The sequence below is a fragment of the Rutidosis leptorrhynchoides genome, chromosome 1, assembly GCF_046630445.1.
Source record: "Rutidosis leptorrhynchoides isolate AG116_Rl617_1_P2 chromosome 1, CSIRO_AGI_Rlap_v1, whole genome shotgun sequence".
In the NCBI taxonomy this organism is placed as follows: Eukaryota; Viridiplantae; Streptophyta; class Magnoliopsida; order Asterales; family Asteraceae; genus Rutidosis; species Rutidosis leptorrhynchoides.
This window is the reverse complement of record NC_092333.1, coordinates 633437538-633509626: the sequence shown is the minus strand read 5'-3', so window position 1 is coordinate 633509626 and position 72089 is coordinate 633437538. Positions and strand designations below refer to the sequence as shown.

General features: G+C 31.6%; 4 protein-coding genes across 4 annotated transcripts; 2 read left to right on the top strand and 2 right to left on the bottom strand.

Annotated features, from left to right (window-relative positions):
• The first annotated feature begins 5809 nt into the window (after positions 1 to 5809).
• Positions 5810 to 11562, top strand: LOC139885655 (aminopeptidase P2). The gene is made up of 13 exons (XM_071869402.1): positions 5810 to 6186; positions 6560 to 6685; positions 7190 to 7309; positions 8039 to 8314; positions 8430 to 8602; positions 9024 to 9254; positions 9418 to 9569; positions 9773 to 9963; positions 10110 to 10218; positions 10312 to 10466; positions 10569 to 10661; positions 10822 to 10902; positions 11194 to 11562. The coding sequence occupies exons 1-13, from the start codon at positions 5863 to 5865 to the stop codon at positions 11263 to 11265; spliced, it is 2103 nt and encodes a 700-aa protein (XP_071725503.1). The 5' UTR covers positions 5810 to 5862; the 3' UTR covers positions 11266 to 11562.
• Positions 11563 to 12500: 938 nt separating this feature from the next.
• Positions 12501 to 26935, top strand: LOC139849021 (mannosylglycoprotein endo-beta-mannosidase-like). The gene is made up of 13 exons (XM_071838698.1): positions 12501 to 12604; positions 14411 to 14557; positions 21651 to 21789; positions 21905 to 22132; positions 22377 to 22435; positions 23125 to 23173; positions 23300 to 23530; positions 23614 to 23783; positions 24230 to 24434; positions 24507 to 25175; positions 25258 to 25485; positions 26055 to 26410; positions 26477 to 26935. Exons 1-13 carry the CDS (start codon positions 12501 to 12503, stop codon positions 26835 to 26837), a joined length of 2946 nt encoding a protein of 981 aa, XP_071694799.1. The 3' UTR covers positions 26838 to 26935.
• A 119-nt stretch (positions 26936 to 27054) lies between these two features.
• Positions 27055 to 30322, bottom strand: LOC139885653 (uncharacterized). The gene is made up of 9 exons (XM_071869401.1): positions 29995 to 30322; positions 28561 to 28648; positions 28317 to 28430; positions 28150 to 28232; positions 27929 to 28043; positions 27756 to 27847; positions 27612 to 27677; positions 27432 to 27525; positions 27055 to 27308 (listed from the first exon to the last, which is right to left on the bottom strand). Exons 1-9 carry the CDS (start codon positions 30285 to 30287, stop codon positions 27198 to 27200), a joined length of 1056 nt encoding a protein of 351 aa, XP_071725502.1. The 5' UTR covers positions 30288 to 30322; the 3' UTR covers positions 27055 to 27197.
• Positions 30323 to 36244: 5922 nt separating this feature from the next.
• LOC139885652 (kinesin-like protein KIN-14S) lies at positions 36245 to 40328 on the bottom strand. Its single transcript, XM_071869400.1, has 12 exons — positions 40275 to 40328; positions 40097 to 40192; positions 39908 to 40008; positions 39717 to 39816; positions 39297 to 39623; positions 38916 to 39195; positions 38587 to 38748; positions 38279 to 38494; positions 37912 to 37949; positions 37660 to 37823; positions 37463 to 37576; positions 36245 to 37132 (listed from the first exon to the last, which is right to left on the bottom strand). Exons 1-12 carry the CDS (start codon positions 40279 to 40281, stop codon positions 36332 to 36334), a joined length of 2406 nt encoding a protein of 801 aa, XP_071725501.1. The 5' UTR covers positions 40282 to 40328; the 3' UTR covers positions 36245 to 36331.
• Positions 40329 to 72089: the final 31761 nt, after the last annotated feature.

The window sequence follows — 72089 nt, the reverse complement described above, 5'->3', positions numbered from 1 at the left end:
AAGCTATGTGCATGGAGTCTTACATGGCATATTTATCAAAGAAACGTTGCATTCACCAAATCATCACCATGTATCTTATTTTGACTGCATTGTCAACGGAATTACTATTGTAAACTATTATTTACGGTGATTGTCTATATATAGAAATCATCAGATGTCGAAAACCTTTGATTTAAATATTCATTTTTGGTGTGCCTTTTCAAAAGAATGCAATGTTTACAAAACGTATCATATAGAGGTCAAATACCTCGCAATGAAATCGATGAATGACGTGTTCGTCCATATGGATTTGGAGCGATCGTCACATAATGCTTTTAAAACCTTTATTTATAAAATAAAGGTTATGGTTGTTTTAAAAATGAATGCAGTCTTTGAAAAATGTCTCATATAGAGGTCAAAACCTCGTAACGAAATCAATTAATATGGAACGTTTATAATCAATATGAACGGGACATTTCACATTGCCTTAACAGTTGCTTGTTCAACGCTTTCCTTTACAACCGGACGGTAGTTTACCGAAAGGTAATATATGGAGCAAGTATACTGGACGTGTTGCTTTCCAATACAAGGTTAGCAAGTGGGTGACACAAAACCATAAATTTTGAGCTAAAATTTTCAAATCTAAAACCCACAAAATCCACAAAAATAATTTGCAAACACCGGTGAAGGGTCAAATCAGAAAACTTATCTAGGGTAAAAGCTAGAATGAATTTTCAAAAGATCAAATGTTTTCATAAAGATCCAATTTTCTTAAAGGATCTAAATTTTCATAGTCATGTGGGACTGTAAACCACATCATTACTATCATTGTTTATACCGCCATATCAAAATCACTGATGTATAAAGTGTGAGAATAAAAAAAGTGATTCGAGTGAAGTGTGATTTAATTTCAAGTTCTGTATTGCTTGAGGACAAGCAACGTTCAAGTGTGTGGATATTTGATAGTGCTCCAAATGAACATATATTTAGTAGCAATATCCTTCCAATATGTAAAGCTTTTAGTTGCAATTGTTCTATTTTTATGTAATATTCGTTTAAATAAATAATGCGAAGACAAAAGGCGAAAACGAAGATTTGAAGATGCAAACGTCCAAAAAGCTCAAATGTACAAGATACAATTCAAGTGGTTCAAATTATTGATGAGAAACGTCTAAAAATTACAAGAGTACAAGCCGCGAAACGCAAAGTACAAGATATCTACGCGTACGAAAGGACGTTCGAAAATCCGGAACCGGGTCATAAACCGGGCGTAAATGCGCGACGCAACGGACCTAAAATTACAAGTCAACTATGCACAAGAATAAAATATAAAATATAAATAATTATATAAATTATTTATATATTATATATATATAATAAATATGTCGACAAAGCTAGGATCCAAAATTTGGTGAGCTGGAATCTGAAGCTCCGCACTCGCGGAGTTGTAAAGGGTAAAAACTCCACACTCGCGGAGCACACAATTTCAAAATCTGCCTATAAAAGGCCACGAAGTCTGCCGAGTTTTAGACCACCATATATCAATATCTCTCTGTATCTTTATATATATATATATATATATATATATATATATATATATATATATATATATATATAATATATATTAGTTTAGTTTTATATTAGTTAGTTTGGGTAATGTAAAGGTAATTTTACGGGTTTTGAAGTCGAAGTTCTGTCCGTGTAACACTACGCGATAAATAATCAATGTAAGCTATGTTCTCCTTTTTAAATTAATGTCTCGTACTTAAGTTATTATTATGCTTATTTGATCCGAAGTAATCATGATGTTGGGCTAAATATTAAGACGGGGTTATTGGGCTTTGGACCATAATTGGGGTTTGGACAAAAGAACGACACTTGTGGAAATGAGACTATGGGTTATTAATAGACTTTATATTTGATTAATATAGAGATTTACAATTTGACGTAGTTATATATAACCACATACGCTTGATCGGGTACGGTAGGCGGGATATTTATAAATACTAATAATTGTTCATTTGACCGGACACGGGGAATGGATTAATAATCAATGGACTCATTAAAACAGGGGTGGATTACATACAAGGGTAATTGGTGTAATTGTTAATAAAGTATTAAAACCTTGGATTACACGTAGTCGATAACCTGGTGTAATCATTAAACAAAGTATTAAGACCTTATTACGGTTTAAATCCCCAATTAGTTGGAATATTTGACTTCGGGTATAAGGTTAATTTGGCGAAGACCCTCGCACTTTATAATTATGACCGATGGACTATTATGGACAAAACCAGATGGACTTATCGAATAATTCAGGACAAAGGACAATTAACCCAGGGTAATAAATTAAAACGTCAAATATCATGATTACGGAAGTTTAATTAAGCATAATTCCTTTATTTTATTTCTTATCGCATTTTAATTTTCGCTACTTTAATTATCGTCATTTATATTTTGCATTAGGTTTTAATTGTGACTTAAAATATAAAATTGACAAACCGGTCATTAAACGGTAAACCCCCTTTTATATATTATTACTATATATAATATATTTTGTACAAATATAATTGTTTAAAAATATAGTGTAAAATAAGTCGTCTCCCTGTGGAACGAACCGGACTTACTAAAAACTATACTACTCTACGATTAGGTACACTGCCTATAGTGTTGTAGCAAGGTTTAGGTATATCCCATCTGTAAATAAATAATTAAAACTTGTGTAATTTGTAACGTATTTCGTATTAAAAATATATAGTATTTCGTACCCCACCTCACACACATCAGATGGCTTGAAAGTTCTTGAAGCAGAATCATGACACGAAAACAAGTTCAAGTAAGATTTTCACTCGAAATAAGATTGTTATAGTTATAGAAATTGAATCAAAGTTTGAATATGAGTATTACCTTGTATTAAAAAGATATCTTACTGCAAATAAGAAAGATTTCTTGAGGTTGGATGATCACTTAAAGTGGATTCGCAAGATTGGAAATAAACTAGCAAACTTGAAAGTGTTGTTGGTGTGTTCTTGAGTAGTTGTTTTGTAAGTCGATCTAGGTTAGCTAGATTGAGTTATATTGAGCTAGATTTTGTTAAAGATGATGAAGAACACTTAGAACAAAGGAAGAACACTTGAGAGAGATGAGTTTGATGCATGAAAATTGAAAATGAAAGTGTGTTTTTGGTTCCTCTTTCACGTGAATGTAATGAGTCAATATAAGCTCCATTAGTTTGTTGTTTTGTTAGATATTTCATACTAGTTGCCAAATGATGGTTCCCACATGTATTAGATGACTCACATGGGCTGCTAAGAGCTGATAATTGGAGTGTATATACCAATAGTAAATATATTTAGAAGCTATGTATTGTACGAGTACAAATACGAGTGCATACGAGTAGAATTGTTAATGAAAATGAATGAGGATGTAATTGTAAGCATTTTTGTTAAGTAGAAGTACTTTGATAAGTGTCTTGAAGTCTTTCAAAAGTGTATGAATACATATTAAAACACTATATGTATATACATTTTAACTGAGTCGTTAAGTCATCGTTAGTCGTTACATGTAAGTGTTGTTTTGAAACCTTCAAGTTAACGATCTTGTTAAATGTTGTTAACCCATTGTTTATTATATCTAATGAGATGTTAAATTATTACATTATCATGATATTATGATGTATTAATATATCTTAATATGATATATATACATTTAAATGTCGTTACAACGATAATCGTTACATATATGTCTCGTTTCGAAATCCTTAAGTTAGTAGTCTTGTTTTTACATATGTAGTTCATTGTTAATACACTTAATGATATGTTTACTTATCATTTATCATGTTTAAACATAGTGTATCAATATCTTAATATAATTCATATGTATTTAGTAAGACGTTATTATAACGATAATCGTTATATATATATATATATATATATATATATATATATATATATATATATATATATATATATATATATATATATATATATATATATATATCGTTTCGAGTTTCTTAATTCAATAAACTCATTTTTATGTATATCACTCATTGTTAATATACTTAGTGAGATACTTACTTATCATAATCTCATGTTAACCATATATATGTCTATATATATAACATCATGTAGTTTTTACGAATTTGTAACGTTCATGAATCGCCGGTCAGTTTGGGTGGTCAAATGTCTATATGAAACCTATTTTCAATTAATCAAGTCTTAACAAGTTTGATTGCTTAACATGTTGGAAACACTTAATCATGTAAATATCAATTTCATTTAATATATATAAACATGGAAAAGTTCGGGTCACTACAATTGCCAAGTCATTGTAAAATACCAATACTCGTAATCTCCTTGCGGACAACATTTCATAATGTGAAGCTTGTATTGAAGTTACCGTTTCCTTATTCAGGGTATGGAGCCACGTCAGTCGATTGACAGAGGGCCTTGGATCACTACCAGAGGGGAGTTGATAAATCCAAACTTGATTTTGATGAATCCACAATATTTTTTCATCATTTCTTATTATACCCTCATATATGCAATACAACTTAATGGATGTGAGAGAAAATATTAGGGGCATTTTGAGAAATTATGGAAAAAATTTGTGAAACTATCAAATTTAGATTTGGAAATATCATTACCCCTACCAGAGGCGAAACTGTGTAGGGGCAGGGGGCGGCCGCCCCCAGTGAATTTTTTTTTTCAGTGTAAAATTTTTGAGTTTTTCGACTTTGCCCCCGGTGAATTTTTTTTGCCTCAAAATCTACATATTTTGCCCCCAAAACCTTCAAATTTTGCCCCAAATTCTTCAACTTTTGCCCCCAAAATCTTCAAATTTTGCCCCAAAATCTCCAACTTTTGCCCCAAAATCTTCAAAGTTTGTTCAAAAAAATTGCTATGGTTTAATTTTTTTTTTTTTACCCCCGGTGAAAAAAATCCTAGTTTCGGCACTAATTACTACTCGTAACATGTTATATCATCACCCATCTACTATTCTTTTTTCTATCTTTTATTTTCATTGAAGTTTAATATAGTTTTCTACGTGATAACATTTTCACTAACTGTTTTCAGCAAGTCCTTAATTAAAAAATTGATAGTACTATAATAAATTTCTTAATTTGTAATAGGGATTGTAAAATGACCCGTATTCGATGGGAAACCCGTTATAATTGAGCCGGGTCTGACCCGAGTCCGTCGGGTCATGGGCCGGGTATGAGGATGGTTATAAAAAAATTTCGGGGTTTGGGTTCGGGTATGATTTTATATACAAACTTATTTACCCGACCCGTATACCCGACCCGAGGAATTTTAATAATAATTTTAATGTAAAATTTTATTATTAGTATTATTATATTGTTAATGTATGAAAGATTTCTCTTATTTGTTTTGAAAACGAGTATAATTTTATTCAATATAATCATATACAACAAGTTTTCGAAATGTGATATTTTATATACTTTGTGTATTTAAGTATTTTAGAAACTTGACAATCAACTTTTTGTATGTGACATTTTATAATACTTTAAATATGAAGTAGTTAAGTTATTTTTTGATATTTTAATTTGGTAACTTATTGAAAAATAGATACAGAATGACTAATCGGGTGTACCCGTTTACCAGTGAAGATACCCGAAACTCAATAATATGTAAGTAAATGAGAACCCGACGGGTTTCGGGTATGGTTTCTTAATCGAGTTCGGGTCCGGAATTACCTAAACCCGACCCGATTACATCATGCAAAATGGTAAGTGAGGGGTCAAATTTGTAATTATACCAAAGTTGCAATCAATTTGTTGCTTGTAAACTTGCCATCCCCAATTCCCAGCAACACAAGGTTACATTCCAACTCCTTAATCCTTATCTTCCAAATCTTCAAAATATGAAGTCAGCAGCGGTAACGATGATGTCAGGTCTCTCTCTATCTACAACGCCGCCGCGTTCCGCCGCCCTTTCATCCTGTTTCTTCTCATTTTCACTTCCAATATACAGCTACTCTTCAATCAAAATTAAAAAACCCCTAATTCATGTGAATTCGATCCGTAATTCATCTTCGATTACTGCGAAACCATCTTCTGAGATGCGTAAGAATAATAATAATAATGGATCGGAGCAAGATCAGAGACTCACTGCTCTCCGTGAGCTTTTTGGGAAGCCAGGTGTTAATATTGATGCGTATATAATTCCTTCTCAGGATGCTCATCAGGTTCGAATCTATTGCTGTACATAATGCTCATCACCCCCTCCACAACGCCCCGTAACAGGTGCTGTGGGCGTTGTGGAGGGCCACTTCAGACACCTAATGCCCTTTTTTACAGTGTAATGAATGGTCTAAGAATACGGTCATACTTTGTGAGTTGCAATATTGTTCAATTAAGTGTGCCTTTTAACATGATGCTGCACTGACTATTATTTATTAATTTTTTTGTTTGTCTAAATCAGGTTAAGTAAGTTCAGTTGCTAAAGTACGTTTGAATTATAACGGAAGTTGTAGCCTAGGAAGCGTGTGTGGTTAACTAGCACGATAAACTTAGATTTGATTACTAACATAATGTGATTATTGGTTGTTATGGATGCAGAGTGAGTTTATTGCTGAATGTTATATGAGGAGGGCGTATATATCAGGTTTTACTGGCAGTGCTGGCACTGCGGTTGTTACAAGACATAAGGCAGCTCTTTGGACTGACGGCCGATACTTTCTCCAGGTTTAGTTAATACTTTCACCACAAAATCGGCTCTAGTTATTGAGTCGACAGCAAGCGTCGATTTATTGGCGACTTGACCGACTCTTAGAGCCTAAATTAAATTTCAAGCAGGATTTAAAACCATTTGAAATTTGATGTTACCATTTTCATGGCGCCTCAATTTTATTTTTAATTTTATCTTATTTTTAAAAAATATTTTTTCCTACTTATTGGTCGGAGGTCCACTCGGAAGCAATCTCTCTATCCGTCGAATATAGAGAGGGATGTCTTTCTCTACTTTTGAGAGTGTTTTTCACTCTAGGTATAGAAATGACTTGTCTTTATTCTCGGATTAGGGGAAGGATTGTCTACATCTCACCTCCCCATGCACCACTTATGTGGTATTGGGTTTTGTTGTTGTTGTTGTTGTTTCACCACAAAAGATGATATTTTTTTTAGTGTTTTTTTTATGTTTAAATTTGATTTTTTTTTTTTTTTTTTTTTTTGTTTTTGTTTTTTTATCAGGCTGAGAAGCAGTTGAGCTCGAGCTGGATCCTTATGCGTGCTGGTAACTGGGGTGTCCCTAATACTACTGAGTGGCTTACGGATGTTTTAGCTCCTGGTGGCAGAATTGGCATTGATCCTGTGAGTAGTATTTGAATTCTTGTTATGTGTTGGTGCTAACATATAATATCATACTCATGTTACATTTTTCGAAAAGGTATCTAATTCAGTCTTCACACATTTTTTGGGAATGTATATTGAATCCATTAAGTGATGGAAACTGTTACTAGTTAGTTGAAAGATGAAAGTAGGGACTACTGAAGGACGATATTGGTAAATTTGTATGTTCAAAGTGTTTGCTTGATCCCTACTTTGGTCTTTCTTAGAATATACTGATGTTTTTCGTTCCTTGTATATCTTTATTAGTTTACAAACTTTACATAGATGCAAATCATGCATACAAACAAGGGGAGCCATTTATAATTATGATTATATTAGTGATCTTTCGTCTTCATACCTTGAATTGTATATACTTGACGCATAATATCTTGATTCTAATCTCATTGAATCATATGTCTTGTTATTCCTCTAGGATTCTTTATCATTACCTCACCATAATATATGCAACCATTTTTTTTTATGTAGTTTTATTGTTTTTGATCCATAAACAAGATAAGCAGTATATGCATGCAATTAAAATTTGAATGAATCTAATACTCCAAAACTCTTGCTAAAAATTAATGTGTAATATATGACAGTGATGGTATAGTGTTTGTGTTGTTCTCTTTATCGTATTTTTCATACTAAATCCTTTAATTATAATATGCTTGTATCTGATGCCACCTTCTCTTGTTTTTGTGAAGGGAGCAGTTTCTTTTTTCTTCTGATGCTGTAAATGAATTGAAGGAAGCCGTTTCCAAAAGCAATCATGAACTGGTGTACTTATACGACGTTAATCTCGTCGATGAAGTATGGAAAGACGCAAGACCAACGCCTCCAAACAAACCGATCCGAATTCATGACCTGAAATACGCTGGCGTTGATGTGTCAACTAAACTATCTAACCTGCGGTCCGAACTCACTGACTCTGGTTCATCTGCAATTGTTATCTCTATGCTTGATGAAGTTGCATGGCTACTGAATCTGGTAATGCATTAACTTTTGTGGATTTGTACGGGGTCTGGGTTTTTTTATGTATCATAAGATCTGTGTTCTTGATTTTAATTTTTGCTTTTGTACTAATTTAAAAACATGTATTCAGAGAGGAAATGATGTTCCGCATTCTCCTGTTATGTATGCGTACTTGATAGTGGAGATTAATGCAGCGAAGCTATTTGTTGATAACTCTAAAGTAACTCCTGAAGTGATGGACTACTTGAAAAAAGCTGGCATTGAATTAAGACCGTACGATTCAATCCTTACAGAAATTGAAAGGTTAGTTTGGACCATGAACTGCACGTTGATTCTCAGAGGTGGCAATTTGGCCTCATTCACTTATGATGTGTCGATTTGGGTTCCCTTATATCCCTAACGGGTCAAACACAGAAAATAAAAAAGATAAGCTTAAACATAAACGTGTCAAGCAGTACGTTAAACGGGTTGAAAGTTACCCAACGTATATATTCTATTCGTAAAACCTTCTACATCATGTTTTGTGAGGATTAATTATTTTGGGCAAAGGAGGATTTCAGGTCAATCCGACCTGACCGGTACAAATTACCCGTTTGACATGTTAACCAACCCTTTTGACTTAACCATTATTTTACCTTTATTAATTCTGTTTGATCTTCTGGATTATTGCATTTAAAGCTTTGTAATATGATGCTATTTCTACATGACCATATATCTCCTCCAGTTTAGCTGCTCGAGGGGCCCACCTTTGGTTGGACACCGCATCAGTTAACGCCGCTATTGCAAGCACTTATGCTTCTGCATGTGATAAGTATTTACAAAGTGTTGGTAGTAAAAGCAAAGGGAAGAACATATCTGGTGCTCCAGGTGCATTATGTAAGAGCTCTCCCATATCACTAGCTAAAGCAGTGAAAAATCATGCGGAGTTGGAAGGAATGCGCGATTCTCATCTTAGGTAGATCTGAACTTTTCATTATTAAATTGTAACTGTATGGCTCTTGTTTATCTTCATAATGCACGAAATTTGAAATAGTAAAAAATCGATTTCACTGTTTCATAAAACACTACGGAAATGGATTTCGATCTAGCGGATAAATAAATCAATAATTTGGTGTCAGGGATGCTGCTGCTCTTGCTGAGTTTTGGTCATGGCTTGAGGAGGAAATGAACAAAAATGTGGTACTCACAGAGGTACAAGTTGCAGATAAACTTCTTGAATTTCGTGCAATGCAAGCTGGTTTTGTTGATACTAGTTTCGATACTATAAGTGGTATGCTTCATATTTCATATTTCATATTTCATATTTCATCTCACATATCTCATATTTCATATTTCATACTTAACACTTTAAGTCTGCTTGGTTTATTTTTGAGTTTGCTTTTATATGTATTACTGTAATTACTGTATGAATTATGCAGTTTCATAGTATATCTGAAATTTCATAAATAAAGGATTGCTGTTTTGAACTCGCAGGTTCTGGTGCAAACGGTGCTATTATACATTATAGAGCAGAACCTGAAAGCTGTAGTGTTGTGGATACACAAAAACTTTTCCTACTAGACAGTGGGGCCCAGTACCTTGACGGGACAACTGATATAACTCGAACTGTACATTTTGGTCAACCTTCTGAACGACAAAAAGAATGCTTTACTCGAGTTCTTCAGGTGCTGATTTCTTATACCTTCCCTTTAAACCTTTCCAAATATCTATTCTAGATGTCAAAATACTATTGAGCGTAACATTCACGTATAAAATTTAAGGTTTAAATTGATCTATTCTATTAACTAATAATGTACCTGAATATTTTCAGGGTCATATAGCTCTTGATCAAGCAGTATTTCCAGAAAATACCCCAGGTTTTGTACTGGATGCATTTGCACGTTCCTCCCTTTGGAAAGTTGGACTAGATTACCGGCATGGTAATTTCTTCTGCAGTTCTTAAATTTGTTTCCACATGTTGTGATCAGATGCAAGTAATTTTTATTAACTTATTTTTGTATTTAATGTGTCAGGAACTGGTCATGGGGTCGGAGCTGCATTAAATGTTCATGAAGGACCACAAAGTATTAGCTTCCGATTCGGCAATATGACTCCCATGCTTAAAGGCATGATTGTCAGCAATGAACCAGGCTATTATGAAGATCATGCCTTTGGTATTCGAATCGAGGTACTTGCACCGTTTTACAGTTGTAATAATGTTGTAAGATTTATATTTATATAATCATGCAACTTAAACAGACAATATTAATGTTGATGATACGTTATGCAGAATCTTTTGTTTGTGAAAGAAATTGACACTCCTAATCGGTTTGGAGGAATTACATATATTGGATTTGAGAAGCTTACTTTTGTTCCTATACAGGTTTGTTAACTTTTATTTCGCAGTGTGTTTAAATCTTGCAATCCCCATACAAAATTTATATTTAATCTTACTTTACTGTATTTATATAAAATAAAACCCGTACAGTTTTATACGCATTAATTCAATGCGTATGTGCACTAATGCGAATTTTGTTTTGTAGACTAAATTGGTTGACTTAAATTTGCTCTCTGCTGCTGAGACTGATTGGCTCAATGACTACCATTTACAAGTTTGGGAGAAGGTATAAATTTCAATTATGATTCAATGGCAATATATTATTAGTCTTTTAGAAAGTTAGAAAAGTATGGCCGAAAAGTATGGCCTTTATGTTTTTATATCTCAAAGCATAAAAAAACAAAGTATTGCACATGGTAATTTAAATGCATATCTGGTTATCTGTGTTAAGAAAAAATTGCAAGTATGAAGTATCGAGTATGCCAAAAAGATTCTGCTGATGGTGCTTACCATTGTTTCATTCTACTTTCTGCAATCTTTATCAAGATATTTAGTTATGTACTTTGACGTTTTACAGGTTTCACCGCTGGTGGGTGGGTCCGCACGTGAGTGGCTTTGGAATAATACACGTCCAGTTGCAAAACCATGAGTCTTCTTATGGCTACCTTTTTACGTATGTATACAATAATTGCGTTATGTGTCTTATTATGTACATAAAACATGAAGCCTGGTGCTGGGTAGTAAACTCATTGAATTACATTTGTAACTTGGCTGCAAACACGCAACATTCATTCTACAAACACATGTTAGGAGGATAATCAAAATGTATTGATGAAATCTGTGTTTACTTGTAACTGGGCCGTTAGTTTATGATTGGTTTTGGTCGCGGTTTTGACCGCTCTCATCTCATATGAATGGTAATCGTGTGTCCTAACCATTTTGTACAGTTGCTTCTTAAGGGTATGCTAAAAGTGTAGTCTTTGTGGCCATGTTTATCTTTTATTTTAGAGATTCGAAGCCTATCGCACGATAAAGATAATTGGTAAAATTTCCTGTATGATGCTAACGATGTCGTGGCTTCTGAAAGGAATGGTCCCTTCCATTCCATCCGTGGTTCTTGCCTTGAAGTTCATTTGTTCTTATACAATTGCACGAACCTTGCAATATATTTGTTTGTTACATAAAATGTTACAGTATTAGATAGTTACATATAATTTTCTAGGGATTTTGACAGAATTGATAAATTCAAATATAGTCCAACAATATATAAGTCCAAGAGTCCATTCTTTTCTAAAACCAATTGGTGATAGAGGGATTTACCCTTTGACTTATATGCATACATTTGTTTTTGTCCATGACCGATGTGGGATAACTTCCCAACACGCCCCCTCATATCGAGGCGTGGAACGGTTGTAGAGATGGCGGCAAGAAGAAGGCCTGACTCAATCTCTTTGTAGCGACGGCGGCACACTCATGGGGGCCTGACTCGGACTCGCTGTAGAACAAACCGTCCACCTAAGCTCTGATACCATGACAGAATTGATAAATCATATAGTCCAACAAGTACAACATATAAGTCCAAGAGTCCATCCTTTTCTAAAACCAATTGGTGATAGAGGGACTTCCCCTTTGACTTATATGCATACATTTGTTTTTGTCCATGACCGATGTGGGATAACTTCCCAACAGATTTAATTAAATTTAAGGATTTAATATGAAAATTGTCACGTGTGAAATATAATATTAAATACTAAAATTAAATAATGATAATAATAATAATAATGAGTAATAAACTAATTTAATAATAATAATAATAATACAAAATAATCATTTATATTGTATGTGTGTGTATGTGTATGAAAAAAGTTCAGTACGAGAGCAGCGATGTCCACACCGTTTTTCGTCGTCGGTTCAAATGGACACCGAAATCGACCGTCGATTGACACTGGGTCGGCTGCGGTATCGGCGTCGGTTGATTTAGGGTCGAGGTACCAATGGTGAAAAGTAGCCGTTATTTTTTTGAATTTTTGAAAACTAGCCATCTCGAGCATATAATAACTAAAATGGACACCGAAATGGACATTATGGACACCTCCACCAATGTCACTGAAAGTCAATTTCGGCTTCCATTTTGGACATTAAAATGGACACTGAAAATTAGACATGGACACCTTGTGCTCTAACTCCTTGTCGATGAAGAATGTTTCGCAAACATTTTAATTGCAATTTTGTTTTACATGAGTAAAGTAAATATATTAAAAAAATTTAACTCATTATTTTTATTTTTATTTTATAAATATAAACAATTAAGTTTAGACAATACTTAAAAGAAAAGTTTACAATTAAATTGAGCCATGAATATTTACATTCGTTTTTATAATAAATTCACTCATTATGTATGACTATTTATTATGCCCATATTACAATTAGTTTTTGCACGATATGAACTATCCTATTAAAATAAAGAGTTGAAATATGTGATATGAAGATTACAATGTGATATTATTATGTAGTAATGTAATAACAAGTTTTAGGGTCAGCCTCGCGCTGCGAAGGCGGACCCTTTTTTTTTATATATATAAGTCATTTTTTCGTTGTATACAACTTATCTTTTAAATTACATACTTATACGTTAATAACTCTAAGAAAATTAAAATAGAAAATATGTTTCAAATCAATAGTTAAAATCAATATTAAGTGTGGGAGTAGGAAAAAAATTGTAAAGAAAAAGGGAGAAAAATAGAAGTAAAATAGAAGATTTTAAATAAAAAATATATATAAAAAATGATCAAGAAAAAGAAAAGTCATATAAATATGTGATATGAAGATTACAATGTGATATTATTATGTTGTAATGTAATAACAACAAGTTTTAGGGTCAGCCTCGCGCTGCGAAGGCGGACCCCTTATTTTTTTATATAAGTCATTTTTTCGTTGTATACAACTTATCTTTTAAATTAAATAATTATGCGTTAATAACTCTAAGAAAACTAAAATAGAAAATATGTTTCAAATCAATAGTTAAAATCAATATTAAGTGTGGGAGTAGGAAAAAAAATTGTAAAGAAAAAGGGAGAAAAAAAGAAGTAAAATAGAAGATTTTAATTAAAAAATATATATATAAAATGATCAAGAAAAAGAAAAGTCATATAAATAGTAAGAAAGGCTAGACTTAAAAAAGAATCTAAAAATAAAAGAATGGAAGTAAAAAAAGTGAATTAAAAATAAAAAAAAATATTAAAGGATGTATTATGAAAAATTAAGCAAAAAGTGGGAGATTAAAAGGGCGGGGGAGGGGGAGGAATTATCGAGGACTCGAACCCCAAACTCCTAAAATCACTATACATGCATTTAACCACTCCACTATTGCTGTTACGCTCCTTTAACATTTACAAAATTTGGTATTTAAATCTTTTAGAAAGTCGGTTTTCAGATTGAATTGCAATTGAATTGCACTGTTTATTGAATTTCTAAATGAATATATATAGAATAGAATTGAAGTTTACTGTTTATTAAATTTCTAAATGAATATATATAGAATAGAATAGAATATTATCTCATCATTTATTATTATTTTATTTTAATAAATAATAACTATCAACCTTAAATGGTCCGTCCCCTCCCCACTCCACAACAGCCAACCGACATCTCAAATCCCTTACGTAATACAATCAGTTACTGCAAATGAGTTTACATTTACTAAATTTAGTGTTTTTTTTTTTTTTTTTTGTAAATAAATATAAATATAATATAAAATGCACCAATAATAACCTCAAACATTTGGTGTAATTGATATATTCAAAAATGGTGAAAAAGGTTTTAGATGAAGGATGGTTAGCTGCTCGATCCACCGACATCAAAGTCACCGGAATCAAACTCACCACCACTAATCCACCGTCTCCAGATGATTCTCATTGGATGCCGGCGGCCATTCCTGGAACGTACGGAACTAACTCAATCACTCTCTCTATTTACTAAGTACAGTATATTTTTATCTATAACTGTATTAATTAACCGTTCCTTTTCTTTCATAGCAAAATCTGAAAAGGTTAATGTATTTTGGCTGATAATATCGAGCCGTGAACATCTGAGTTTTTAAAAAAATTTGTTTATTTTGATGTCAGGGGCACTTTAGATATTTTATCAGGGTAAATTGCTGACATTGATGTATACTATTATTTAATTTATTTCATGGGTGTGTTAAACAATGTGTTTGCTAGATCGTTGCAAACAATAAAAATAAATAGCAAGTACAAAAAGTAGAATAATAATATTAGTGGTGTTATAATTCAGTAGGCTTATAACTACCTTTAGTGGTTTGATTCTTGATGTTATAATTCAGTAGGCTTATAACTACCTTTAGTGATTTGATTCTTGATTCAGAATACTAATAATGAAGTGTAAGAACAAAGATGCTAATGGAGAAAGAAAGAAACACTTTGTAAGTGTGTGAAATGGTGCAAGTTTAATGCTTGCATTCATGAGTATTTATAGCCTAAAATCTCAATATAAAAATACATACTTTGTGTACCAAAATTGACTATATGTATACACCAAAATTGACTATCCATATCTATATTATTATTATTATTATAACACTCCCCCTTGGATAGCAATTTTATTTTGTTGAAGATCAACTATAAATTACTGCCTCGTTAAAAACCTTGCTAAAGAAAACCCAGTGGGAAAAAACTTTAGCTAAGGGAAAAAGAGTGCAGCATGGAGTTGACTCCCCCTCAAGTAGACATCGCTTCAGCTGTTACATCTTTTGAACATGTCTCATGCCAATGTTATGAACGTGTGTTCTGAAAATAGCAGTTGGAAGTGCTTTCGTGAAAAGATCAGCAGAGTTTTTGCTAGATTGCACATATCTCATTTCAATCTGGTTGTCCTTAATGAGATTTTGAGTGTATGAGAAGAATCTAGGTGGTATGTGTTTTGTTCGGTCACTTTTGATATACCCTTCTTTCATCTGTGCTATGCAAGCTGTATTATCTTCATAGATAGTTGTTGGACTTTTATCGCGTTCTAGTCCACAAGAATCAGTAATGAGTTGTGTCATTGATCTCAACCAAAAACATTCTCGAGTAGCTTCATGTAATGCAATCACTTCGGCATGATTTGACGATGTAGCAACAAGTGTTTGTTTTTGAGAACACCATGATATTGCAGTACCTCCATTTAGGAATACATATCCAGTTTGAGATTTAGCTTTATGTGGATCAGATAAATAACCTGCATCTGCATAACCAACCAAATCTTGTTTTGATTCGTTAGAATAAAATAATCCTAAATCAGTAGTTCCTCGAAGGTATCGAAATATGTGTTTGATCCCATTCCAGTGTCTTTTGGTAGGAGCAGAGCTGAACCTTGCCAACAAATTAACTGCAAAAGAAATGTCAGGTCTTGTACAATTTGTAAGATACATAAGAGCTCCAATTGCACTAAGATATGGTACTTCTGGTCCAAGAATGTCTTCTTGATCTTCACATGGACGAAATGGATCAGCTTCAACATTGAGTGATCTAACAACCATAGGAGTACTTAATGGTTTTGCCTTGTCCATATTGAAACGTTTCAAAATCTTTTCAGTATATGTTGTTTGATGTACAAGTAAACCATTAGGCATATGCTCAATTTGTAAACCAAGGCAATACTTGGTTTTTCCGAGATCTTTCATTTCAAATTCTTTCTTTAGAAGTTGAATGGCTTCATGGATCTCTTTATTTGTACCTATGATGTTAAGATCATCAACATAAACAGCTATGATCACATATCCGGATGTTGTTTTCTTAATGAAAACACAAGGGCAAGTAAGATTATTTGTATACCCTTTGCTTATCAAGTAATCACTTAATCGGTTATACCACATACGTCCCGATTGTTTTAACCCATATAAAGATCTTTGTAATTTAATCGAATACATTTCTTTGGGTTTTGCATTTGATGCTTCTGGTACCTTAAATCCTTCAGGTATCTTCATATATATATCACTATCAAGTGATCCATATAGATAAGCAGTCACAACATCCATGAGATGCATTTCTAAATTTTTAGAAACTGCCAGACTGATTAAGTACCTAAAAGTAATTGCATCCATAACAGGAGAATAAGTTTCTTCATAATCAATTCCCGGTCTTTGAGAAAAACCTTGAGCTACAAGTCTAGCTTTATACCTTGTAACTTCATTTTTCTCATTTCTTTTTCGGACAAAAATCCATCTGTATCCTACAGGTTTCACATCTTTAGGAGTGAGAATGATGGATCCGAAAACTTTTCTTTTATTGAGTGATTCTAATTCAGCTAGTATTGCTTCTTTCCATTGAGCCCAATCATGTCTATTTTGACATTCAACCATAGATGTTGGTTCTGGATCATCATCATTATTCATGATGTCATATGCAACATTAAATGAAAATTTCTCATCAAGATTTTTCATTTCATTTCGGTTCCATAATATTTTTGAATATGCATAATTGATTGCAATTTCTGTATTGACATCATCAATCTCCTCTGCAGTAGGAGTACTGATTTGTGGTTCTTCTTGAACACTTTCTTTTACTTCATTATCAGCTGATTTTCTTTTTCGAGGATTTTTATCCTTTGAACCGATTGGTCTTCCACGTTTCTGACGTGGCAAAGATTCATGAGTGACGTTATTGCCAGCTTTTGGAATTTCAATTCGAGCTGGAGTATTTACTGCTGGTATATATGATTTTGTCACCGTTTTTGTATCTGTAAATGCATCAGGCAATTGATTTGCAAGTTCTTGTATATGCATTATCTTTTGAACTTCTGTCTCGCATTCTTTTGTGCGAGGATCAAGATACTTTAATTGAGGTTCACACCATGAAACATCATTTTCTTTATTTTTCATTTCTCCCCCTAATCTAGGGAACAATGTTTCATTAAAATGACAATCAGCAAAACGTGCTGTAAAAACGTCACCTGTCATAGGTTCAATATACCTTAATATTGAAGATGTTTCATATCCAACATATATTCCCAACCTCCTTTGAGGACCCATTTTTGTACGTTGTGGTGTCGCAATTGGAACATACACTGCACAACCAAATGTTCTAAGATGGGAAATATTTGGCTCTTGACCAAAAGCAAGTTGTAGGGGGGAATATTTATGACTTGCACTTGGTCTGATGCGAATCAATGCAGCAGCATGTAAAATTGCATGACCCCATATTGATACAGGGAGTTTTGTTCTCATTATCAATGGTCTAGCGATTAACTGTAAACGTTTAATCAATGACTCGGCTAAACCATTTTGTGTATGCACATGAGCAACAGAATGTTCAACAACAATTCCTATAGACATGCAATAGTCATTAAATGCTTGAGATGTAAATTCACCAGCATTATCAAGTCTCACCCTTTTAATGGTGTAATCAGGAAAATGAGCTCTCAATTTAATAATTTGGGCAAGAAATTTTGCAAATGCCACATTACGGCTTGATAACAGACAAACATGAGACCATCTGCTAGATGCGTCTATTAGAACCATGAAATATCTAAATGGTCCACATGGTGGATGAATTGGTCCACATATATCACCTTGAATTCTTTCAAGAAACATTGGTGATTCTTTCTCAACCTTAAGTGGTGAGGGTCTAGTTATCAATTTTCCAAGAGAGCAAGATGTACATGGAACCATTGTATCATGATGGATTTTTCTATCCTTTAGTGGATGTCCATGAGTACATTCAATAATCCTTTTCATCATTGTTGATCCTGGATGGCCTAATCTGTTATGCCATAAACTGAATACACCAGGATCAATATATTTTTCGTTAACTACCATATGTATTTCTGGTACATTTATATGTGTATAATGTAATCCAGAACTAAGTTTTGGCAGTTTTTCAACCACATGACTCTTGTCAGTGATACTTAAATATTTCTCATTTTCTGTTGTCACTGACTGATAATCATACCCGTTAAGGTATATGTCGGAGAAACTCAATAAATTTCTGCTTGACTTGGGAGAAAATAAGGCATCATTTATTAAAAATTTTGTACCATTTGGTAGTATGAAATTTGCCTTTCCTATCCCTTTTATCAAGTTAGCAGGTCCTGATATTGTATGTATAGTTCCTTCCGTTGGTTTTAGATCAATAAAATATTTCTCGGATTTAAGTATAGTGTGTGTAGTTCCACTGTCTGCTATACAGAGATCTCCACCACTTGATTGATGTTGTATTCCAGCAAAATTCATATTGAACTTCATATATAAGAAATAAATAGTGAGTACATTAATATTACACAATATTTTAAACGCAAATAGATAGTACTGAAACATTTAGCAAACATAATGACAAAGACAGACGATATTAAATCGTTTATTTTTCAAAAGACACACAACTTAAACATTCAAGAAATCTTCATATAAATCAGATGGTTTCTCGGTGACTGTTGGATCAATATTATCCACAAAATTTACTTCCTTTTCTTTACCTTTCAGCGAATCCTGATACATCTTAACAAGATGTTTAGATGTTCGGCAAGTATTAGCCCAGTGGCCCATTCTACCACATCTGTAGCAAGATTCTTCAGAATTTTTAGAAGAATTTTCTTCAACATCTTGTTTAATGGGCTTGTTTTGTGGTTGATATTTATATTTTCGTGGATTACTATTTCTTTGACCACCACGGCCACGACCACGACCACGTCCACGCCCATTACCATTACCATAAGGATGGTTTCTACCATAGTTATGGCTTTTGGCATGATGATGGTGATGGTTATTATAACCACGACCTTGCCCGCGTCCTTGTCCCTGTTTATAATTATTTGCAGTATTTGCTTCAGGGATTGCAAGTGTACCAGTAGGACGGGATTGCTGATTTTTCATTAATAGCTCATCATTTTGCTCTGCAACTAAGAGATATGAATTAAGTTCAGGATATGTTTTGAACTTTAGCATTCTCAAATTTCTTTGCACTGTGATGTTTGCAGCATTCATTGTGGAGAAAGTTTTCTCCATCATGTCTGCATCACTAATTTCATGTCCACAGAATTTAAGTTGTGAACATGTATTATACAGAGCTGAGCTGTATTCATTTACTTTCTTAAAGTCTTGGAACCTTAATGTTCTCCATTGTTCCATTGCAGCTGGAAGTAAAATTTCTCTTTGATTATTGAATCTGCTTTTGAGACCTTCCCATAAAACATGGGGATCTTCTACAGTCACATAATTATTTTGTAAGCATTCATCAATATGTTGATGAATAAAGCAACATGCCGTAGCTTGTTCTTTTTCAGAACAAGTGTTGTTTTCATTTATGGTTTCAAGAATGCCCATTGATTTAAGATGCATTTTTACTTTTATAACCCATGGCATGTAGTTGTTTCCAGTTGATTCTAAAGGAGTAAATTTAAGCTTTTCCAGATTCGACATTTTCTATTATCAAAAATTAAAACAAACATCATGATAAATTAGAGTCAATTTATATTCATAAGTATATAAACATTAAACATAAATTTAATATAACATAAATGATAAGTAGGTGACAGTGTCGACCATGTGTAAGCAATCATAAATAAATGTTATATAACAAAAATATAAATATTAGTAAACATAAATGAAAATTTGGCGACAGTGTCGACCTTATATTTTTTCAGGTGGTATAACCGACCTATATCATTCTGGTGGTATAACTGACCATATATCATTTTGGTGGTATAACCGACCATATATCATTTTGGTGGTATAACCGACCATATATCATTTTGGTGGCAGAGCCAACCATATTTAGTATTAAGATTATCGTGCTGATAACGTGTTATAATTCAGTAGGCTTATAACTACCTTTAGTGGTTTGATTCTTGATGTTATAATTCAGTAGGCTTATAACTACCTTTAGTGATTTGATTCTTGATTCAGAATACTAATAATGAAGTGTAAGAACAAAGATGCTAATGGAGAAAGAAAGAAACACTTTGTAAGTGTGTGAAATGGTGCAAGTTTAATGCTTGCATTCATGAGTATTTATAGCCTAAAATCTCAATATAAAAATACATACTTTGTGTACCAAAATTGACTATATGTATACACCAAAATTGACTATCCATATCTATATTATTATTATTATTATAACAAGTGGTATGTTGAAATTACATATGGAAAAAATACAATTTATATTAGGAATTTGCTAACGACATGCAGGGTTGTTTTCTTAAGATGCATAAATAAATTGTACGTTTGACTTTAATGTGTTGGTTTTTGAATTGTACAAGTTTTTTATGCACCTTAACGATAACCTTTAGGACCGTCGTCGTTAGCATTTTTCTTTATATTATTATTATTACCATTTTATATTTATTACGGAGTATATTATTATCATTATAATTATAATTATAATTATAATTATTATTATTATATTACGGAGTATATTTTTTACTTCATTTTTGCATCTGTTGATTATTTTCAAAGGTGTCAAAATGGTTGGGTTGAAACTGTTAATCATCAGTTAGTGTGTCAAATGATTATGACTATGTTGTTTAAAGTCTTAGCTTTACACTTTCTAAACTGATTTTCTATCTAGACCTGTATCTTATTGGCCCGTTAAAGATAAAACATAACTAATGCATGTATAAGTAAATGGGTTCAAATTGCTACCTCTACGCCTCTGCTGTTAGTTCATGAATAAATGATTGGTACTTATTCTGTGATTTGATTTAAACTCTAATAAGAAGACTACCAGCAATTCATTTCTGCTCAGGGGCGTCTCAGAGGGTGTGCGAGTGGAGCAATCGCACAGGGCCCAAAATTTTTAAAAACGGCCGTTTCATAAAACGGGATAAAAAAATGGGATGTGTGATCACTGATTTATATTAAACGAACATGAAAACTCGGGCATTTGATAAAACGTGACGATGAGGATGTTGAAAAATTTAATTTTTATGAGGGCCCATTTTATAACTCGCACAGGGCCTTCCTGAGACGGCCCTGCCAAGTATTAACACCTGCATTTTTTTCATTTGTTCTATTGCATGCAATTCATGACTTTTTTCTGTTGGCAGAGTTTTGGCAACCCTGTTAAAGAACAACCGTATTCCAGATCCTTTCTACGGGTTGAAGAATAAAGCAATTATGGACATTGGTGATTCAGGAAGAAAATACTACACATTCTGGTTTTTCACAACATTTGAGTGTAAACCGGTACGACACTCGTTCTTTTAAAAGTATTATATAATTATCAAATGAAGCAATTTTGAACATTAATAAGCGAAAACACTACATTTGACCACTATCACAATGATTGAATGTTTTCCAGTCAAGTGATGAGCATGTTGAGCTGAATTTTCGAGCCATTAATTATTCAGCTGAAGTATACTTGAATGGACATCAAACTATGCTGCCAAAGGGGATGTTCCGCAGACATTCGATTAACGTTACGGATTATATCAATTCCAACGGCCAAAATATGCTTGCGGTTCTTGTTCATCCACCTGATCATCCCGGTACCATTCCTCCTCAGGGCGGCCAAGGTGGTGATCATGAGGTATCCGCTTAACTCCCGTTTATTTGTTATCACATGAATATCTGCTCAATGCAAACTTATAAAACACACACATAAAGACTCGGGTTCGTAGATTTGATTGTTCAATCTTTGAATATTCTCTTGAATTATCCCAAGACGAATTTCATGAATCATACACCCTGTTCATATTTTACAACATCATCATCCTAGGTTTGTAACTAGTTTTAAGTTCATACTAATTACCAAGTTTGTCCTTAATTACCAGATTGGAAAAGATGTTGCCGCGCAATATGTTCAAGGGTGGGATTGGATGGCACCCATCAGGTAATAACATACACTCTTTTCTAAATTGATATTTATGTATAATTTTTTATTTATTTCTTTGGCGAAAAAAACGAAAACTTTATAACTAGGCCCTTTCATCAGAAAATGAAAGAACCAAAACATACAAATAATTTCATCAGAAAACGAAAACTTTATTCTTATCGCTGATATATATGTATTAGCGAAGTTAATTAGCGTATTATTCATTCCATATCCGTACTAAAATAATATAAATAAATTTACACACTCAAATATAGTTACTTTCAACCACCGAGGCATTGCCTAAGTGGTAATCGGGGGATCGGCCTGTTTGTCCTCTTCGTGTAGGCGCAGGTTCGAATCCTAGGGCAGGGAACTAATTGATATCGCCTAACAATTAACTTTCGGGGATTTTCCCAACCTTCAACCGTACTGCCAGGGTTGTTGCGATTTGGGTTCCTCCTAACGTGTGTGTTGGGTGGCATATGATCGTGAAGGTGGTTAAATCCCCTCTGGGTGATGCCGATGGGTGATGCCGATACTGCCGTTCAAAAAAAAAAAAAAAAATAGTTACTTTCAATTTTAATTTCAAAATAAAAATTCCTACCGCGCGTTTATTCAGAAAAACCTCATTTTGTTTAGGGATGCAAGAATACTAGAAAACGTAACAAGGCTGATGTTTTCCTTTCTTTTTTGCTCTCTTTTTGCAGGGATAGGAATACTGGTATTTGGGACGAGGTGTCTATCACTGTTGCTGGGGTGAGTCACTACAAAAAAAAAACATCAAATGCTTAATTTATTTTTGCCTTATCGGTTGTGGAACTGGTTTCCCATTATGGTTTAAAAAGCAATCACGCTAACAGTTTCCATTTACCATATTTGCAGCCTGTGAAAATCGTTGACCCTCATTTGGTTTCATCGTTCTTTGATGATTACAAAAGGGTTTATTTGCATGCTACTACAGAGCTAGTGAACCGAAGCTCTAACGCAGTCAATTGTTCCATGAAGATTCAAGTGTCCACTGAACTTGAGGGAAATACATTTTCGATTGAACATCTTCAGGCAAAGCAGTTATCAATCCCTGCAAAATCACACGTTCAGTATACATTTCCCGAAGTGAGTTTCGTGAATTCTAATTGTGTAAATGTTCGAGGATAAATTGATATCCATTTGAAATGTTATTAATTTGTTGCATGCAGCTTTTTTTCTACAAGCCGAACTTGTGGTGGCCAAACGGCATGGGCAAACAATCCTTGTACAACGTGGAAATTACAGTTGATGTTGATGGTTATGGAGAGTCTGATGCATGGAGCCATCATTTCGGGTTTCGTAAAATTCAGAGCGAAATTGATAGTGCTACTGGTGGAAGGTATAATATAGATAGATGTGGTAAATTGGGCGAGTGGTTCAAGTAACCAGTCAACATGGGTTCGGGTCAAAATGGGTGATTTCGTAGTATGGACAGAAATATGTCAGGTTGGGTTATCCTTCAAACACTTGTGCCCATCTTTTATTAAAAATTAAAAATAATAATAATAATAATTAATGTGTTAGATTTTATTAAAAAAATCGATTCTCAAAACAAAGTAATTTAGGAGATTTATGCAATAAAAACAAAAATTCAGGCAAGTGACTTCCGTCCCACTAATCCTATTCGACCCATTTCCGTTTAACCCATCGGAGTTGCAGCATAACTGATGTCAAACTACTCGTAAGTAAGTGGGTGTGAATTGCCACCTCTAGTATAATATAGTCTAATATTAACTTGGGTGCAGTTATACACAGTTTCTCGTTCATTATTAGCTCCTTCTGCAGACTGTTTAAAGTCAACGGAGAGCCTATATTTATTCGCGGAGGAAATTGGATATTATCCGATGGCTTACTCAGGCTTTCGAAAAAACGTTACGAAACAGACATCAAGTTTCATGCTGATATGAACTTAAACATGATACGTTGCTGGGGAGGTGGGTTGGCTGAAAGACCCGATTTTTATCACTACTGCGATATTTACGGGTTACTGGTATAAATCTATCACCTTTATTTGCATTTCAATCCTTTTTACGTTCAATAATCTGATCGTTCGTTCATTTAGGTTTGGCAAGAGTTTTGGATTACCGGAGACGTTGACGGAAGAGGTGACCCAGTATCGAACCCTAACGGTCCGTTAGACCACGACCTGTTCTTGTATTGCGCACGTGACACCGTTAAGCTTCTAAGAAACCATCCTAGTCTTGCTTTATGGGTGGGTGTGAACGAACAAACGCCACCCGATGACATCAATAAAGCGTTAACTAACGATCTAAAACTTCATCCGTTTTTCCTCAAAGTTAACGAAAACGATAGATTAAACGAAGAAAAAGCTTTGACTTTAACGGATCCGAGCCAATATCTTGATGGAACTCGGGTTTACATAAAGGGGTCGTTATGGGAAGGATTTGCAGATTCGCAAGGTGGGTGGACAGATGGACCGTATGAAATTCAAAATCCCGAGGACTTTTTTAAAGACGATTATTATAAGTACGGGTTTAATCCCGAGGTTGGTAACGTCGGTATGCCGGTTGCTGCTACTATAAGAGCAACAATGCCTAAAGAGGGATGGGCGATTCCGTTATTTAACGAGTTACCGAGCGGTTACGTAGAGGAAGTGGCTAACCCGATTTGGGTTTACCATAAATACATTCCTTACTCGAAACCAGGTTCGGTACACGATCAGATACTACTCTATGGTAAACCGAAGGATCTTGATGATTTTTGTCTCAAGGTAGACCCGACTGGCCGAATTTGATGTGTTTATGTATCTTGTTTTTGTTTCTCATTTTATGTTTGTCAATGATGTTTTGCAGGCTCAGTTAGTGAATTATGTTCAGTATAGAGCGTTATTAGAGGGATGGACATCGCGTATGTGGACTAAATATACCGGTGTTCTGATATGGAAAACGCAGAATCCTTGGACGGGCCTTCGAGGCCAGTTTTACGATCATCTTCATGACCAAACGGCTGGATTTTATGGCTGTCGACATGCTGCGGAACCAGTACATGTCCAGTTAAACCTCGCAACTTATTTCATTGAGGTAAGTAATTTGTTTATTACTAATCGCGTTATTTCGAGAGTACGTTTATGGACCTTGGGTTAAGTACCAGCACCTGAACAGGGAAACCTTATTACTTTTTAGCTAGAAAGACTACTTATTATTAACGTGTTAAGATTACTATTTCCTTTAATCAAGGTTGAAAATTGCTACTCGGGGAGTACTCGTCCGGGACTTTTAGGGAGTACTCGGATGTTGACCAACTTTGACTGATTTAGACCGAGTTTTGGCCGATTTTCCATGTAATCCCGAGGTTTGACCGAATCTACCAATTTTCCGAGTAATCCCGAGCTTTGGCAGAGTTTGACCGATTTTGACCAAGTTTGATGGATTTTGGCTGAGTTTTGACCGATTTTCCAAGTAATCACGAGTTTTGACCGAATTATTACCAATTTCCAAGTAATCCCGAGTTTTGGCAGAGTTTGACCGAGTTTGTCCAATGTTGACCAAGATTGACCTAGTACTCACCTTGTTGCAAAACTACTAGAACCTTACTATATGTCTAATACTCGCTAGTAATTCCGAGTTGTACAACACTGCCTTTATTGTAGGTGGTCAACACTACATCGAACGAACTTGCTGATGTGTCTATAGAGGTGTCGGTATGGGATCTTGACGGAACGTGTCCTTACTACAAAATGTCCGAAAACTTCTCGGTGCCATCAAAGAAAACATTACCGATAACGGAGATGAAGTATCCGAAATCCAAAACTCCAAAAGCTGTTTACTTTCTTCTTCTCAAACTCTATAACAAAGCAGATTCTACTATAATATCCAGAAACTTCTACTGGTTACATTTACCCGGTGGCGATTATAAACTACTGGAATCATACAGACAAAAGAAAGTACCCATCAAGACGACTTCCGAAATCTCCATTAGCGGGTCAACATATAACGTTCGTGTACAGTTAGAGAACATGTCAAAGAAACCAGACCCCGAAAGTTTACTCTACAGGAACAATTTTGTGGGAAGTAATCATTATCGTGGTTTTGATTCAAGTTCAACATCCTCAGAAATGGAAAAGGAATCTGGTTTAATGAAGAAGCTCTACAACCGATTTTGTAAAGAAGATGATAATGTTAGAGTGTCGGAAATAAACGGTGCTGACGTTGGTGTTGCTTTCTTCCTAAATTTCTCGGTTCATGGTTCGAATCGGGATCATAAAAAAGGTGAAGACACTAGAATTCTCCCAGTTCATTATTCGGACAATTATTTTTCGTTGGTTCCTGGTGAGAAGATGGTAGTCATAATTTCTTTTGATGTACCGAAAGGTGTCACTCCTCGGATCACGCTTCATGGCTGGAATTATGATAGTGCTCATACCGTTCATTAAACCGTGTAACATCTCATGGTTATTTGTTGTTCAAATTACAATAAAATCATAAGTTAATCCCTACAGATTGTGTGTTAAGGGTATACTTTATTGGTGATTTTGATAAGTTGGGACAGATTAGCACACAACTATGAGTTGCTTTGTGTTTTTGCTCAGGTGATCTTTAGTTGTAACGAGCGTGATGGTGGTCCCCGCTTCGCTGGGGAAAATCCAAAAATGATCTAAAATAGAAAATTAAGATATGTAGTAATTACAACTGCATCCACAGATTGATTACACATAAACTGTCAATTAAATATACCCAACCAGAAACAAAATGTTTATAAACATATTTTGAAGTATCATAACTGTTACATTATTTCATTTGGAGATAAATTTCATGAACTTGTTGAGTGATTTGAAAATACCTACTGCTTCACTAACTAAAGATGGACTCTCCTCAGAATCATCTCCACCTCCTCCAAATATCATCTGCAAACAACCAAACAAATATTTTATTTATTACTTTCTAATGATGATCATGATCATTATCATTATTAAATAACAATAACAATATGGACTATATATAAGTCCTTAATTATGTACTTTACTAACCTCGATGTCTTCTGAGTCGGGGCGGCTTATCATTTCCTTACCTAGTATGTAACGGTTTGGTCTATCCTTGTCATCGAAGAACACCTTCCATAATCTGGTCAGATATTAACAAAATTTGGATATTACGTATTAATCGAACAGTGAGTGACTGAAAAATTATATGGACAAAACGAGTATTACCCTGGATAACATCTAAATACAGCTCCTGTGGGTAAAGGTTTCATTGAGTAAACCGTTGTGAAAGTTCTGCACAGTGTACAAAAACAGTATGATTAAGCATTGAATTAAATATGATTGATTAATATATCCATTAAAAATAGTTACCTTAAGAAGTATCTTCTCAATTTTCGTACGTTGAATCCGATTCCAACTTCCTCGCTAATCAGACGAGGGTTCCACATAATGAGAGGCCGTGGCTATACAATAAGCGCATAACAAAAACGTCAAAAAATTTCCTTACTAATAGCAAAATGAACAGTGAAAGGCTTAAGCATTACTGGATCATCTGAAAGATCAGAAGCGATTCGTTCTACGTATTCCAGCATCTGATAATCAGGCAGTACCATCACGACAATCTCGTCTTCTTTCTCCACAGGCTTTCGGTCACTTAAGCTAAACGCACACGGATACCACAAATTCAAAATTATTGCTAACTCCAAACTCATTGTATTAATTTAATTGCATTAACCAAATCATATCATAGTGATATTTAATATACCTAGCGAAACCAAAAGTGGCATTGGTCCAATTGTACTTCAGAAGTGCAGCAGCGCCAGCATCAGGATATATTGCTTTCACTCTCTATTGATGAATATGAATATGATCAGAATAACAAAATAGAAAGTTTATTCGGATAAATAATATAATCATAATAATAATACTAACCTCGCATCCTGTTTCTTGTATGAGGGTATCGATAAAAACTCTTGAAAGTTCCCATAGTTCAGCCTGGGCACCTTCATCATCAAGGAACTGCAGTTGTGGGATTAAGAGCTCCACCTGCAAACACAACATTGTAATAATTGTACTTGAATTAGCTGCAAACTTGGGAAGAGTAACATTTTTGCTCAAATTTATGCATACATAAGTCGAACAATAATTGAGATATTTAAGTGTTTGTAGAACATACAATGGCTCTCATTCCTCCAGAGGACACAAACGCAGCACTTGCTTCACTTGACTGTCGTACTGCACCCTCCAAATCCGAAGGCAAGCAACTGAAGCACATTTCACAGTATATGATTATCTGCTTTAACAAAATAGAATCTTTACAACACAATAGATTCTAAAAAATAATGACAATAACCACTGTAAAATGTAGTACTATCATAAACAAGAAGTATAAACAGACCTATATAGTCACCTCACCACAAGCTAAACAGTATTCTTCATGAACAAGGTAATGATTTAAATGCCATGGAACATATCTATATGTTTAGTTTAATTACAAGGTAGAACCTGATAGTTTAAAATATTATCAGATGCTAACTAATCACTTTTACACAAGGAAGCAAAGGTACAAACTTTGTGCTATACAAACCATTCCAAGATTAGCCTAGTTATTGGGATCCTGTATCCTCACAAGATGTTTCAAGTTCAATGTGTACATCCATGTAAAAACATTCCCTTCTCCGGGTAGCCTGAACAGGAAAAACCTCTATTGTTTTTGTGCTATCCAAGTCATATAAATGAGAACACTAGCATGTTGCCCCCAACTATTGCCCTGGAGGAACCCGGACCAATCCGAGAGCATGGCAGGTAAAATCCCCCTCCCCCGTTGCCGCCGTACTAAGCGAAAGGCGACATGGGTGGATACTTCAGGTCAGGGATAACAGTGAGTGCAATGAGTGCAATGTTGCAGCGCAGTTGAGTCGAACTCCTGACCTATCGCTAAGAGAGGCAGGCCACTACCAGTTGAGCTACAACTCAATGTTACACTAGCCTGTTATTTATTTAATTAATCTCCTATACTCATTTTTGGCATAATATTTTAAGTTCAAATTATCTACAAGTTATCGATTATCATTGTACAATATTACTTCTACTGCCATTTTTACCTAAGATCTTTCTTCTTGCCTTAGAGCCTAAATTAAATTTCAGGCATGATTTAAAACCCATGGAAGTTTGATTTTACCATTTTCATGGCGTCTCAGTTTTATTTTTTATTTTAATTTTTTTCCCCTACTTATTGGCCGGAGGTCCACTCGGAAGCAATCCCTCTATCCCTCGAATATAGAGAGGGATATTTCACTCTGGGTGGAGAAATGACTTGTCTTCTATTCTCGGATAGGGGAAGGATTGTCTACATCTCACGTCCCCATACACCACTATGTGGTATTGGGTTTTGTTGTTGTTGAATTCTCTTATCTAAAAAATTCACATTAGTAGTTAGTCAAGCACACTATAGCAATTTTAAGTAACTGTTAGTTCTGATAACTAGTGCAACATATCATATGGAATATGCAACACTTCCAATTCACAATCTTAAAAAGTTAATGCAAATATGTAAAAGTTAAGCTCATAGTTTTGCCAGGATTCAGTATTGTTACAATAAAAATGATACCTGTCATCTTCTTCTTCTTCATCTTCTTCATCATCATCTAATACTTGTTGTTGTTGAAGTGTTTGTTGTATTGTATTAGGAAGTGAATTGTCATTTGAAGATTGAGTATCAAACTTGTCAAACTTGGCATAAGTTCTAAAGTCAAAAGAAGGTCTGTGGATTGAAACTCTATTATAGCCACATGATTCAGTTGATGATTGGAAGCATGTGGATGAGGTTATTTTGGGAATATTTGCAACAGAAGATGATGATGAAGATGAAGAACATATGTTTAAGTAATATGAAGAGGCCATGGATGTATGAATGAATAGAGATTTGGAACCAGTTGATATTATGATTATTTATATTTATTTAAGTTTATTATTTTATTATTTTACTATGGAAAATAAATAAAAATAAAGTACAAAAAGGAACGGATAGACTGGTGTTATACTGCCACGTTATTTTCTTACTTTAAGCTAAAACCCCTATCAGTTCATGCTTTCGAATGCTTCAAAACATGAGTAAATTTTATAAGAATCAATCAAATTCAAATATAATTATTAAATTAAATACGGAATATATTCTAACTGAACAAATCAAATATGATTTCCACTCGAAATTAAAAGATATAATAATGCAAGATATTTTCGTCTTTATACAATAGTTTGCCAACTTTATAAAATTCTGTTATAAACTTATAACTAGCTTAAGATCCGCAAATTCGCGGGACTTTTTTAAGGACGAACCAAAACTCGAATTGTTAGAATAATTATATTTTATATTTTATTTATTAAGTTGTTAAGAAACCAAAACAGTTCATGTAGTAAATGTTGAAGTAATGATGATAATAAAGAGCGCAAGTTGTAACCTGAATATATATATATATATATATATATATATATATATATATATATATATATATATATATATATATATATATAACACAAAGTTGAAAACACTAATACTTGAAAAAAGGTTTCCTTTGTATCTAACATTTTAGTCGAGTTTCACACAGATTACTCCATGATTGTACGTTTTTAACATGTTGATGAATGGTATTTAGTTGGAAGGCTGGTTGTTTTATTAGGAGTATAATCTCCCGTAAGAGAGCGTAGTCTATCTTCCTGCAAAAAATTAAAATAAATAGCATTAAAACATTCTATGAAATAAATAGATCATATGTGTATAAAAAAGAACATATGAAAAATACAAGAGATGCCAAAATGAAAAATTTACATACTACATACTACATAGCACTATAATTGAAAGCAATTACAACTCCACACTTACGAATACATAATATGATAAAGTAATAGTATGGCAGCATGTGCTATCTACAAAAAAAAAAAAGATGGTGTAAATTGGTATATGAGAACACCATCCATTCAAGAAACTGACGAAAATTATACGTCCATAGTTGACAATAGAAAGAATAATATATAACTCCAATTTGTTAGTTCAGTCATCTTTCACTAAAAACTACTCCAAATAGATATCAAATTGACATCCATAAGAGATACTAATGTTATTAAACTACATAAAACTTGCTAAAATGGGTCATTGTAGATCTGGAAAAATGTTATGGGCAAGATGTCTTCATACTTGGCTTGTACCTCGTGCCTTTTATTCATAATACGCTTGAACATTTCTTCGAGGACATCTATCGGACATGATGTTGTTCTTTATATGTATTACGGATTTACGGAGTACATACAAACAAATTTTCTTTCAAAATCCCGCGGTATCGCGGGTTTTATGAAATGATGATATTATAAGACAATTTTAACCATGATAACACAAATAAACAATATCATATTTCGAAAGTTCAAATGTAAAAAATGATGTTCAAATTAAAGTAACGGACTTAATACAACTCAATAATCTAAATCCTAAACCCTAAATCTAAACCCAAAACCTAAACCCTAAAATCTAAACCCTAAACCCTAAATCTAAACTCTAAACCCTAACATAAACCCTAAATCTAAACCCTAAACTTTAAACCTTACACTCTAAACCCTAACCTAACCCCTAAAAACTCTAAACCCTAACCCTAAACCCTAAACCCTACACCCTAGAATCTAAACCCTAACCTAAACCCTAAATCTAAACCCAAAACCCTAAACCTAAACCCTAAACGTAAAATCTAAACCCTAAACCCTAACCTAAATCCTAAACGGTAAATCTAAACCCTAAACCTAACCTCTAAACCCTACACCCTAAATCTATACCCTAACCTAAACCCTAACCCTAAACCCTAAGCCCTAAAATATAAACCTTAAACCCTATATCTTAAATCTAAATCCTAAACTCTAAACCTAAACCCTAAGCCCTAAAATATAAACCATAAACCCTAAAATCTAAACCCTAAACCCTAAACCTAAACCCTAAATCTAAACCCAAAACCCTACACCCTAGAATCTAAACAATAACCTAAACCCTAAACCTAAACTCTAAACCCTAAAATCTAAACCCAAAACCCTAAACCCAAACCTAAGACTCGAATACTCGTGGGATAACCTATTTACCTAATAGTTCGTAAGTAAATAAGGACCCGGTAGGTTCGGTTCCGGGTTTGAGATTACCTAAACCTGGCTTAAACCCGATCCGATGTCATCCCTAAATTCAATTGTAAATAGCCTGTCAAAATTAAAAATGAATAAGATATGTTAGTTAAAAGATTATGTACACATTAATAATGATTATGACATAACTATATACACCAAAATATCATAAATCTGGAGTACTACATTATTCATATGCATACACCATGACAGCAATAATACAATTTCAATATTCATCTATAACATCATCTTACTAACAAATTTTAAAAGAGTTAACTATATGCACTGAAAATGTGCAGTAGAGTGTAACATATTTGATACAAAACCTTTTGACCCATTTCCACATTCACATTTGCTGGAACAAATAACATATACATTTGAATACTATATTCCATACCATCTTCCACCATCTACAAAATTGGAAACTCCTTTGCCCTATATGAGATCACGTCACTGAAATTTTTTACCATTTTTTTATGATAAACATATAAGATGAGCATAACTCAACCAAATAAAATAAGAAGATCTTCAGTAAAGAACTTATAGTTCTCATACCTATACAAAATGGGTAAAAGTTGTACAAATTATTCTCTTAATACATAAAACTTCCTAATCATTTCATTCAAATAGTTAGTAGTTAGACCATCTTTAAAATAATAGAGATTTTGTACTCATAGGGTCATTAATTATTATAAAACAAATTTTTTTAGATAAAACTGTTTCTATCCAAGCAGAACCGATCCATTTTGACCCATAATGGAAAATTACCCATTTTGACACATGACCCATCTACTGACCAGCAGCTAAACTATTCGTTCGCCTTTTCCCACCATATATTTCACCTGCAGCTATATATATTTGTATATTTTGATCAACTCTCGATGATCTTAAAATTAAAGCAGTTTCTTCTGATGTCGTAGGACACAACCCTTCTTTTCTTTTAATATCCGAATCGATTTTTTTCTCTTTCCATCATGGATACGCATATCTAACAATTTTAAAAACGCCCCAGATGAGAAATAATAAAAAAACTCAAACGCATAATAATAAAAATCAAATCTTTTTTTTAATAAAAATACCTCATTCTTGTTAATTCTTCTACTTCTTCATCGTTACAACCTTTTGTGCATCCCAAAAAGCCAACATATCCATTAACACAGATTATCAGTTTAAACAAATGTTGCTTCATTAGAAGAACGTGATCATTAACCACAGCTAACACACAAATTAGATAATTCATAATTCAATAATGTAATAATATGAGAAATAACTAATGCAATAAAAATTCTCAATCAATACACCTATAACGTGCAAGTTCACCTATTTCAATAAACATATGCAAGGACTTTTTCGCCTTCGTTTGTTGCTACTTTCTTCATCTCTTAGCACTTTCCTGCACTATTACCACAAATACCAACAATGTTTGTTCGTAGTAACAATCCCTTAACGTAAACTGAAATAAAACTTACTTGTTAATCTAGAATGTTCCAACTAATTAATTAAAAAAAAATTAAAAACCCGTTAAAAAGGGAGTCGGCCGAAAAAAAAAAAGGAAAAAAAAAAGAGTTTCCAAATATAATTTCAACTTGTTTTTCCAGCAAATTTGTATTATAAATACCCATTCATATGAATCAGGTACTCCATCCGATTATTTTCTAAGGGTAATTAAGGAAGATTAATACAAATAAATGATTTATTAGCTAATAGTAACATGGGATTAATATCGACCTTTGGGTAAAAGAGTATGTGAATGTCATTTTTTATCTAATGGTTAAGAAAGGAGGTTCTTCCCTTTTCATTTGTGAATCAAAGCAATCGGATTCAAGTAATTGTGACAAAACACTTATCCGAGAAAATTGTTTCCCTTTTAGCATGTTCTCAATGTTAAAGATCTCATGCCTTATTCAAATTTCAAGCTAATTACACGAATAATTTACTTATCTCGGTAATGATGGAATGTAGAGAATTAGAGATACTTCATAAATTATTATCTCTACAAACTGGCATTTTTGTTAAAATACAAATAAAATTTATTAGAAATCAAGATTTATAATTAAAACGCATAAGTGTGAAATACAAGTAATATATGATGACCCACCTAAAATGATTCTAAGATGTGGCTAACTAATGAATATTCTTGCCAATTTCAGAAGTGTACACATGTTTGCTCTTTCATATATAATTTGAAGTGACATAGGTCATAGAAGGGACTCCGTATGTTTAACAATCTGTATGTTTATGTTTGACTCCCTATTAAAAATAATTATTAGAAGGGTGTTTTAGTAATTAAACAATTTATGAGGTCATAAGCAAAATTAGGAAAAAATTAAGGGTCTAGATCATTGATGATTAATTTAATGGATGGCTAAGATTAATTTTACTATCTAAAAATGAGCTATTTTAGCTTTTGTTATTATATATAGAATAGATAGATAGATAGATAGATGCTTTATTTTTTTATTAAACTAAACTTAAAATACTTATTTATTGATTCAAGATCACATCACACCCAATTATTATAAAATCTTAATAATTTTAATAAGCGTATTCTTGAATTGACTTTTTATCAAGGTTGTAAAAGTCACGAGTCGGGGACGCATCGGTCTAGACCTAAAAAGAACGTGTCGGCCGAGTCGGTGACGCGTCGGTGAAGCATCGGTCGTTGACCAACGTTGACTTTATTAATAATTTCTTATATATATATATATATATATATATATATATATATATATATATATATATATATATATATATATATATATATATATATATAATAGTTGATTATGTACCATAAATTTCTTAAATAAGAACTTGAATTTAAAAACAATCGAACTTCAAACTTAATTAATGTTACCGAGTACATAATCAGTAAGGGCACAGAGAAAAGAGTGGCCCAAAAAATCAAAACAAACCCTAATTTTTAAAACATATCAGATCTTGACAAAAATTTGACTGATTTTGATAGTTTTGACCAAATTTGACCGTCTTTGACAGACTTTGACCGAACTTTTAGCTTTGACCGTCTTTTGAGTCATTTTTAGAAAAAACGGGACGGAGAACCCAAAAAAACGTCGGACGACTTTTACAACACTGCTTTTTATAAAACTGCATATGTTAAGTTTATTTAAACCTTGTAAAATTATGTTGTATTAGATTAGATTAGATTTCAATGATTGCCTCTTCCATTATTGCCTCTAAAATCACTACTGTAAGTTCTAATCGATTTGAGTCGTTGAGAAATAATTTAACTCCTAAAAAGGTGGAAGTTTTTGTATGGAGAGCGAGAAAGAAAAGGTTACATGTGTTGACGGAATTGGATAAGCGGGGCATAGATCTTAACACGGTTGGATAACCACTTTGTGATGATGATGTGGAGACGGTCGAGCATTCAATAACCTTTTGCAAGCATACCAATGATGTTTGGGCCAAGGTGTACGGTTGGTGGGGTTTAGGGAATTTTTCTAATCTAAGTATCGGGGAAATATTTTGCGAGAATCCGAGACATGTAAAATCAGCTTTGGGAATTCAAGTACGGCAAGCGGTCGAATGGAATTGCCGTTATCTCATTTGGAAAAACCGCAACCAAAAATTCTTCAAGAACAAGTGTTTGACTGTCTAGACAAACATGGCATTTTCTTAGCTTAGTTCAAATATTTGGAAAGAAAATGTCTTTACCATTTATCTTTAAACAATCCATTTTAACCAAACTAACATCCAACAAATAGACATTGCAACAATATCCCATTACCAAAAGAATAGAACAGTAACAATCAAAGTAAATCCTAGATTAAACTTCACACAAATGACTTCCTAGCAGCACCACCCTTTGTACCTCTGTATTTCAGTGGACTCCAAACCAGCTGTTTTCGTTGCAACGCCACAACCGTTGGATGCTTCGGCTTCCAAGAACCAACACCACGTGATGGAGGAGGAGGGCTACCCATAAACTTACTGCTACTTGGTGCAGCAACAGGTGTCGCCTCAATAGTCATCGACCCGGACAATGATGATGTTGCAGCTTCCTTTGTAGATCCCAAAGGAGATTGCAGCACCCTTTGAGCACGCCACATCCTTTGTGGGTCCCACACAAACGATTGCCTCCCCACCACACGATCATTCCTCATCCTAGGGACAGCATTTGATCTAGCAATTGGAGTGGTCATCATGCTGGAGGAGCTTGCATCCGACTGAAAGGTGGCAACTGAAGCCCGTCTTTTCGGCTTTAGAGTTTGACTAGTCAACGACTGAGTAGGTTTTACAGCAAACGACCCTCGTCTGGCCTGTGATAGAGTTTTCGTGTTCGCTCCCCTCGAAAGATTTTCTTTATCTTCATTTGTGACTTTGGGAGTAAACGATTTCGGATTCTGTTTAAGTGCGGATGATGGATGAGTAGGCGCAAAATTACTTATTCTTCTAAGTGGAAGTCTTAACTTTGAAGAAGACGGGCACACGGGAGGTCTTTTTTCTGATATTGTACTCAGGCTTTGTTTTAAAGAGGAGAGTGCGGATTGTGAAGAGGCCATAGCAAGAGCTCGATTCTCCTGTTTCTGTCTTGTTTTTCGCTCTTCGGCTAGCTGGTTTTCAAGATCATGAACCTATCCATATAAACCAGTTACATAGAAATTTATATTTAAAATGAGTATTCAATATATATATATATATATATATATACATCCTTAATCAATTTTTTAAATGAAAAACTGGTTACTATTAACCTTTAAAGACTGTAATCATAATCATATGAAACATAATAATTAATTGATTATTAATTATTTTTAAAAGATTGGGACAAACATGACCCAACTTGAACCGTACGAAAAGGGTCGTTGCAATTAGAACCCATTGCCAATCCCGCCCATTTGCCACCTTAATATATGAGCCAGTTTCATTGAAACTGCAAGTAGCTTGCATCCCACTTTGAGTACCTTTTCTTGCAGAGTTTTACATATGTGTTCTCGTGCAGAAAGACGAAGTTGTACGGACTGTAGATTATCCTGCAATTTTTTTGTTTCTTTTTCATCATGCTTTGCTTTCTCCGCCTGTTTAACACAAAAAGCTAAAATAATTAAGTTTGAAAACTAAAATAATTAAATGTATTTTACCCAAATTGGTGAGTATTTACCAGCTGCTTATACTTTAAAAGCTCGGTTACGTCTGATTGTTTGCGAGCAGGTCCATGCTCAACACCTCTTACACGACTCGCAAAATTTAGTGAGCAAATGGTTTCTCCCAAATCTGATGAACTTGGGCTAATTTGAACAAACATAAGAGTTTTACAATCACCTCCTGTACAATTTATGAAATCAAAAGTTAGTGTGTGACAATTTTAACAGTTGGGATATAAAATAACAACATATGTATCCAAAAATCTCACCTAGAGAGCTCTGCAGGATATGAGTTAGCTTGGAATTCCTGATTTGAACAAAAAGTAAACATGAATAAGATAAACACTGACACGAGTAGGTGCAGGTGGCAAACTGGGTCGGGTCGAGCCTACCTGTCAACACTTCGTATCTCCTTTAATAAATATATTATATCTATGTATTACATAAGATTCTAAAAGCCACTTCTTGAAAGAAAAGAATAAGATAGTAAGGTTTAATACATTGATTTAAAGGTTCAAACCATTTGAGGAATCTTTATGTTATTTTTGACCAGTTTTATTACTAGTTAAGTTTTAACAGTTCACCACTAAATAATAAACTAAACAGCCCGAATCGATCCAAACTTAAGAGATATACCTGTAAGGAATATGAGATGTTTTTGATGCAAGAGCAGAAATTACATCCCCTAATGCGGAAAGTGATTTATTAATAAACTGCGATTCCTTCAATCTTTCACCTTCAACCTCGATCTTTCCCACACGCTCACTTCCTGCCAAGTCAACTAGCCAAAGATGGCTTCTAGTCCGCTGCTTATTAACCATGTTCTCCCCAACAACAGTCACTCTCAATAAGCTATGCAACATAATTCCACAAAAACTTTAGAGCTAGAAACATGTTTAATACAGAGCAACTTAAGTAACAAGTAAATGGTTCTGATAATTTACCAGTGAGAACGGCTACTAAGCTCATTTGCATTGGTCGATCCAACAGATCGCACACGACTACCACTCTTAAGCAAGTCCCAAACTTCATCTGTCTTGTGCACTGGTACCTCAGACAGTCCAGGAACTTCTTGGGTACCTTCAGCTGATTGCTTAATCTCTAATCTGCATATATATAAAGACCATTTAGTCATCTATTCAGAAGAGCATTAACCATTCAGATAACTACTGATCATTAAAGCTGAACATGATAAACTTAAAGGTGGGAAAAAATTGAAGCTGAACAAGATATACATATTCCTGTTATTCACAATTACATCCAGAATGCTTACTTTTTAGTATGTTGGTCCGCATCATCAACCAATAGGTCTTTTATCTTCTCATTATAGACCTCCAACATGCTTACAAACAGTTGATATTTCATAATATCACTTCTTTCTTCAGAAACCCTAAACAACTCCTCCAAGGTACGGTAGTTAACTCCCCTGTTTTCAGCAGTTCCTTCCATCGTAAATGTCTTCCCAGTTCCGGTTTGCCCATACGCAAAGATACATACATTGAATCCATCAAGTACTGACACTACCAGGGGTGAAGTTTGGGTGAAAACAGCATCTGCATACAAATTACAAACATTACAAACAAGTAATTATAAACAAAAAGAAAAGAGAATCTTCAAGATTCATAAATGAAGTGATCACATTTTCTGCAATTACCTTGGTTGTCATCAGGTCTAAATATATGATCAAACTTGAATTGCTTTTTAGATGAATCAGTACCAATTATCTTTATCTCGTTTTCCTGAGCAGATTCAAAGTCAACAACCGAAGTGCATCCTTTAGCAATCTCATCACTGTTTAATGGTCTACACCGACAATAAACCCTAATGTTTCCTTTAAGTTCAATCACTTCATTGTACAAACGTCTTCTCTCTGAGCACTCTAGATAACATCTCTTTTTCAGCATTTCAGATTCTTCTTGATACTTTTTCTTTATTTCACATTCTTCTTGATACTTTTTCTTTAAAATTTCATGTTCCTCACCTTATACACCCACAAAATAATAAATATTAATATCCAATTCAATAATGTACACCAAATACTATCAGCAAACACGAAGCAGATGAAAAAACTTACCAAGATTTTGAATAGCAGTAAGAGCTTCAGAGCCAGGAAACGAATCAGCGGTTATACTTTTTACCTCATTGCAAAGTGATATATGTTCTTGTCTCAAAATCTAAAACATAACATACGCGACATCAATTCAAATTCGTACTCAAGAAACCTTATTATCACTCAAATTAACCAAAAGGATTAGTGAATTATACCGTCACACTGTTGCTCAGTTTCTCGAGTTTTTTCAATATAGGTAGGGTTTGATGTTCTTGCTCGGACTGCATTTCACTGTTACTTTCAACGTCTTCCGAAACTGGAAACAGAATATGAACAGATCCGATCAACAACACTATTAATCGATAAAAAAAATTACAAAATACACTTAGGGTTAAGATACTAACCTGAATCTGAAATTGGGGATTCTGCTAGGGTTAGATCCGGCTCAAGTTTTAATAGCTTCATATTCATAGTTATAGATTCCAGTTCTTGAGTTTTGTCTAAGATTGAAGATTACATGTCAAAGGAAAATAAAATTCAAGCAATACAAACCCTAAATCGATCAACGAAAATTAATATTACCTGCCATGAATGATGAATCGGCTTCGTTAGGTCTACAATTATAATTGGTAATTGAAATTCTTTCAAAAATTATCGATCGTTACTGTAATCCTTTAAATATGATTCGTAAGATTGTACAATTCGTTGAGAGGGAGAACGAGTGAGACAAAGTAGAGAGCGTATATTAAAAAAATGAGAATGAGAAATTTTAGTTTTAATGAAACGGGCAAAAAGAAGGTAGAGACTAAAGGGGGGTGGGTTTGATTCATTTGAATTTGGAGAAATCTAAGCCGTTGATTTAGATGATCTAATCCTAACGGATATACGGAGTACTTTTTTTTTTTTTTTTTTTTTTTTTTTTGATTAGCTAGGTATCCAACATTTTTTAACTGATTAATCTCAGGGCGAATACTCGCTTTGCGAGCAGTCCGGAGTCATTGCAGGCGAACCTCCGTGGCCATGAGGGAGAATAACTTTGTGGGTGCAAGGAATCGAACCCTTGACCTCCACATTGGAAGGTCAGGGGTCTTACCATGCCACCACCACCCTCATGGTTACGTAGTACTCATTTAATTAGTTGTTCTTGGGTGCTCTTTAAAGTTTGGCTGTAAAAGTTTTCTAATTTTTAATGTTGGAACTTGTAATTTCTCTTTCATCTTTAGCCACCAAGTTTAGTGTTTGGTAAGAGCACTAGCAGTCATTCAGTGTTAAATTTCAGTGTTAAATTTAACATTGTATTTAACACTTAGGTTAAAACAGGAAAAATCGTTCAGTGTTAAATCTCAGTGTTAAATCATCATTTAATTGTTTTTTAACACTTTTAATAATATTATTTAAGAAAAAGAAGAAAAAAAAGAAACACAGTTAATTATTATTATTTAATTTATATTTATACTATATTTATTATTTAATTTATCTAACTAACAAAAAATATAATATAAATAAAAATAAGTATTATTGTGATTTTTTTAAAAAATTTGTCCAATTTTTTTTTTTATAAAAATCAGCCCTTTAATGGCCCAAAATCTGGCACAATTTAATATATTAAAAACCCTAACACTTCTTTTCATTCTTTTTCTTCATCATCTCTTTGATTCTTTTTCTTCATCCTCTCTTTAATTAAAAAAGGAAGACTTTCACACACCTACAAATTGCAAAGAAAAAGAAGGAAAAAATAAAGAAAAAGAAGGAGAAAGAAAAAAAAAACACAGCGTTAGCTGCTCGACGGTGAAGAGCGACGGCGAGATTTAACGGTGGTCCGACACCGGCGCTGAGTGACGACAGGTCGACGTCCCAGCGTTAAATGGTTTAACGGTGGCAATTTTTGTCGACTCCCAGAGCTCTAAGGATTGATAAAAAAGGATTTTGAGTACGTAAACCAATATAGTCTAAAAGTAAGAGAAATAGTTACTTCATGTTTTTCATTTTATTTTATTATTATTGTGTAATTATATATATTATATTATATTATATTATATATTATTATTATTATTATTATATTATTATAGTATATATATATATATATATATATATATATATATATATATATATATATATATATATATATCAATTAAAACTTTTATATATTATTATTATTATATTATTATATTATAGTGTATATATATATATATATATCAATTAAAACTTTTATATTATATTATACATATATTTAATTGTGGTAAATGGTGTCAACCTATGATTGGTTGACACCATGCGTTAATAGTAACTCTTTTTTTTTCTTCTCAAAACATGATTTGCCCAACACCCCCAAACCGCTAACCCAACACCATCCGGATCCCCTGACCCGCTCCACCAACCCGACCCGAATACCTGCTACTATAGCTACAGTACCTTTTTATTTTTTTATATTTTTCCTCCTTCGAAACCAACCCGCTGCGAAAGCGCGGGTCAAAAAACTAGTTATTATTATTATAGGAATATATCAATATCAATTAAAACTATGTCAACACTGTTCACATCATTTTTTTTATTCTAAAAAAATATTTTGGTCATTTTCTTTTTCTCCAATTGTATCGTTAAAGGGTGAGCTAAATAGGTTCACATTTATGAAAGGGTTTTCGTCTAACTTTATCAAGAAAACTAAAAACTAACATTTTCGATAAACGACTCGCAAAGTCAAAAATAATTTAAATTACTATTCAAATTTCTCACTAGGCATGAGCAAATTTCCCGTAATACCGAAACCGAACCGGTACCGGTACCGTACCGGTACCGATACCGAAATACCGTACCGACGGTATTCGGTATCGGTATCGGTTCTTGGTTTTGGGAAAATTCGGTATCGGGAAATTCGGTATCGGTACCGGTTCGGTATGGGAAAACCGAATTTGAATACCGATTTATGAAAACTACAAGATTTTGTGAGTTTTAGTTGATGAAACATGTGATGATCAAAAAACTTATTAGGTGACTATTAATAACACAAATAGGACTTGTTAAACTGCTCACATTGAACGTACCTTTTGTTTAAATACATGGCCAATAGTACCATGTATAAATATAAATTCATGGTTAATTTGTTCGAGACATATGAGCCCAAGCTTTCCTATTGCCCATGACCATCAAAGTGTCAGATTTGTGATATATAAATTTCAAAATTCGAGTATGTTAGTGTTATTAATTATTTAGTTAAAGATCAAGAAATTATCACCCTTTTCCAGCATGGTATATGATTATGGGAATTTTCATAGACTGTCACAATGTTTTTTTTTTTTTTTTTTTAAAGGCCAAGCATAATATATTATTATATTATATAAATGAAAATAAAGGTACAAAGAGGACTCATACTTGAGAATAGTATGAGTCGAAATAAACACAAAGGTTACAAAGTACACGGGAACATTTAGCCTATACACAACTAGATCACGTGTGACTGTCGCAATGTATATTCAGTAACCTTGGAGTCTAAATATTTTATATTCTTCAAGATTAGGAACATCATATATTTGTTGTATTCTTTATTTCATATCATGTTATCCGTATAGTTGAACAATTTTTTTTCTACATCCAATAGTGCATATTCAGTTGGCTTCCCTTCATGTGAGCTTTTAGCTCTTAACAGAAAATATAATTGTGTAGTGAACCGAACTCAGAGAACTTGATATCTTCAAGTAGATCATTTTTGTATTCTTATACTACCATTTATTAAGCGAGCATTTTTTGGACTACCTTAAAATTGAAATGAATAAACTGATGACGGATTATTCGAGCTGAATTCGGTTCCAATCGGTATAATACCGAAAATACCGGTACCGGTGCCGGTATCGAACCGGTACCATTTCTTTATTTCGGTTCGGTATTCGGTTCTTAATTTTGAACAATTTCGGCTTCGGTACTTTTGGTTTCGGTACGGTACTCGTACCGATCTCATCCCTATTTCTCACCCTATCTCTTCCTTCATATTTGTCACGCTATGACCGGATTATTTACGAAAGAAATGAAATGAAATAGAGAGAAATGTAGGGGAGAGAATTGGTATTGTTATCCTTTTAATTTGAAAGAAATAATTGAAAAAAATAATAAACTAAAATCATCTATCTACTTCATTCCTTTTTCTTTCATGTCAAAACTCAGAAAGTCGGTTGTTTTAAATATTTTTTCACTTCATCTACAAAATAAAATTCTCGAACAAAATGTAAATCTAAAATTAAAAATTAAAAATTCCCTTAGCCAAAGTTATTTCCTACCGAGTTTCCTTTAGTAAGGTTTTTAACGAGGCGGTAGTAATTGATCTCTAACGAAACAAAATTGCCATTCAAGAGGGAGTGTTACGATATGAAGTAAAAGTCTTCTAACTAGCACATGGCTATAACTTGTAAATGTGGGTGATCAATGAAATGCCCCGTTCATATACAATATAAACGATTCACAATAGTTGATTACATCGCGAGGTAATTGACCTCTATATGATACATTTTACAAACATTGCATTCGTTTTTAAAAGACAAACTTTCTTTACATCGAAAGTTGACGGCAAGCATACTATTTCATAATACCTCCAACTATAATTGACTTAATAATAATCTTGATGAACTCGACGACTCGAATGCAACGTCTTTTGAAATATGTCATGAATGACTCCAAGTAATATCTCTAATATGAGCAAATGCACAACGGAAGATTTCTTTCATACCTGAGAATAAACATGCTTTCAAGTATCAACCAAAAGGTTGGTGAGTTCATAGGTTTATCATAAAACAATAAAATTCATCATTTTGATAGACCACAAGATTTAAATCCTGCATGGTACAAATGGGCCCGAATCCTATACCCACCTGTAATGTACATGCGATATCTTTTAAATACAGTACACCTTTCTCGTGTACGAAATCATCTTTCATAAATCTTAGTACCGTACACATATCTTGTGCACAAAAATAACATACACATAACCTGTGTATAAAATCATTCTCTCGATACATAACATTCACTTTTCATTGCTTTCATAGCTTGGCTTGGTAACCGACCTTAACATATAATGCGCATAATAATATTCCCAAAACAGAACATCTCGTCTGTATAATAATCATATAAACTTCGAAGTACTAAACACCACGCCCATTAGCCCTTCTGTCTAGTGAACATTCTGGGTGGGGGTGTTAAACCAGGTAGCTACCTTTAGGATTCGCGACAATTAGGCGTGCACTAATTCTCAAAATTAGTGATGTTCCCTAATTCTTAGGTTACCAAGCAATAATAATCAGGGGAAAATTATTCATATCAATTGTGGCAATTATCACGTCCACATAATTCAATGGTGGCAATTATCACGTCCAAATAATTCATTCGAGGAATGTTTTGCTTGTGTCTATCTCGCCAAACATGTATAAAAGCATTTCATGTATTCGCAGTTCAAAATGTATTTCAAAAGCATTTAATAAAGCAGTTGTAAAAGTAGCGCATGTATTCTCAGTCCCAAAAATGTAAAGAGTAAAAGGGAATCAAATGAACTCATGCATATAAATATTGTAAAACAGTTATTAAAACAATGCATGTATTCTCAGCCCAAAATGTAATGAGTAAAAGGGAGCAAATGAACTCACCATACTGTATTTTGTAGTAAAAATACATATGACGACATTGAACAACTGACTAATGCAGGGTTGGCCTTGGATTCACGAACCTATATCATTTGTATATATATATTAATACATATACTTGTCATCGAACAATTATGTATACATTATTATTAGTGATATAATTTTTATATTAATAACTTATATATTTCATTATTATTATATATTCATTTTATATATAAAAATATAAATTTTGTTATATTATATGTATTAAATATCTTATATACATATTTCCTTTGTTTGTTAAAATTATAATTGTAATAATACCAAAGTAATATTAGTAGTGATTAGAATAATAATAATGATAATAATATTAAGGATTCTATTAATAATGATATTAGTGTTAGTTTTAATAATACGTCTTATAATAATGATAATAACAGTAATTTTTAATAAAATGAAAAGTTTACTACTAATGATAATGAAAATAATAACTTTTATAATAGTACATAATACTTAATGATAATAATTATTATTGTAATTTCATTACTTGTGATAATATTAATAACAATACTTATGTTAATCATAATTAAAATCTTCGTGTTTAATTTCTTAACTAATAACTAAAGCTTCTATAATATAAGTTCGTAATCCTAATCATAATAATAATAGTAATACTTATTTTAATAATAATTATACTAATAATAATATTTAGTGATAGTACTATTACTAATGATACTTAGTAATATTAATAATAATAATGATAATAATTTTTAATAATAATAATATTACTAATAATGGTAACCATAATAATAATGGTAATAATAATTATAATAACTAATGATAATACTAATAATAGCAATAAAGATAATAATTTTAATTATATTAATGGTATTTATAATAGTTAACATAATACTAACAATAATGATAATAATAGAAATAATAACAAGAAGTAATAATAATAAACATAGTTATACCTCAAAAGAATATGTTCTTTTTTTTTTTTTTTAAAAATCGCCACTGCCGGGAATCGAACTCGAGACCTCTCGCTACTCCAACACCCCACAAACCAGCTGACCATTTAGTTTTTTTTTCCTGATTTAAATACCCTTCGAATATATATATAACCGTTTTAACAATTCCTCCTTCTTCCTTACTAATCCAAATTGACTAACAACCCAAATGCCACAATAACAGATAATTAACTGAATGATTTTAGGATTTTCAATCATCACATAAACGTTTATAGGTGGTAATGGAATTTAACCAAAATAGAACAGAGAAAAAAATATATATATACAAAGCTGAAACAGTTTTTTTTTTTTTTTAAATATCGCAAGAACTCAAAATCATTCTTGAAAATTTAAGAAGTTTTAGGCTACACATATAACATGAAAAATATTTTAATTCATCTATGAAAACATTCTGCATACTTAATTTTACTTAAAACATGAAAACGATTTCGAATTTTTATGAAGACCAGATTTCTTGACTTTTGAATTATATGGTTTGACTTCAAGAATTCGAATTCATTTCAAAGAATTTCGAGTTAAAACTTTGCAGATATATTCAACAGCACATTATAAACATAACTACACTTATTGATTTGGAAAATTAAAACGAATTCGAACTAATGCTCATCACAGTCAAGAACACGATGAACCTCAAATCAGATATCAAGTTTTATATCGTTTTAGATTAAAGTTATAACATGAATTATGTTTTAAATGATTCAAAGAAACTTTTTGAATACTCAATTGATTCTGAAACATCAACAGAGTTTTGAATTTCAGCATGTACAAAACGTTTGACTTTTTAAAGAATATATTTGACTTCGAAAATTCAATGTTAATAGGAAGAATTAAAGGGCTAAAACTTACAGATAGTTCACATAAAAGATTCCTAGCACTTCTGGATTAATAGATTTTAAAATAAATCTCAAATTCGATGTTTAGCAAAAAAAAATTGAAGAGCAGGGTACGGGACTGTTTTTTCTGGAATTCTTGGTTTGATTTTTCTGTTATCAATTCTTATTGCCTTTACAGAGTATTAGATAGAGACTAATAGATACAATTATAGTGTAATGGAACACTTAGCTGTTTGTTGTGTAGTTTGATTGAACCGACCGGTTGTACAAGTTTTAAACAGAAAAGGAGAATTCAAGAGCAGATATATTTTTCTAATCCATTCGTACCATTCAAAGATCCTAATATCAGATAAATAATTTAAAGGTGATAAGGATGCCTAACAGAATACGTACAAGCTATATATATATGTGTATAATCGTATATATTTATAACTAGCTGTATATTTACTTGTATTATATATATAAATATGTATTTATGTATATTTAAATTTTATATAATCATTTATATATCTGTTTATACATATTCCTATATATATAACTGAAATTTATACATATATTTGCATACGTATATATATATATATATATATATATATATATATATATATATATATATATATATATATATATATATATATATATTTGTATAACTATATATGTCGACTATATTTATATATGTATATTAATTTATATAAGGAAATATAATAATATTAATTATATAACATCAATATTAATTTAAATAATAATAATGAAATTGATAATAATAATAATAATAATAATAATAATAGAAATGATAATAATAGTAATATTAATATTATTAATTTTACTTGTACATATCAAATTTTACCTATTCATATGTATATATATATATATATATATATATACTTTATATAATATTATTAATTATTCAAATATTCCTGTTAATGTTTATAATAAAACTATTGTAAATAATATTAACATAACAATTATATTCAAACTTGTAATTATATTAAAATTTATAAATTTTTCCCTAGTTACCAATTATATAATATATATCCCTATTTATATTAAATATTTATAATTTACAATATATATAATATTACTTATGTTCAGAATTTATATATATAAATATATGTATGTATGTATATATATATATATATATATATATATATATATATATATATATATATATATAGAAACTTATTTATTCTGTATTTTTATTTTTACATTATTAATTCCAATTTATAGGAGTGCATTTTATTAATTCAAAATAATATATATGTGTACTTATATTTATATTTATATCTATATATTTAATTACAAATCATTGTTCGTGAATCGTCGGGTACAGTCAAGATTACTAAATCTATGTAATTAGTTCAAAAATTTTAAGACTCAACATTACAGACTTTGCTTAACGTGTCAGAATCTTATAAAGATAAAGTTTAAATTTGGTTGAAAATTCCTGAGTCGTCACAGTACCTACCCGTTAAAGAAATTTCGTCCCGAAATTTGAGTGGGATCATCATGGTTGACGATAAGTATGTTTTCATGACTCATATGAGTTATAAATTAGAGTTTTATCAACAGTGAGTACTATGGATAAAACAATTCAATTACGAGGAGAGTATAAGTGAAGTTATCACAAAAAAAATGAAATGAGTAAAGTAATGTTTCGTCATATCTTTGGACGTAGATAATGTGATTTCTGGAATTTTAGGGATTCTAAAGAAAATCTTCGAAATCTATTAGATCTGATTCTTCGACGAATATGGAAATCGGGATCTCTCTAATTTAATGCAGGGATCTGCCTTGATTACTCTGTCTGGTATTTCCATTATAAATTAAACTCTTCCGTTCCATTATTCTCACCATTCCTATACTTTATTTCTTAGTTCATACATCCAAAAGATTATGAAAATGTTTAATCCCGTTCTAATCCTTGATATTTTTCTAATTATCATTTTTGTCATCCTTCTTTTCGATCTTCCTCCAGAAGAATCTGTTTACTTCTACTATTACCTTGGGATGATACTATTCTTAATTATACCGTGTCGTTATATTGCTATTCGTATTAATATCCACGGATTGTAATCTCAGTGTTGTTATTGGGCTTTATATTTTCTCTTATATTTTGGAGCTCTTTTGCCTTTTTATTCTCTTCTTGACCTCTAGTAAAGCGAGTAATGGTCTAGAATTCGTAAGTATGGAGTTTTGAATGAACTTAATGTTCTAAACGAGAAAGAACGTAATAGCACAATTTGATTTGTCAAATTACCAGAATCACTGAGAATAGAACTATCAAGAATATATTTTCTTGATATGTTTAGAAGTTAATCAGAATGAAAGAGTTATGTAGCATGACACATGATGACGTTATAATCTGTGAATCATCATGTTCCATTTAGAAACTTAGCATGACTTACTGTAATATAATCACGTTGATAAAGTGTCATTATATTATACTAACTCATGCATCAGTTCCCAACATTACTTCAATAACATTCATATTTTAAGCTCGAAAGTTTACAGAATATAGAAACTAACAGTTTCTATATGATGTAACACTGATATCACGAAGAGAATAATGATTTCAGATAAGAATAGTTATAAAAATATCTTCAGAAATATGGAGGATATTTATAATGAAAGATACGATGATATCTTGGAATTTCTAATATCGAAGGATGGTGAAGAAAATTTGTCCGCAAGAGTTTGGAGTCAGAAGCAAGGTATTCGCTAAAGATTTCATCAGAAACAGAATCATCAGGATTCTTAATTTACAAGTTTAGTCCTTGTGATTTATTCTGAGACTCCTTCGTAGTTTGCTCAATCAGTTTTTCAGTTTCAAACTTTTTCTGGGCTTTGCCAACATACAATTCTTTATCATCAACTTTTGACTGTTGAGGTCATTTACAGTTTTTGTTGCTTCATTCAACTTTTCAAAATTCAGAGTATTAATTCGCAGACTGGGTGCTTTTCAGAATTTCAGAATGGAAGATCATAGTTCTAAGAGATAAATGTTATATGGATACATATAACTTTTGATGTGGAAACGTTGCGAGGCTCACAATACAGATTTGCTGATTCCCGGTAATTGGTATGGCAATTCTTGTTACAAGATGCGAATGAGTACATGATGAGACTTCAATAGATAAATATAGTGATTTGTCGGAGAGATTTAAACCAAGGAGTGACGAGGTTGCTGGTACATCTGCTGGTAATATGGTGGAATATAAAAGGTTCCCCGGTAACAATAAAAGAGCACACATATATATCAAGGTTATAATAAGGTTGTTTCGAACGAAAAGTCGAAGTTGACTTGCTGGAGCTGTGACAAAATTTGCTACTTTGAAAGGGAATACCAAGTTATTTTGGGTAATAATAACACTAAGGAATTTGCACAGCTACGTGTTAAACGTTTACTCAGCTTCTGAGTGTTTTCAAGTGCATAACTATATACATCAATCTTTTCTTCCGTAGATGAAGTGCGGTTGATTCATCCTCTCGATTGAGGTGTTTTCCATGAATCATGAACGGTTTGAATCACAGATTGTAATTGTCAAGATACAAATGAGGTTTAAGATGAGATCAAGTGGCAAACTTGAAGAAATGTTTAGTTTTATATGTTATAATCAATATTTTAATTCATTTTAATTGTCTAATATTATTAGTCCACAGTCGATAGTCCACAGTTAACAGTCCAATAATTCATATATAGTTTAATATATAATATTCGAATTAATTAATACGTATCGTGACCCGTGTACATGGCTCAGACTCGATCACAACTCAAGGTATATATATTATTTGAGAATCAACCTCAACCCTGTATAGCTAACTCCAACATTACTGCATATAGAGTGTCTATGGTTATTCCAAATAATATATATAGATGCGGTGATATGATATGTCAAAACCTTGTATACGTGTCCCGATATTTAAAGTGCGTAAAATAAATAACAGAAATTAAATGACGATAAATAAAATTGCGAGAATATAAACTGCGATAATTAAATTGCGATAAATAAAATGTAATCAGTTAGCTAGGAACAGTTAGCGTGGATTCTTAACAAAATTTCTCATAGTTAATTTGTCTGTTTCTAACAAATTTTATTTTGTCATATGTTTTCTTCATTATGCCACTTGTTGGATTCTTATAGGTCAAAATCCAAATATGAAATTGAATGAAAATGGTTATTCTTCGGTGAACGGATACGTATATCGGTGGTTATAAGTAGGATAGTAAATGACTGTTGAATCAGCTTCGACGAATGTACAGTGTAACTTATTAATGTGAAATCTAAATATTTCTAGGGTATTACCTACCCGTTAAAATATTTTTACCATTAACAGTTTGTACAAAAGAATTTTTAATTACAATCTTTATGAAAATATACTTACATATATATTTTCCTCAGATGTAATCATGGATTTAATGAGTTAATATGATATTAATCTCATTTGCTTTTCGGTTTGAGCTAGAATAAATAATATCTAAGACTTTAGAGATTACATAATCGCCATGAAGAACGAAGGTAATTGATGTAGATCGATACGTAGAACGGTGATTATACTCGAGGTACAGAATGAGATGTTGAGGCGTGTGTTGTTGATGGTATGGGTGCTATTGCTGGTGGTTATGTTGATGTCGGTGATGTTGCTGAAGCTGGTAAGTTTGCACCATATTTTCCAAAACTATTACTCGAGCATGAAGTTCGCTGAGTTCTTGTATTACTCCGGGATGATTGTCGGTCACGAGTGGATGAATAAGGTTTAGAATTGTGGATAGAATATAATTGTGATGAGATACTCTGGAAATGAGAGAGAAAATGGTGTCTCGAACAGGTTCGCCGGTAAGTGCTTCAGGTTCATCGTCAAGAGGGTAATTTGGTCGGTGGAAAGGATTGCCTTCTTCGCATCTCCATTGATTAAGTCGACTACGAACCCATCTCTAATTCATCCAGAATAGATGATAGCTAATTGATTGATTCATTCCAGTTACACTGCTTTCGGAGCTCGAGTGGAAATCCATATCGGAATAGCTGTCGGAATAACTATCGGAATAGCTATCGAAATCTGAGGGACTCGAACTGGTTGAGGGATTCATCTCGTACAGTCAGATGAAGTATTTTTGATAAGAAATAGATTATAGGATGTAGATTAGTACTCTGCAATACATAATTTACATATACATATATAATACTAAAATTCCATAAGTTACGGAGGAATCAACGGAAGCTGTCAGGTAAAGGTAACAATAACAGATACGCTAAGATATGAATTTATCTATACACTGTCTATGCAATAGAGGCAGTAAGACGTGTCTAGACTTTAAGGGTGATAAGCAAATAATTTTTTGACACTAAATGATAAGCAAAACTTTTGACAAGCAGACACGGTCGAAGTCCAGACTCACTAATGTATCTAAACAACTATCAGTTAGACACACTAATGCAAGACCTGGTTTGCTAAGACCACCGCTCTGATACTAACTGAAATGCCCCATTCATATACAATATAAACGATTCATAATAGTTGATTACATCGCGAGGTAATTGACCTCTATATGATACATTTTACAAACATTGCATTCGTTTTTAAAAGACAAACTTTCTTTACATCAAAAGTTGACGTCAAGAATACTATTTCATAATACCTCCAACTATAATTGACTTAATAATAATCTTGATGAACTCGACGACTCAAATGCAACGTCTTTTGAAATATGTCATGAATGACTCCAAGTAATATCTCTAATATGAGCAAATGCACAACGGAAGATTTCTTTCATACCTGAGAATAAACATGCTTTCAAGTGTCAACCAAAAGGTTGGTGAGTTCATAGTTTTATCATAAAACAATAAAATTCATCATTTTGATAGACCACAAGATTTAAATCCTGCATGGTACAAATGGGCCCGAATCCTATACCCACCTGTAATGTACATGCAATATCTTTTAAATACAGTACACCTTTCTCGTGTACGAAATCATATTTCATAAATCTTAGTATCGTACACATATCTTGTGCACAAAAATAACATACACATAACCTGTGTATAAAATCATTCTCTCGATACATAACATTCACTTTTCATTGCTTTCATAGCTTGGCTTGGTAACCGACCTTAACATATAATGCGCATAATAATATCCCTAAAACAGAACATCTCGTCTGTATAATAATAATATAAACTTCGAAGTACTAAACACCACACCCACTAGCCCTTCCGTCTAGTGAACATTCTGGGTGAAGGTGTTAAACCCGGTAGCTACCTTTAGGATTCGCGTCAATTAGGCGTGCACTAATTCTCAAAATTAGTGATGTTCCCTAATTCTTAGGTTACCAAGCAATAATAATCAGGGGAAAAATATTCATATCAATTGTGGCAATTATCACGTCCACATAATTCAATGGTGGTAATTATCACGTCCACATAATTCATTCGAGGAATGTTTTGCTTGTGTCTATCTCGTCAAACATTTATAAAAGCATTTCATGTATTCGCAGTTCAAAATGTATTTCAAAAGCATTTAATAAAGCAGTTGTAAAAGTAGCGCATGTATTCTCAGTCCCAAAAATGTAAAGAGTAAAAGGGAATCAAATGAACTCACGCATATAAATATTGTAAAACAGTTATTAAAACAGTGCATGTATTCTCAGCCTAAAAATGTAATGAGTAAAAGGGAGCAAATGAACTCACCATACTGTATTTTGTAGTAAAAATACATATGACGACATTGAACAACTGACTAATGCAGGGTTGGCCTTGGATTCACGAACCTATATCATTTGTATATATATAAATACATATACTTGTCATCGAACAATTATGTATACATTATTATTAGTGATATAATTTTTATATTAATAACTTATATATTTCATTATTATTATATATTCATTTTATATATAAAAATATAAATTTTGTTATATTATATGTATTAAATATCTTATATATATATTTCCTTTGTTTGTTAAAATTATAATTGTAATAATACCAAAGTAATATTAGTAGTGATTAGAATAATAATAATGATAATAATATGAAGGATTCTATTAATAATGATATTAGTGTTTGTTTTAATAATACATCTTATAATAATGATAATAACAGTAATTTTTAATAAAATGAAAAGTTTACTACTAATGATAATGAAAATAATAACTTTTATAATAGTACATAATACTTAATGATAATAATTATTATTGTAATTTCATTACTTGTGATAATATTAATAACAATACTTATGTTAATCATAATTAAAATCTTCGTGTTTAATTTCTAAACTAATAACTAAAGCTTCTATAATATAAGTTCGTAATCCTAATCCTAATCATAATAATAATAGTAATACTTATTTTAATAATAATTATACTTATAAGGAGTAATATTTAGTGGTAGTACTATTACTAATGATACTTAGTAATATTAATAATAATAATGATAATAATTTTTAATAATAATAATATTACTAATAATGGTAACCATAATAATAATGGTAATAATAATTATAATAACTAATGATAATACTAATAATAGCAATAAAGATAATAATTTTAATTATATTAATGGTATTTATAATAGTTAACATAATACTAACAATAATGATAATAATAGAAATAATAACAAGAAGTAATAATAATAAACATAGTTATACCTCAAAAGAATATGTTTTTTTTTAAAAAATCGCCACTACCGGGAATCGAACTCGAGACCTCTCGCTACTCCAACACCCCCACAAACCAGCTGACCATTTAGTTTTTTTTCCCTGATTTAAATACCCTTCGAATATATATATATAACCGTTTTAACAATTCCTCCTTCTTCCTTACTAATCCTAATTGACTAACAACCCAAATGCCACAATAACAGATAATTAACTGAATGATTTTAGGAATTTCAATCATCACATAAACGTTTATAGGTGGTGATAGAATTTAACCAAAACAGAATAGAGAAAAAAAAATATATACAAAGCTGAAACAATTTTTTTTTTTTTTTTTTTAAATATCGCAAGAACTCAAAATCATTCTTGAAAATTTAAGAAGTTTTAGGCTACACATATAACATGAAAAATATTTTAATTCATCTATGAAAACATTCTGCATACTTAATTTTACTTAAAACATGAAAACGATTTCGAATTTTCATGAAGAACAGATTTCTTGACTTTTGAATTATATGGTTTGACTTCAAGAATTCGAATTCAGTTCAAAGAATTTTGAGTTAAAACTTTGCAGATATATTCAACAACACATTATAAACATAACTACACTTATTGATTTGGAAAATTAAAACGAATTCGAACTAATGCTCATCACAGTCAAGAACACGATGAACCTCAAATCAGATATCAAGTTTTAGATCATTTTAGATTAAAGTTATAACATGAATTATGTTTTAAATGATTCAAAGAAACTTTTTGAATACTCAATTGATTCTGAAACATCAACAGAGTTTTGAATTTCAGCATGAACAAAACGTTTGACTTTTTAAAGAATATCGTTGACTTCGAAAATTCAATGTTAATAGGAAGAATTGAAGGGCTAAAACTTACAGATAGTTCACATAAAAGATTCCTAGCACTTCTGCATTAATAGATTTTAAAATAAATCTCAAATTCGATGTTTAGCAAAAAAAAATTTGAAGAGCAGGGTACGGGACTGTTTTTTCTGGAATTCTTGGTTTGATTTTTCTGTTATTAATTCTTATTGCCTTTACAGAGTATTAGATAGAGACTAATAGATACAATTATAGCGTAATGGAACACTTAGCTGTTTGTTGTGTAGTTTGATTGAACCGACCGGTTGTACAAGTTTGAAACAGAAAAGGAGAATTCAAGAGCAGATATATTTTTCTAATCCATTCGTACCATTCAAAGATCCTAATATCAGATAAATAATTTAAAGGTGATAAGGATGCCTAACAGAATACGTACAAGCTATATATATATGTATATAATCGTATATATTTATAACTAGCTGTATATTTACTTGTATTATATATATAAATATGTATTTATGTATATTTAAATTTTATATAATCATTTATATATCTGTTTATACATATTCCTATATATATCACTGAAATTTATACATATATTTACATATATATATATATATATATATATATATATATATATATATATATATATATATATATATATATATTTGTATAACTATATATGTCGACTATATTTATATATGTATATTAATTTATATAAGGAAATATAATAATATTAATTATATAACATCAATATTAATATTAATTTAAATAATAATAATAATGAAATTGATAATAATAATAATAGAAATGATAATAATAGTAATATTAATATTATTAATTTTACTTGTACATATCAAATTTTACCTATTCATATGTGTATATATATATATATATATATATATATATATATATATATATATATATATATATATATACTTTATATAATATTATTAATTATTCAAATATTCCTGTTAATGTTTATAATGAAACTATTGTAAATAATATTAACATAACAATTATATTCAAACTTGTAATTATATTAAAATTTATAAATTTTTCCCTAGTTACCAATTATATAATATATATCCCTATTTATATTAAATATTTATAATTTACAATATATATAATATTACTTATGTTCAGAATTTATATATATAAATATATGTATATATATATATATATATATATATATATATATATATATATATATATATATATATATATATATAAACTTATTTATTCTGTATTTTTATTTTTACATTATTAATTCCAATTTATGGGAGTGCATTTTATTAATTCAAAATAATATATATGTGTACTTATATTTATATTTATATCTATATATTTAATTACAAATCATTGTTCGTGAATCGTCGGGCACAGTCAAGATTGCTAAATATATGTAATTTGTTCAAAAATTTTAAGACTCAACATTACAGACTTTGCTTAACGTGTCAGAATCTTATAAGGATAAAGTTTAAATTTGGTTGAAAATTCCCGGGTCGTCACAATCAATTTGTGTACAGAACATATGTATGTAGATGAATAGAACTTTGCACGGTAAAATTTGTATGTATGTTAGCCGTCAATTCAAACTCGCATCGTTATTTTCATAATAGAAAGTTTTTCTACTTCTCCTCTTTACTCTTTGTTCATATATATTAGTAAAAAGTCTTCTTGCCAAGAATAGACCACTAAAAATTGTTAATGACAATTTAATCTTAACAATATAGAAGACTTTTATGAAAGGATGGAGGCTCTTAAAGAAGATAAGTCGAAAAGAAAGATTAACTCTAATGGAAGTTGGTGTGATGATTTAGAATGTAAATTGGCAAGAACATAGTTGAAAGGGGGTTCGGGTTCAGGTCCTTTTTTGCTTAAAGACTACGATAACTACTTGGCATGCGGTGAGGCGATTCAAAAGGCATTTATCGACGTAAATCAAGTTGGTTCTTCGGGACCCTTATCTTCGGATTCTTCTGGTACTAGCGAGTGTAGAGATGTGCACGGGGGAGTTAGTGGTGTTGAGAGAAAGGTGGGTTTTTTTGAAGATCTTTTAATGGAAGAGTCGCTTCCATCTCCCGTTCCGGGTTTTATAATTGGATATGGAGCTTCTTGTGTCTCATCGTATGAAATCACGAATCGAAAAGGAAAGATGTTTAATCGGTTGAAGGTGAATGGTGTGTGACGACCCGGAAATTTCCGACCAAATTTAAACTTAATCTTTATATGATTTCGACACGATAAGCAAAGTGTGTAATGGTGAGTCATAAAATTTTTGAACTATTATTATGGACTCAGTTAACCTTCGACTACTCCCGACGATTCATGAACAATTATGTGTAATTAAATGTATATATATATATATATATATATATATATATATATGTGTGTGTGTGTGTGTGTGTGTATGTGTGTGTGTATAAATATTTAAATATAAACAAAAAGTATATATATGATAATTTGAAATAATAAGATACAATTTAATCAGCAGAAATAAAAATATAAAAAAATATAATAGATTAATTAAGATACTATAAAAATGTAGATATATATGAATTCTTTACGTAGGTAATATTATATATATTGTAATTGTAATATATGAATATTAAAGAATCAATGAATTATATAATTGATAGATATGATATAATAAATGTTAATATATTATATGTAAATACAAATATGGAATAATTATTATATTAATATCAATTAATAGTAATATTAATATTAATAATTGTATCATTAGTATCATTACTTAAAGTATATTTATATATATATGAAATTCGATAAATATAAGTTGTTATAGTTTTATTATTGTTAATAATATTATTATCATTAATAAAACTTGTATTATTATAACTAATAATATTAATAATACCCTTAATAACATTAATATTTTATTATTATTAAAATCAGTGTTAGATGTATTATTACCTTCAATAGATAATATATAGATATGAAAAATTAATATATATATAAATTGATATGATAATATTAATATTAGTATTATTGTTAGTGCTATTATAATTAGTATTATTATTATTAATAATATTATTGTTATATATTTTATAGTAATTATTATCGATATCATTAGTAATATTATTATTATTATTATTATTATTATTATTATTATTATTATTATTATTATTATTATTATTATTATTATTATTATTATTATTATTATTATTATATTATAAATTTGTATTACTATAATATTAAGTGTATTATTGTTATGGTTATATTTATTAATAAGATTAATTATAATTTATAAATATAGTATTATAAATAAATGATATATACAAATACTGATATAGACACAGATATATGGATATTGTTATATACAGATTATAATCAGTATTATTATTATCAATTATTATTATTAATAATAATAGAATTATTATTATTAATATGATTACATAAATTATTAAAAAATAAATATACTGAACGAATTTAAGCATGGAATCAGTTTCATATCGCAATCGTACTGTGTCAATTTTTGTTTATTGTCTACAAAATCGAATATAATCTCTAATACCATCAAAATCTGTTATCAATCTCCTTCTCACTTTATTCATTTATTTATTTATTTTTCTGTACCTGCGTATTATGCTGTTGACTTCAAATTAATATATAAATGATCAATTCAAGTTGTTATCTGGTACCATATGACCTTACACTATCAATTATCAATTTACAACTCCCTTAACAGCCTTTAATTAAGTGAATTGAAACAGAAAAAAAATGAAGAACACTCGTAAGTACTCTGTACGTGAACTTCAAATTCAAAAACTACAATTTCGAATTTAATTTCAAAAACTATAAATATAGTCGTGTTAGTAATCTTTTGTTCAAACTATCTGGGAAGTTTCAACTTCCAATTTATCGAATTGAATCAGAATTTTGGAGTCAAAGTAGATTTTAAGAAAGTCAACGAATTTGTTCATAGAGAAATTTGAATTTGTTTTTAGGTTTCAATTTAAATTGATAATTCTTATAGTTTATAGGAATGATTTGAGATCTTTTTTGTTTAGGAATCTTTAACTGAAATACTCTTAAACTCATGATCAAACTTTGAGTTTATTTATTTTTTTCTTTTTCGAACAGCTATTCTGTTCTTACTGAAATGTCTCGTTCATATTGATTATAAACGTTCCATATTAATTGATTTCGTCGCGAGGTTTTGACCTCTATATGAGACGTTTTTCAAAGACTGCATTCATTTTAAAAACAACCATAACCTTTATTTTATCTATAAAGGTTTAAAAAGCATTACGTAGATTATCAAATAATGATAATCTAAAATATACCGTTTACACCCGACCATTACATAATGGTTTACAATAAGAATATATTACATCAAAAATAAATTTCTTGAATGCAGTTTTTACATAATATCATACAAGCATGGACTTCAAATCTTGTCCTTATTTTAGTATGCAACAGCGGAAGCTCTTAATAATCACCTAAGAATAAACATGCTTAAAACGTCAACAAAAATGTTGGTGAGTTATAGGTTTAACCTATATATTATCAAATCATAATAATAGACCACAAGATTTCATATTTCAATATACATCCCATACATAGAGATAAAAATCATTCATATGGTGAACACCTGGTAACCGACATTAATAATATGCATATAAGAATATCCCCTATCATTTCGGGAAATCCTTCGGACATGATAAAAATGAATTCGAAGTACTAAAGCATCCGGTACTTTGGATGGGGTTCGTTAGGCCCAATAGATCTATCTTTAGGATTCGCGTCAATTAGTAGATCAGTTTACTAATTCTTAGGCTACCAAGCAAAAGGGGCATATTCGGCTTCGATCATTCACCCATATAATGTAGTTTCATTTACTCATGTCTATTTCGTAAAACATTTATAAAACTGCATGTATTCTCATCCCAAAATATTAGATTTTAAAAGTGGGACTATAACTCACTTTCACAGATTTTTACTTCGTCGGGAGTAAGACTTAGCCACTGTCGATTCACAAACCTATAACAAATATATACATATATATATATCAAAGTATGTTCAAAATATATTTACAATATTTTTAATACATTTTGATGTTTTAAGTTTATTAAGTCAGCTGTCCTCGTTAGTAACCTACAACTAGTTGTCCATAGTTAGATGTACAGAAATAAATTGATATATATTATCTTGAATCAATCCACGACCCAGTGTATACACGTCTCAGGTTAGATCACAACTCAAAGTATATATATTTTTGGAATCAACCTCAACCCTGTATAGCTAACTCAAACATTACTGCATATAGAGTGTCTATGGTTGTTCCAAATAATATATATACATGGGTCGATATGATATGTCAAAACATTTGCATACAAGATTACATAATATATTAGAATACATGTATAATACAATATAAGTTAGCTAGGATATGATTTGTATAGAATTGTTACAATATTTTCCGTAGCTACAATAATCAAAAAATATCCAATCTTGTTTTACCCATAACTTCTTCGTTTTAAATCCGTTTTGAGTGAATCAAATTACTATGGTTTCATATTGAACTCTATTTTATGAATCTAAACAGAAAAAGTATAGGTTTATAGTCGGAAATATAAGTTACAAGTTGTTTTTGTAAGAGGTAGTCATTTCAGTCGAAAGAACGACGTCTTGATGACCATTTTGAAAAATATACTTTCACTTTGAGTTTAACCATGATTTTTGGATATAGTTTCATGTTCATAAGAAAAATCATTTTCCCAGAAGAACAACTTTTAAATCAAAGTTTATCATAGTTTTTAATTATCAAACCCAAAACAGCCCGCGGTATTACTACGACGGCTTATGTCCGGTTTTACTGTGTTTTTCGTGTTTCCAGGTTTTAAATCATTAAGTTAGCATATCATATAGATATAGAACATGTGTTTAGTTGATTTTAAAAGTCAAGTTAGAAGGATTAACTTTTGTTTGTGAACAAGTTTAGAATTAACTAAACTATGTTCTAGTGATTTCAAGTTTAAACCTTCGAATATGGTAGTTTTATATATATGAATCGAATGATGTTATGAACATCATTACTACCTCAGGTTTTGTGGATAAACCTACTGGAAATGAGAAAAATAGATCTAGCTTCAAAGGATCCTTGGATGGTGATAAGGCTAAAAAGGAACATATATTTCATAGCATTATCCCCCAAGAAAGACAAGATTTTAGTTGCAATTGTTCCATTTTCAAGTGACATTCGTTTATATTAAATAAGTGCGAAGACAAAAGGCAGATTCGACAAATTGAAGACAAAAAGGTCCAAAAAGCTCAAAAGTACAAGATACAATTAAAAAGGTTCAAATTATTGATGAAGAACGTCTAAAAATGACAAGAGTACAAGTTACAAAACGCAAAGTACACGATATAAAATAGTACGCAAGGACGTTCGAAAATCCGGAACCGGGACATGAGTCAACTCTCAACGCTCGACGCAACGGTGTAAAAATTACGAGTCAACTATGCACAAGAATAAAATATAATATTTAAATAATTCATAATAAGAATAATATTAAATAATAAAAAGTTGTTAATTTAGCATAGTTCAGGGGTCGTAAATGAAAATTCAATTTCATATTTTGCCTATAAAAGGCGATGATTATCGATCAATTTAAAGGCATCCCTTTTTCTATCCTAAAAATCTATTATCAATATCAATATCTAAAAATCTCTATCATAATGTTAATGTAATAAGATATAACAATAATCTTAATTTTAATTTTAAATTATGATAATAATAAGATTTATGATAGAGATCGTTTGAGTGTGTAAGTCGAAATTCTGTCCGTGTAACGCTACGCTATTTTTAATCATTGTAAGTTATGTTCAACCTTTTTATATTAATGTCTCGTAGCTAAGTTATTATTATACTTATTTAAAACGAAGTAATCATGATGTTGGGCTAATTACTAAAATTGGGTAATTGGGCTTTGTACCATAATTAAGGTTTGGGCAAAAGACCGACACTTGTGGAAATTGGACTATTGACTATTAATAGATGGGGGGTATTGTCTAATTGAGTGACAACTCATTGGAGTCTGTCGAACCTATCTTCAAATTAATTATCCTAATAATTAATAATGATTATGGTTGTCCTATTTAGTGACGTTCATATGGAATCTATTATAATCATTTAATTAATTATTCGGGTTGGGTAATTGATTATTCAAACTGATCAAGTGGGTAAATTAATATTCATATCTAATCAAAACAGGGGTAGATTACATACAGTGATAACTGGTGTAATTATTGACAGAAGTGATAACTGCGTCACAGTTTAAATCCTTAATTAGTTGGAATATTTGACTTCGGGTATAAGGGTAATTTGACGAGGACACTCGCACTTTATATTTATGACCGATGGACTATTATGGATAAAAACCAGATAGGTATCAAATAAACCATGACAAAGGACAATTAACCCGAGTAACAATTAATTAAAATCAAAACGTCAAACATCATGATTACGGAAGTTTAAATAAGCATAATCCTTTTATTTCATATTCTATCGCAATTTTATTTATTGTTATTTTATTTATCGTCATTTATTTATTTTACGCACTTTAATTATTGTCATTTATCTTTACGCTTAAAAATATAAAATCGACAAACCGGTCATTAAACGGTAAAAACCCCCCTTTTATAATAATATTACTACTTATATATATATATATATATATATATATATATATATTTATATAAATATAGTTTTATAAAAATATAGTACGTAATCACTAGCTCCCTGTGGAACGAACCGGACTTACTAAAAACTACACTACTCTACGATTAGGTACACTGCCTATAGTGTTATAGCAAGGTTTAGGTATATCCCATCCGTAAATTAATAAAACTTGTGTCATATTTTGTAGTATTTCCTAGTAAAAATAATACTATTTCGTACCCTCACGCTACATCATCAAGTTTTTGGCGCCGCTGCCGGGGAGCGCTAAAACGCTATATTTTTAATTATAATAATATTGAAATAAAATATAATAATATAATAATATTGAAATAGAATATAATAATATAATAATATTGAAATAGAATATAATAATATAATAATATTTTAGAATCAAAATTTGATACGTAAAGTTTTAAAAAGTCGTATTTATTAAATACTTCAGGGGTATATTATGTAACTTGTAATTAATAATTTCTATCATATCGCTTTCATGTGAATAGTAAATTAATTAATTTCTTTTCATTTACTATTCATGAATAGTAAATGAATTAAAAAAAAAAGTTTTGAAAAAAAATAATAATTATAAAAAAATTATTAATTTGTAAAAAAAAAATCGTTTAAAAAAAAAAAAACGTAAAAAAAACGTAAAAAAAAAAAAACAAAAACGAAAAAAAAAAAAAAATTTATTAAAAAAAAAATATATTTTTTTAAGATTTTGTCTATAAAAAAAATGTTTTTTTTAGTTTTATTACCTTTAGATTTTTAGACTATAGTCGCAACTTTTAGTATTAAGTTTAGTTTTGCCATAGTTATTTTTACTTCTAGAATTTTTAGGCTTTGCCGTAAAATCCCTTAAGTGCTTATTCCTTAGACTAAGTTTTAGGTGCTTTAGAATTTTACGACGCCGTATTTCGCACTACTTTCTTATTTTTATTTTTCGACGCCTATTTTTCGACCTTTTTATTTTTCAACATTTTTCGACGCGCAATCTATTTCTTTCTTATTTCTCGTCATTCTAGTTTTTAGGACTTAGAATTTTTTCTACTTCTTCTCTAAATTTCTTTAAATTACGAAAATTTATTTTAAGTGGTTAAATTGATAGACATCAAAATTTTCTGGTTCGTAGTAATAGTTGGATTTGTACGTGGACCGGGTTATTGGAGCCAAACAGTACTCAATTATATTGAGACCAAACGAATCCTGCCCCTCTGCTGCATCTTTTGGCTATTCGAAACGTGGGCAAAATCAGAAAAGTCTATTGATTGGATAACTTATTATAATTTTTCTTTCCTTTTAAAAACTAATAGGATATTCAGTGAATGCACCGAGCAAGACGTTCACCACCTTTCATACGTTCACCACCTGTAACTCGATCAAGACATCTAGCAAATATTGTCGCCGTTGATTTTTCTTTAGAATCGTCATCCAGTCGACCAAGTACTTCAGTTCAAATTTCCGATAATCCATTTTTTGAACCCAACCTCACAATTGAGAATCCAGAGAATATTCAGGAACGGTTCGTAGATCCTGAACCACTAAACTTTCCTCCGGAGCCACCAATCATTCAAACAGAGATTGTTGAGGAACGAACCATTAAATCAGAATCATCTAGTGATACCGATTCAACGAATTCAATTATGGAAGGAACGGAACCTCTAAGTATGGAAGATCGAATGAGAGCCACACGCACGGGCCAAGGTCACGCCATTATTAAGCCAGAAGTTAATGCGCCAGATTATGAAATCAAAGAACAAATTCTACACATGGTAACTAACCAATGCCAATTCAGTGGTGCACCGAATGAAGATCCTAACGAACACCTTCGTACGTTTAAAAGAATTTGTACACTATTCAAAATCCGAGAAGTGGAAGATGAGCAGATCTATCTCATGTTGTTTCCCTGGACTTTAAAGGGAGAAGCCAAAGATTGGTTAGAATCGTTACCTGAAGGGGCGATTGACACATGGGATGTTTTAGTTGAAAAATTTCTTAAACAATTCTTTCCGGCATCTAAAGCCGTGAGACTTCAAGGAGAAATTGTTACGTTCGCGCAAAAGCCAAATGAAACATTATATGAGGCGTGGACAAGATTTGGAAGGATGTTGAGAGGATGTCCTCAACACGGTTTAGACACTTACCAAATAGTACAAATATTCTACCAAGGTGTCAACGTTGCTACACGAAAAGACATCGACATAACAGCTGGTGGTTCCATTATGAAGAAAACCGCAACTGAAGCTTACAAAATTATTGATAACACAGCCTCCCACTCGCATGAGTGGCACCAAGAAAAAGATATTTTTCGTTCATCTAAAGTGGCTAGAGCCGATTCTAGCCATGACTTTGATTCCGTTTCAGCAAAAATAGATGCTTTCGAAAGACGAATGGAAAAGATGAATAAAGATATTCACGCAATACGAATCAGTTGTGAGCTATGCGGTGGACCACACTTATTGAAAGATTGTCACATTGAACCAACATTGGAACAACGAGAGAATGTTTCCTATATGAACCAAAGGCCTGGAAATAATTATCAAAATAATTATCAACCGCCAAAGCTAAACTTCAATCGAAATCAAAACATTCTTTACAATCTAAAAGGACCCGAAAATAACTGGTATAACCAACAAGGTCCGAATAACCAACCAACTCAAAACAACACTTTCAATCAACAAAGACCTGGATTATATAAACCACAACAACAAACCGAAGAGAAAAAGTCAAATATGGAAGACGTGGTATTCAAGCTAGTTGAATCTCAAACACAATTTATTGAAACTCAAACCCAAACGAACGAGAGATTTGATCAGTCATTAAGAACTCAACAAGCTTCCATTTTGAATCTAGAAAAACACGTAGGTACTCTTGCTAGCATGATGAGTGAGAGGGAACAAGGAAAGCTACCGAGTAATACTGAAGTAAATCCTCGGAATGAGAATGTTAATATGGTTTCAACGAATTCTGAAAAACCAGCACCAGAAGATGGGAAGGTTTTAGATGTGAGTAACAATGAAGAAGTTACACCACCACCACCACCCGAGTATGTAAAGCCAGTGGTGACACCATACAAACCACCCATCCCGTTTCCAAGAAAAGGAGTTGAGTATGAGCAAGTGATAGGTAATAAAGATTGTGATACCTCTGGAAAGAAGAAGAAGAAAAAGAATAAGAAAGTGCAAGAAACAAAAGCCGTAAATATAAACCCGGTGAAGACAGTTCCACCAAAACCTCCACCTAGGGTAGGTGATCCGGGTGAATTTATTGTTCCTTGTCTACTTAGTGATTGTGTCATGTATGATGCACTAGCAGATTTAGGTGCAAGTGTAAGTGTTATGCCTCTTTCCTTATATAAGAGATTAGGTGTAGGTAAGTTAAGTCCAACGGATATGAGTGTTCGACTCTTTGATCAAACCATTAAGCACCCAGTTGGAATTGCTGACAACCTACCCGTTCAAGTAGGCAATTTAACCTTTCTAGTCGAATTTATTGTCATTGACATAGAAGAGGACCCAAACGTTCCTCTAATTTTAGGTCGACCATTCTTTGCGTCCACCGGGGCGTTATTTGATGTAGGAAATGGAAGAATGACACTTAGTAGTGGTAACAAATCGATCACCTTTATGATTCGAAAGTCTAAATCTCCACCAGCCAAAACCGTTGAACCAGTAAAAACAATTGGTAAGAACCATGTGCTTTTACCAACTCCAACGGTAATACTTAGCAATAATGAAACGCCTAAGTGTGGGGAAAATGAAGTAACACCTAATGATGACATGATAACAAAGAACCCCGTTGTTGATACGAAATTAAATGATCCCGTTATTAATAGTTCAATGAAGAAACTTATTAAACGGATTCGCGATGCTAGAACCAAGGGGAACTTTAAGTTATGTAACCGGTTAGTATCTAATCTATCACCTAAAGAAAAGGAGAAACTAGTTGAAATTGTGGATATTACACAGGAATCCGACCAATGGCTTAAAGAAAAAGTCACGGATATGCAAGTTGATTATGGACCAAGAGAAATTAACGATGAAGTTAATCACAATTTTGACACCACGGCTACCTAAGTGTGGGGAGATTCAAATGTTCTAAAAAGAAAATGCTATCTAGAGTTAGTTGTTCTGTTCTCGTGTAGTTCCGAGAATGGAACCCGATTGGTCTTTTCCGCTAGCAGACACTAAAGAACTAGTTTTCTCCCTCCATTCTGAATTTTTGTTTTGTAGGTTTTTTTATGAAATTAATATGCATTTTAATTTAAGTTTTTAAAAACAAAATTTACTTTAATTCATTAAGTTTAAAAAATGATTTCTAAAATTCGTCGTGAGTTAAAGACTAGGTCGTTGAGCCGAAATTGCTTTACCCGAGGGCGGGGCGACAAATTTTGTTATCATTTAATTTTATTGATCTAAAGTATGCAAAAAAAAAAAAAAAAAAAATATTATATTAATTTTTGAACGTAGGGGTTATATAACAAACTTCAAAAATATGTATATATGTTTGTATTTTATGTTATGTACACAACAGGGTAAAACAGCGCACTTTCAAAGACTGTCATTAAGTTCAACAAAAAGCTACTAATTTTGATGACAAGGCGCAAAATATCAAATGTGATGTAAAATAATATGCTTACAAACTGGGTATTTTTAATCACTTTTCTACACTAATCACCCTCATGAATTTATAATTATAGTCTGATTTCATGCAAATGAGGGCATTGCATGATCTCAAGTGTGGGGAAGGGTTATAAATTCTCTCGGGTTTACACTTAGTTTATTTGCCAAATTTTGTGAAAATTTGAAAAATTTTCAATTAAATGAACTCAAAATCATGTTTATACATATTTATGAACGATGAAAACTAGGTGATAATACCGAAATTATCGTTACCTCGAAAAGGACATAAATTGAGAAACACCCTAAAACGCTTGAATTCATTTAAAATGAAATAGAAGAAAATAAAAAGGCAAAGAAAGAAACTAAGTGTGGGAAGAATGTACCAAGTTATTCAATTTAAAACATATATCACATATTTTTGTACAAGATTATTGCAGGTACTTTTGCTTTGGACGATACTAATCAGTTTTACCCGGTTTACTGTAATACATTTGAAAGAAAGATGGATCTACACGATGAATCAATTCCATCATTAAAAGGAAGTAAAGTCTTCCGAAAAAGACACGCGCTTCTTGATTTAGGTCATGAAGTTGTCGTCCAGACCAGCTGTAGGTTGACGAAAAATCTAGAAAAGTCATCACTAAAATCAACAGGAAATCCACGGACCTCAGCATCAAACAGGGTCGCCAAGTGGTCAGATTTATCCTAACCATGAGAAGGATTTATCTCGTACAATGGGGAGGCACCGTGCAAATTAGCTTGATAAGACTAATGAATCAGATCCCCAGAAAAGGATAATCTCCTTAAAGATTAAAAATCAGCTTTTAAGACTGATAATACTCAATCCTAGAGATTGACCTTAAAGATTGAGAATTCAAACTCATGGAATTCGATGATATCTAAACTCGAGCATGAACGAGAAAATATTTTGATCAAAAATACAAACCGATTTGTTTTCTGAAAAACCATTTTCAATGCGTTCATTACCATTGAACGTAAAATCCTAAGAAATTCACCTGGAATTCATTAGGTCACCTGAACCAAATCGGGTGTCAACCGTAAGAACGGTGGTTGCATAGCATGGTCGGAGACAGGACCTTGTGCCAGACCGAAAAATTATAGGATGATCTTTACTATCGCTCCTACCAAGGATAGTTCTAGCATCCGACACGTTAATAAGACCATAATCATCTGCATGTCACGGGACATTGCCTTAACAGTTTCTTGTTCATCGCTTTCCTTTACAACCGGACGGTAGTTTACCGAAAGGTAATATACGGAACAAGTAAACTGGATGTGTGCTTTCCGATACCGAGATAGCAGTGGATTACACGAACCAAAAGTTTTAGCCAAAATATTGATCCACAAATATATTTTGCAACACCGATGATGGATCAAATCAGAAAACTTATCTAGGGTAAAAGCTAGAATGAATTTTCAAAAGATCAAATGTTTTCATAAAGATCCAATTTCCTTAATGGATCTAAATTTTTATAGTCATGTGGGACTGTAAACCATATCGTTACTACCATTGTTTATACCGCCATATCAAAATCACTGATGTACAAAGTGTGAAGAATAAAGAAGTGATTCTAGTATTTCAAGACTATATTGCTTGAGGACAAGCAACGCTCAAGTGTGGGGATATTGATAAGGCTAAAAAGGAACATATATTTCATAGCATTATCCCCCAAGAAAGACAAGATTTTAGTTGCAATTGTTCCATTTTCAAGTGATATTCGTTTATATTAAATAAGTGCGAAGACAAAAGGCAGATTCGACAAATTGAAGACAAAAAGGTCCAAAAAGCTCAAAAGTACAAGATACAATTAAAAAGGTTCAAATTATTGATGAAGAACGTCTAAAAATGACAAGAGTACAAGTTACAAAACGCAAAGTACACGATATAAAATAGTACGCAAGGACGTTCGAAAATCCGGAACCGGGACATGAGTCAACTCTCAACGCTCGACGCAACGGTGTAAAAATTACGAGTCAACTATGCACAAGAATAAAATATAATATTTAAATAATTCATAATAAGAATAATATTAAATAATAAAAAGTTGTTAATTTAGCATAGTTCAGGGGTCGTAAATGAAAATTCAATTTCATATTTTGCCTATAAAAGGCGATGATTATCGATCAATTTAAAGGCATCCCTTTTTCTATCCTAAAAATCTATTATCAATATCAATATCTAAAAATCTCTATCATAATGTTAATGTAATAAGATATAACAATAATCTTAATTTTAATTTTGAATTATGATAATAATAAGATTTATGATAGAGATCGTTTGAGTGTGTAAGTCGAAATTCTGTCCGTGTAACGCTACGCTATTTTTAATCATTGTAAGTTATGTTCAACCTTTTTATATTAATGTCTCGTAGCTAAGTTATTATTATGCTTATTTAAAACGAAGTAATCATGATGTTGGGCTAATTACTAAAATTGGGTAATTGGGCTTTGTACCATAATTAAGGTTTGGGCAAAAGACCGATACTTGTGGAAATTGGACTATTGACTATTAATAGATGGGGGGTATTGTCTAATTGAGTGACAACTCATTGGAGTCTGTCGAACCTATCTTCAAATTAATTATCCTAATAATTAATAATGATTATGGTTGTCCTATTTAGTGACGTTCATATGGAATCTATTATAATCATTTAATTAATTATTCGGGTTGGGTAATTGATTATTCAAACTGATCAAGTGGGTAAATTAATATTCATATCTAATCAAAACAGGGGTAGATTACATACAGTGATAACTGGTGTAATTGTTGACAGAAGTGATAACTGCGTCACAGTTTAAATCCTTAATTAGTTGGAATATTTGACTTCGGGTATAAGGGTAATTTGACGAGGACACTCGCACTTTATATTTATGACCGATGGACTATTATGGATAAAAACCAGATAGGTATCAAATAAACCATGACAAAGGACAATTAACCCGAGTAACAATTAATTAAAATCAAAACGTCAAACATCATGATTACGGAAGTTTAAATAAGCATAATCCTTTTATTTCATATTCTATCGCAATTTTATTTATTGTTATTTTATTTATCGTCATTTATTTATTTTACGCACTTTAATTATTGTCATTTATCTTTACGCTTAAAAATATAAAATCGACAAACCGGTCATTAAACGGTAAAAACCCCCCTTTTATAATAATATTACTACTTATATATATATATATATATATATATATTTATATAAATATAGTTTTATAAAAATATAGTACGTAATCACTAGCTCCCTGTGGAACGAACCGGACTTACTAAAAACTACACTACTCTACGATTAGGTACACTGCCTATAGTGTTGTAGCAAGGTTTAGGTATATCCCATCCGTAAATTAATAAAACTTGTGTCATATTTTGTAGTATTTCCTAGTAAAAATAATACTATTTCGTACCCTCACGCTACATCATCAAGTTTTTGGCGCCGCTGCCGGGGAGCGCTAAAACGCTATATTTTTAATTATAATAATATTGAAATAAAATATAATAATATAATAATATTGAAATAGAATATAATAATATAATAATATTGAAATAGAATATAATAATATAATAATATTTTAGAATCAAAATTTGATACGTAAAGTTTTAAAAAGTCGTATTTATTAAATACTTCAGGGGTATATTATGTAACTTGTAATTAATAATTTCTATCATATCGCTTTCATGTGAATAGTAAATTAATTAATTTCTTTTCATTTACTATTCATGAATAGTAAATGAATTAAAAAAAAAGTTTTGAAAAAAAATAATAATTATAAAAAAATTATTAATTTGTAAAAAAAAATCGTTTTAAAAAAAAAAAACGTAAAAAAAAAAACAAAAACGAAAAAAAAAAAAAAAAATTTATTAAAAAAAAATATATTTTTTTAAGATTTTGTCTATAAAAAAAAATGTTTTTTTTAGTTTTATTACCTTTAGATTTTTAGACTATAGTCGCAACTTTTAGTATTAAGTTTAGTTTTGCTATAGTTATTTTTACTTCTAGAATTTTTAGGCTTTGCCGTAAAATCCCTTAAGTGCTTATTCCTTAGACTAAGTTTTAGGTGCTTTAGAATTTTACGACGCCGTATTTCGCACTACTTT

Bases quoted from the DNA above. Each gene is read 5' to 3' on its own strand.
- LOC139885655 (XM_071869402.1), top strand. From the start codon at position 5,863: ATGAAGTCAGCAGCGGTAACGATGATGTCAGGTCTCTCTCTATCTACA. The intron at 10,662-10,821 runs GTTTGTTAACTT...TTTGTTTTGTAG, and splicing joins TTACTTTTGTTCCTATACAG to ACTAAATTGGTTGACTTAAA. The intron at 10,903-11,193 runs GTATAAATTTCA...GACGTTTTACAG, and splicing joins ATTTACAAGTTTGGGAGAAG to GTTTCACCGCTGGTGGGTGG.
- LOC139849021 (XM_071838698.1), top strand. From the start codon at position 12,501: ATGTCCACACCGTTTTTCGTCGTCGGTTCAAATGGACACCGAAATCGA. The intron at 23,531-23,613 runs GTGAGTTTCGTG...TGTTGCATGCAG, and splicing joins TTCAGTATACATTTCCCGAA to CTTTTTTTCTACAAGCCGAA. The intron at 23,784-24,229 runs GTATAATATAGA...CTCCTTCTGCAG, and splicing joins GATAGTGCTACTGGTGGAAG to ACTGTTTAAAGTCAACGGAG.
- LOC139885653 (XM_071869401.1), bottom strand. From the start codon at position 30,287: ATGGCCTCTTCATATTACTTAAACATATGTTCTTCATCTTCATCATCA. The intron at 28,649-29,994 runs GTATCATTTTTA...AATGTGCTTCAG, and splicing joins GAAGAAGAAGAAGATGACAG to TTGCTTGCCTTCGGATTTGG. The intron at 28,431-28,560 runs GTATGTTCTACA...TTGTGTTTGCAG, and splicing joins CTGGAGGAATGAGAGCCATT to GTGGAGCTCTTAATCCCACA.
- LOC139885652 (XM_071869400.1), bottom strand. The intron at 38,495-38,586 runs GTAAATTATCAG...TATGTTGCATAG, and splicing joins CTTAGTAGCCGTTCTCACTG to CTTATTGAGAGTGACTGTTG. The intron at 37,824-37,911 runs GTGAGATTTTTG...TAAATTGTACAG, and splicing joins TATCCTGCAGAGCTCTCTAG to GAGGTGATTGTAAAACTCTT.